This window comes from Peromyscus maniculatus, chromosome 11 (genome assembly GCF_049852395.1).
Source record: "Peromyscus maniculatus bairdii isolate BWxNUB_F1_BW_parent chromosome 11, HU_Pman_BW_mat_3.1, whole genome shotgun sequence".
NCBI classification, from domain to species: Eukaryota; Metazoa; Chordata; class Mammalia; order Rodentia; family Cricetidae; genus Peromyscus; species Peromyscus maniculatus.
The window spans coordinates 48,965,269-49,037,357 of record NC_134862.1 but is presented as its reverse complement, the minus strand read 5'-3'; the positions used below and the strand labels follow the sequence as shown (position 1 = coordinate 49,037,357).

General features: G+C 39.8%; 1 protein-coding gene and 1 pseudogene across 1 annotated transcript; one reads left to right on the top strand and one right to left on the bottom strand.

Annotated features, from left to right (window-relative positions):
- Positions 1-24,548: 24,548 nt before the first annotated feature.
- Crb1 (crumbs cell polarity complex component 1) lies at positions 24,549-42,011 on the top strand. The gene is made up of 6 exons (XM_006982410.4): positions 24,549-25,502; positions 29,777-30,324; positions 31,980-32,145; positions 35,249-36,155; positions 38,190-38,318; positions 41,600-42,011. Exons 1-6 carry the CDS (start codon positions 24,965-24,967, stop codon positions 41,850-41,852), a joined length of 2,541 nt encoding a protein of 846 aa, XP_006982472.2. The 5' UTR covers positions 24,549-24,964; the 3' UTR covers positions 41,853-42,011.
- Positions 42,012-49,961: 7,950 nt separating this feature from the next.
- LOC143267795 (large ribosomal subunit protein eL8 pseudogene) lies at positions 49,962-51,118 on the bottom strand (annotated as a pseudogene).
- Positions 51,119-72,089: the final 20,971 nt, after the last annotated feature.

Genomic DNA, 72,089 nt, shown 5'->3' with positions numbered 1-72,089 from the left:
TCTCTCTTACCTACTTCCCCAACTTTACCCTCCCATGAATGACTCGCTCGTTCTGTCCTGATGGAAAATCTTCCTTGATTTCCCCTGGTTCATCTTCAGCCCCCCTCCTGAGGCTACTGGATGCATACCTGATTGGATGCACTATTTAACACACACAGTGTCACTACTGACTCCTTCTGTTCTTTTATCTTTGTAGCGCTAGTGCTTTTTCAGTGTTTGGCTCATAGTAAATGTTTAAGCAAGGTGAAAGATTTGCAGAGATGGTAAGAACACAGTTTTGGAACCAAGCATCTGTGTTTAAATCCTGACCCTTCTACCTACTAATCTGTATTTTTTGATCCAATTATTAATGTTTCCAATAAAATGGAGGTTACAAAGCCATTTTTCTTATACTTAACTGCTATATATAGATTGCCTCATAACAGTGTGTTCCAAAACTCTTCAGCTTAAAATAGAAGCCAGCTAGTATCTCTCTGTGGGACTTGGCTTAGCTGGGTTCTCCACCTTAGAGTCTTTTGGATGGCTGAGATTAAGAAGCTGGCCAAGGCTGTGGGCTCCTCTGAAGCCTTCACCAGCAAGTTCCACTTCAAAACACCATGGTTCGGTTGTGGGCAGATTTGAATTCCTTAAGAATGATTGGACTGAGGGCCTCAGTTCTTCCCACAGGGAATGTTTTCTACAAGGAGCAATACCAGAAAAGCCACCAGGGTGTCTTCTTGAAAGATGGAAGTCATGGTATGTGTGGTACAAATGCAAATGTGGTTTCTGCTTGCCTTTGTCATACTCTCCTGATTAGAAGCATGTTGTTAGTTCCAGCAGGACTTAGTGTGAAGATCAGGAAACTCCTGGTACATAATCAATATTCAAACAGCTATTGCTACCAAGTGATCAATGAACTAACAGGCATGAAAATTATGCAGTTAGCTAGGTTTGCCACTAGATGGTGGTAGATACTTTGGAGCCTTCTCTTAGTAAAGGGGTCAGAGAATTTGAGCCTAGGTGACCCCAGCGGAACCACAAGCAAAAGAGCATGTTTGTAATGATGGAATAAAGTTACATCCAAAAACATACCCCTCAAGCACCTAAACGAAACACTTTTGAAATTCAATATTATTAATAAGAGTGTAGTCTGCTTCTTTACTCCAAAATAACGAGTAAAGAGTGAAAACAATAAAACTACTGATCACTTTGATATATGAGATTTCTCAGCACCCAGCACTGACTTCTTTTTTTCTTTATCTTAGAGACTACGAAGCTTCATATTCCTATTTTACATATATTATCTATTTTTGTTTGTTTGTTCGTTTTTGGGTTTTCAAGACAGGAACAGCCCTGGCTGTCTTGGAACTAACTCACTCCATAGACCAAGCTGGCCTTGAACTCATAGATCTTCCTGTCTCTGCCTCTCGAGTGCTGGGCTTGAAGGTATGTGCCACCACCACCCGGCTATGTATTATCATGGTGACACGCCTTTAATCCCAGAAAGCCAGCCTTTAATCCCAGGGAGTGGTGGTAGAAAGTAGAAAGATATATAAGGCGTGAGGACCAGAAACTAGAGGCATTTGGCTGGTTAAGCATTTGGCTGGATAAGCATTCAGGCTTTTGAGCAGTAATTCAGCTGAGACCCATTCCGGATGAGGACTCAGAGGCCTCCAGTCTGAGGAGACAAGACCAGCTGAGGATCCGGCGAGGTGAGATAGCTGTGGTTTGTTCTGTCTCTCTGATCTACCAGCATGGACCCCAATAACTGGCCTCGGGTTTGATTTTATTAATAAGAACTTTGAAGATTCATGCTACATCTGGCGCCCAACGTTCGTGTTACGAATTCATGAAAAAGCTGTTTGCCTGTGGCCTTGTGAGCCCGAGCTCAGGCCCAAGCTACACTCAGCCGGTTGTGGTGGCACACACCGGTAGGATTTGCTGAAGGAGACAGAGGAAGGAAGATCCCGAGTTTGAGGCCGGCCTAGGAGGCTTGGGAGAAGCTTTGGCCCGGACTGAGCCACAATCAGTGGTGGGACCATGGAAGCAGTGGCTACTGCTCCACATTGCCAGCTCCTTCTCATCATGTTGGTGACTGCGGTGATGCTGCTACCTGGGACGAAGGGTTTACTGCTGCAGTTCAGAGAAGAATTGCCAGGACCATCATGTTACAAGAAAGCATCGGCAAAGGTCAGTTTGGAAAAGTTTGGCAAGAAAAATGGTGGGGCGAAATTGTTGTGAAGATTTTCTGTTCTAGGGAAGAATGTTCATGGTTCCGAGAGAGAGACATTTATCAGACTTCAGACTGTGATTGCTCCAAACCACAGAGGAGGAAAAAAAAAAAAAAAAGTCTGCAGGAAACCATGACCACGCCTAATAGTGACTTTGAAATCTTCAAAAAGATGACAGGATCCTACAACGGTGATTCCACATGGACTATGATAAAGCCATTAACCCGATTAACACCATGGAAAAATCGACTTTGGACTACAAACTGGTCAGAACAATTTCGAGAGGACTAGTTGAGATGATCCAGCCTGACAGACTACTCAAACAAGGACTTGAAACAAGCCCTGAACTTTCCTATTATGCAGAGACTGGACAAACGATACAGGAATTGATGATTAACCCCAAAATTTTCTTTTCAAGATTCCCTAAAGATATCTTCACCCCTAGAAAGCAAAAAGAAAAAGAGAATATAGATATGAGATAGATCATCGAATCTACTCTGAGAAAAAAGATAAAGAAATAATAGGATAAATAGGTAGATCACTGAATCTACACTGAAGAAAAAGGGGAAGATATAAAAATGACAAAAGGTAGACTAATGAATCTATTATGAAAAGAAAAGAGAAAGAATATGGATATGATGAGATAAAAAGGGAGATTATGGAATCTACTTTTAAAAAGGAACTACTTGTTTTAAATAAGATAAGTAATGAAAATTTTTTTGGTCTGAGTTTATCAGATGTTACTGGACTGGACATTGTTAGTATATATAATGGAGTTTTTATCTGAATCTGTCAAATGTTAATGGACTAGACATCATTAATGTAATTTTTGTCTGTATATATTGCATATACTTATTGAAGATAGTTTTTCTTGTATTAGTTATAAGCTTTCTTTAATTTTAGACAAAAAGAGAGGAGATGTGGTGGTATTGTTTTCCCCAAAATATTGTGTACCTTAATAAACTTATCTGGGGTCAGAGAACAGAAAAGCCACTAGGTAGGCGGTGATAGCACTCACACCTTTAATCCTAGCATTCCAGAGATAGAAATCCCTCTGGATCTCTGTGAGTTCAAGGCCACATTGGAAACAGCCAAGCATGGTGACACGCCTTTAATCCCAGAAAGCCAGCCTTTAATCCCAGGGAGTGGTGGTAGAAAGTAGAAAGATATATAAGGCGTGAGGACCAGAAACTAGAGGCATTTGGCTGGTTAAGCATTTGGCTGGATAAGCATTCAGGCTTTTGAGCAGTAATTCAGCTGAGACCCATTCCGGATGAGGACTCAGAGGCCTCCAGTCTGAGGAGACAAGACCAGCTGAGGATCCGGCGAGGTGAGATAGCTGTGGTTTGTTCTGTCTCTCTGATCTACCAGCATGGACCCCAATAACTGGCCTCGGGTTTGATTTTATTAATAAGAACTTTGAAGATTCATGCTACATATTATATTTTTTATAAAACTCCCTGTTGAAAATGTAGAGACTGCAGAAAGCATGAAGACTATATTGATTCCCTAGAATTACATTGTGTCCTTCCGCCTCCTTCTGCCTCTTCCCTCCATCCATCTCTGTCTCCTTCCCCACCTTCCCACAGCACATGAGCATACTAAAAGTGAAATCCTGTTGTCCATAAGCTTGGCCTCCTGCTTTTATCATATAGCATCCTGTGACCATTTTGCATTCCCTACAATGTTTTATGAAGTATAATTTTGGTAGACTCTGTAGATCCAAAGGTAAAATATCTAGTTTTATAAGGGGCAAATTTAAAGCTTGGGGCACCTTGAAACTTCCTAACAGGAGAAAAGTAGAGTCCACAGAGAATCAAGTGAGAATTCTGCCAGTTAGCAGACGTCTGAATTTGACCTTACTGTGACTCAGTTTCCTCATTCTTAGAGGGACAAAATGAACTAATGTTCAGGGCCCAGGACAGTGGCTCAGCTTCTAATGTTGCAGAAAACCTCTTCATGTCACATTTTGTTTGTAGATAGCTCTCCTTTTCGTGTTAGCATTTTTATTTCACTCTTGCTAAAATGATCAAACCCCAGGGTGCACTTAAAGGTGATTATACACTAAGACTAATTAATATTGGATCGGTTTAAACACACTTCAGTATTAACTAAGCCATGCTAGGTTCCTGCCCATCATCAGCAAGCACACATCAGGCGAGGAACAGATGCACTCTATCAGGAAGGATGCACATCTAGTGAACCATTTATTTGGGGAGAATTTTGTTTCCTTGAAATGGTATCAAATTTCATGTCAATGATTCTTAACATCTACTAAAAGGTTTACATTTTTGTTGTTGTTGTTATATGTATCGATGTATGCTGCTGACGAATATTCTATAGTAAATCATGTCTGCAGTGCAAGAGTAATCACGACTTTGAAACATTACCTGTTGCATGGTTTAAAATGTTTTTCTCATCTTTTATCTTTTTAAATTGTATTGATAAGTACATATAAAAATTTACCTCCTGAGCCATTAATTGTACAGTTCAATAATGTTAGGTCAGCTTATATTGTATGGCCAGTCTTCCAAACTCTTCATCTGGCACAATTGAGACTGTATATTCCTCCCTTCCCTCATCTCCAGCCGCCATTCTACTGTCTCTGTGAAGTTAATATTTTTAGCCCTCATATAGGCAATGTCATGGAGTATTACTGTTCTATTGTTTGTGTGACTTATTTATTTCACTTAGCATAATATCATCAGGGTTGATCCATATTGTAGCATGTGGCAAAATTCCCCTTTTAAGAATTAATATTTGAGTATAATATACACATACATGTGTGTGTGTGTGTGTGTGTGTGTGTGTGTGTGTGTGTGTGTGCACAATTATTTACCCAGTTACTCATAAGTGGACATTTGGATTACCCCCATATTTTGCCTGTTACAGATGTTGCAGTCATTAATATGTATAAATATCCTTCTTCCCCTTCCATATTCTTCTTTCTGTCCCACAAAACTGGAAGAATTCTAAACTGAATTACATCCCCAACCTTCCAACCCTTAAAAACCATGCTTTCTCTATTGGGTTGTCTACACTGAAGTGGGATTGATGAATTTTTATGGCACATGAAAAAAAATGACTTTTTCTCTGTTCTCACATTAGAGTGATCAGCAAAGAATAATTCTATGATCTCAAAAGGTGTGGACATTTTGCCTCACCAGCAAACAAGCAATCACCAGTGAACCTAAGCTGTGTGTCCTCTGACTCATCCTGAATATTCTACTTCCCAGTCAACCCTTAGCTTCCAAAACATCACAGCTTTGGAGAGTCCAGGGAGTTTAAGAATTAGATGCTGAGTAACAGGAAGAAAGACCTTTCTCTCTCTCTCTCTCTCTCTCTCTCTCTCTCTCTCTCTCTCTCTCTCTCTCTCTCTCTCTCTCTCCTATGATATACATGTGGAAGGAGGTCAGAGAGCAACTTTTGGGACTTGGTTCTCTCCTTTTACAGTGAGTTCTGGGAACTGATCTAAGGTTGCCAGGTGTGGGAGGCAAGGGCTTTTACCCACTGTGCCATCTCCCCACGTCTGTGTTTAAGTTTTGAGGAACCACCACATTGGCCACACCAACTTACATTCCCATCAACAGTGAACAAGAGATCCAGTTTGTCCTTCTCCTATTATTTTTTATATTTAGAATTATAATCATTATACTTAATTATCTGTTTATAGGAATTCATTATATTTCTGATAATTATAAATAAATGCATATATGCTTTGTTTCATTCATTTTGTTGATTAAATTCACATATATGGATATTAAATTTACATGTGTAGCAATTAATAAATAATATACATGCATGTTATATTGCTCTATTTGTTTTGTTAATTGAACTTGTGCATATTCAAGTCCTTTGTTTCTTTTTCTAACTGCGAAGATGCTAATATTCTGGACTTCTCATTTTCTATCGCATAACTAATAGTAAATTTTCTATCTAAATAAAACTTCCATATTTTCTCCCCTTAAAAATGTTTTTCTTAGCAAAGATCATATCCAGTATGCCTTTTATCTTAATGGGATTTATTAATCTTTCTAAGTCTAAAATTTTGGTGTTCATCAATATTGAGAAATTCTTGACCATTTTATCTGTCACAATCTCCTGTATCTTATTTTCTTTATTGGCTGCTGTTGTAGCTGGTTAGATGGTAATGTTCTTTGCTCTTTTATCTCCTGTGACTCAGAGCTGCTCTTTCCTTGCCGTCTCTGTCCTTTATATCTGGAGCTCAGTCCAGGTACCCACATCCAGTAACTCTGTTATCTGTGTCCAGTCCATTATTTAACCCACAGTTGGCCTCTTACACCAGTATTTATCTATTTCTAGAAGATTCCACCCTTTAATCTTTCAAAATGGCCTCTTCTATTTTAAGATCCATTTATATTTTCAAATTTCTTAACTACCTAATCTACTATCATTGTTAACTTTTACATCTCTTCTTCCCGATTCATAGTCACCATTCTTTCCTTCCTTATTTATTCACTTGTAATCTCTTTTCCCTTAGGATTTCATTCTTTTCTTTAGATTTATTTGCTGCCTGGGTAGCAGAGTTTGTTTCTTCAATGGGTACCTTACAGCCATGATCAGTTTTTAAATGTTTTTTTTGTTTGTTTGTTTCACAGCAGTGTGAATTTCAGGATCCACACAAAATAATCAGATTAGTAATTGGGAATTCTCAGGGAAATTTATGTTTCAGTTGACCAAAGCCATGACCAATGCCTGTCCCCACACACTTGTCCCTTCTGCAGCATTCAAGATATGCTTCCTCTCAGCCTCAAACTGGAGGTACTGTATCAGGAAGGATGGCATTCATTTTTCTCCAGTCATAGCCCATCCAATTGTCAGCCATGACATGACTTTATCTTGAAGTTTTTGTCAACATAAAGTCTCCTTCTTCTTGCTTCATACTTTGCATAGTCTACTTTACCTAAGATGAATATTTCCTATCCTAAAGTTTTGTTTTTACCAAGGAGGTTGCTACTTCTTAATATTTTTAAACTCTTTACTTATAAAATGGTTTTTAAGCTCCTGCTCACTGCTGTTGAGTTTAACTTGGCTTATTCATTTTCATTCTCTGTCTTGTTAGATTTTATTGTTTGCTGGGTATCTTCTATTTTTATCAACTTGTGGATTTTTATCCCTACTAACGCTTTAGATATCCCATGCTTTTGTTCCATTAAGTAACTTTTATATTTAAGTTTTTAAAATGTTTTGACCTGTGTTTCTTTCATCAGCAAAATGAAAATGAAATCACGTTGAGGAGGGTTTCAGCCTAGGAGATGGAAACCTTAGCATATTTCTCCTAAGTTCCCAGCTCTCTGTGGACAGCACAGTCTCTATTAACAGAATTATCACTTGGGGAATGATTTATGCTTCAAAACTCTTGTTTTTTATACTTTTAAAGAATGACTGCTCACCAAGTGAGTCCCAGGAAAGGTGCAAAACTACACAGAGAAACCCTGTCTCGAAAAACCAAAAAAAAAAAAAAAAAAAAAGAAGAATGACTGCTCATAGTTATGTGCTTTATTCTATTTTGTGGAATGATTTCAATGAAAGTCCACATTGAACTGATTGGAATGCTTATTCCTAGTGCATTCATAATCTATGTACCAATATTTGATAATATGCTGTCTTATATTTTAAACTAATATTCTGCCATTGATATTTTAGTTGTGATATGTTTTCATATCAATTTGTCTACTGTAAGTATTTTAGATTTATAACATTAATTTTTAGATGCTAAGCTATGGTTTTGCATTATTACTTATTAAATGTCTAGATGGGTGTCATCCTTCACAGATGAAACATGGACATCCTTATTCATCTGGGAGCTCATGTATAATTTAGAAAGAAAAATCAGTTCCATTATCTTTTACCATTAATTCTATTCAATCCTTCCCATTTCTCTCAGAGATATTTCCACTTTTTTTTTGGCGCGGGGGGGGGTTCGAGACAGGGTTTCTCTATGTAGCTTTGTGCCTCTCCTGGAACTCACTTGGTAGCCCAGGCTGGCCTGGAACTCACAGAGATCCGCCTGCCTCTGCCTCCCAAGTGCTGGGATTAAAGGCGTGTGCCACCACCGCCCGGCCGAGATATTTCCACTTTTAAGGTCTAATCTCTGTTCTCCAATCTTTCTGTTGTCTAGATTAAACTTTGGAACAACCTCCAATTTTGTTTTAAAACACAGATATGATTTTTAAAAATTTTTAATTGAAATATAGCTGAGAAGAGAACCCTGAGTCACTATACTGTTGAGCCCGTGAAGTCTCCACAACTAAGCCTCTGTATATACCCGGATCCCAGGTTGCGGGTTTCATAGTCCATACTTGCATACTGCTCACACCTCCAGCGTAGATTTGTATGGCCCTGCGGCGGTGCTTGCTCAGGTGGACCCTCATCGTGTCAAACATCTCTCCTCCTGCAGTCTTTAATCTCATCCTCTTGTCTTTTATCTTACCATTTTCTTTTCCCATCTTCTCACTTCATTTTCCCAGAAACCAAGTTTTCATGCATTCTAAATTTTTCTGTGTTTTCCTTTATAAATTTAATTTTTGCTTTTTTCCCTTTAGCTTCCTGGAGTTGTATGTCCTTTCTTTTATGATGTACTAGATATGGACAATGGAGACATATTTATTTTTCTACCAGAAACATTCCAACTTTGCAAGTCCACACAGACCCATATATTTATCCAAGTACCATGCACTTTCTCTTTCTGCCTTATAACAAACAAAACAAAACAAAACAGAAAAAAAGATACTGGTTTCTTCAATATCCCCTTCCTTCTAGAAGCCAGAATGTTAGGAAAGTTGACTCTCCTCTCCATCCTAAGGAGAATCCCTTCTCTCCTCTCTGTCATTGATTCATGTGGACTCGTGTTTGACTTTAGGTTTGCCTTTGGAAAGTTCTTTGCTTCTAAGGAAAGGCTATTGGAGCATGTGAGTAAGGAAGCAAAGTAGTAGACAGTGTCTCTTGCAGCCATCCCACAGCTGTGAAAATAAGTTTGGTGGATGCTGAAACTCCGGTTAGTGTGGCAGAAGGTGATGGATAGTTATGGCCATATTCGAGGTCAAACAACCCTAGGGATGTCTTTCCTGGGACTTATTTTTTATAAGGGCAAATAAATGCTGTTATTATATAACCAGATTACATTTTGGTTTTCCATTGACTGATCTCAAATCATCCTGAAAAATCCGGTATCGATCTGGAGAGCTTCTCCCCAGTCATTGCTAGGAGGATGAGTGTGCCACTGACCCTGTGCACTTTGTGCCTAGGCAAGGGTCACACCCCACATGGCTCCATAGGGGAAGGGAGGTCCTTGTAGGTGTCTGGGAGCCGATGAACATCTGTCTGAATGCTGCTCATCTGGCGTGGGAGCTCACATATTTCACAGCCACTTCAAGCCAGTCAGATAGAGGCAAATCCCAACTCTAACTGATTTTTTTCTTGGTCTGGTGTCAGCTCTGCCTTGCACTACATGAAACATTCTTCTTTTCTCTTGTTATCTCCACAGTTGCCCTTTCTAAAGGCACACAGGAAGATGGCATATAAGGATGGAAGAGAGAAATACTCCCCTAATGACCTCTAACCAGCAGCCATTGGCAGTTGCCCAGGTCTCTCATCCACGCTGATGGGGGACTCTGAGCTTAGCTGCAGACTATTGAATGTGGCTATGCCTCTGTGCTGTCCCTAAGGGTGGAGGGAAGGATGAGTTTCTGTATGTTTAATTCAGTATCTTCAGTCATTTATACAGTAAGCTACATTTAATATCATTTGTAGAATTTTGTCACTCGTCATCTTTTGTGTGTGTGTGTGTGTGTGTCTTCAAATACGTTTTAATGGATATAGACAGAAGCTACTGAATAGACAATGAAAACCAGTTATTGCTGTTCACATTTTTTGTCCTTTATTCTTATTAACAAGATGTATCTATGACAACTGCAAGTGTTAAAAAATGGTTTGGGAATACTACCACATTTGGTCTGCCACTTTCTTTTTTTTTTTTTTTTTTGGTTTTTCGAGACAGGGTTTCTCTGTGTAGCTTTTGCGCCTTTCCTGGGACTCACTTGGTAGCCCAGGCTGGCCTCGAACTCACAGAGATCCTCCTGGCTCTGCCTCCCGAGTGCTGGGATTAAAGGCGTGCACCACCACCGCCCGGCTATGGTCTGCCACTTTCTAACTGACTTTTGGAAGAGGGGTGTGTGTGTGTGTGTGTGTGTGTGTGTGTGTGTTATAGGTGTCTGTGTATATAGTATTCAGGTATTTATGAGGGGGTGGAGCATCTGGGAACCAGAAGTTGACATTGGATGTGTTCTTCAATCACTCTTCACTTTTTTTTTTTTTTTTGAGGCAGAGTCTCTCAATGAGCCTGAAGTTATTGATTAATCTAGGCTTGCTAGAATGCCCTCCAGGATTCTGCCTGCCTCTGCTCTTCCTCTGGGGTTATAGACACAAGCCTGGGTACCCAGCTTTTACGTGATATTTATGTATCTACACTCAGGTCCTCATGTTTATACAGCAGGCATTTTATAGATGAACCATCTGAGTCCTGTAGAACGTTTTATAAACCTTGTCAGACCCAGTTTATTCACCTTAACATCTACCTCACCTTAAGTTTGTAAGAAACAAGTAATGCAATATTGTGCACAAGACCTATTTAATAGCTGAAGCTATCACTAATGTGCTCATATATTTTGAATATTTTGGTAGTGTTAAGGACAAAATAAACATTTTATGAATATGTTTATATATTCTGTATATTTTAATGGGATAGAACAGGTAATGTTTCTAAAAAGTGAACATTGCAAATGTTTCAGTGAGTGAATTCTAATGTAAAGTCAAGGGAATTTTAAACTTTTTAAACAATAGTGAAGTTCAGAAACATTAAGAAAAATATATTACTTTGTAGAACTTCATATTTTCCAAAAACATTTACAAATTAACTATCATATCCAGTGCTCACAATACCACAAATAGAGCCAAAGTATTCATTCCCATTTTGACACTGACAAAAAATAAAATTAATGAGAACTAAAGGCTCCTGGAAGGACCACATATTTACTTGGAGCCATTGCTGGAATATTTCAGCTTAGAAATCCTTCTTCTACTTCCATTACTGAATGTGCTTATAAATTAATATATAGAAAATAATAAGGATCAAGTCAGCCTACATAATCAACAATATGTCCAACAATTTCTTGTTAATATAAGAAGAATAAAATTATAATGAAGATAAAATATGGAGGGAAATCCTTTGTTGCATTTTAATAGGTTCTGTTTCTTTTATGAAGGACATTCTAACTCTTACTAAGTTAATGAGCAGTACAGGATCTGATCCATGGTAAGTTGGAGGTTTGGGCTATTCAGTAATTTTAAACAAATATTTTGGTGAAGCAGTCCCAGATTTTTATTAAGAAACCAGCATGTGCACACACATGGTGCACATACATATATACAGGCAAAACAATCATACACATAAAATAACAAAATAAATAAAATATCTGGACTCAATCCATATTTACATGTATAGATTTCTAGGAAAGTGTTCCAAGAATCTGTAGTTTTAAATATAATCCACAAGAAGCCATTCTTATTCTAAAATGTAAAGACTCACAAATATAAATCATCTTTTCAAATAAGACAATATCACAAAATGACACTTGAATATTCAATATAGTCTTGTGATGTCCTTTTATTTTCACAGTAGATATCTATGGTTACCAGACTTATAAGCCTTACATTGGAAAATGATTAGCATTTTCTTTCAATGTGTTTATAGCCTGAAAAAAATAGTGGATGCATTTTGTTCTAATTTTGGAAATTAATGACATTACTATAAGTGTTCTATCAAAAATATAAAGATTACATGGTATTCTTGTGTAGTGTATAGCATAATATGCAATACTATATAGAGTAATACTACATAGAAGAAATTTAATACAGTTATTCATTCTTATAAGACTTATAGATAGCCTTTGGTATTTTATTTGTTTGTTTGGTTGGATTTTGGGGGTTTTGTTTTGTTTTGTTTGAGAAAAACTCATATAACAAGTAATAAAGAGCAATACAGTATAGTCTGTGCTGGGCTTATAGCTTTGCCTGTTCCAGAACAAAGATAGACATTCCTATAAGGGTAAGCCCAAGGTGAGCTGAGCCTCAAAAGGAACGTGGGATTTTGAGTAGTTGGAGACACAGAAAATTTTGAATATGTTTTAATTTTTATTCTACTGAAAAATGTAGATAGACCATCCACATAGTAGGCAGTGCAAAGTAATGGCGAGACATAAATAAAAACCTGACTGCAGAAGGCCATGAGCATCCAGCAGGTCCTAGCAGGCCTGTAATTCACTTGGCCTTTGACATGATTTTTCTAGCTTTGCAGAACAAAACATTAATACATTTTTGAGAAATGACAAACAGCACTACTGAAGAATGTAAAGGCAGTTCCCACTCTGGCAGAGAGGGAGCAAACAGTACTAGAAGCTGCAGCACATATAACCCAACCAACACAAAGCACATTTTTGTAATCCACCAGAACTCGGGTGTTTAATCATTCACTTGACAAGAAGGGGGATAAAGGCCTAAGCAATGGCAGGGCCATTGATGATGATTTACTGATCAAAGCCTATTAGGACAGTTCTGGCCGAACTGGATTGAGTTTCTCTGAAATTACCTTTCAAAGTAACATCAACAGGAGTGAGCATGGGCCACGTTGAACTTTCTACATGTTAGTTCATAAAGTAACTAAAAATCACTCACCTGTTATCCACTGAGTGGCACAGTAACTTTTGAAGTATAAAATCAAGTGAAATGTGGAAGTCAAACTCAAAGCTTTCTGCAATTTTGCCTTTCATCTGAAGATAACAGAATATTTTTTTTCACACAATGGAGTGAATAAAATCTTTCTCTGGGTTCAATATATTTTATCTGAGCTTCAATATAGTTCTGAACAAATATCAGTTACTAGAGAATGTGTTTGTGTGTATCATACCTTCAAATAGTGTATCAATAAAGGCCAATATGCGAAGGATACAAATGCTTCCTGGCTCTGTATGTACTCAAAATAAAATCTTATACAGAGTAGATCACCAATAATAATAGCACGTTTCTCTGGAATTGTCAAAGTCTGAGTGGCCCACAGGAAAGAACCTTTAACATAACGTATTTTTTTAAAATGTTTTACTTTAATCATTTCACATTGAACTATTTTAGATATATTTTTCCTTGCATTTATGGTTTAAAATGCAGCCAATTGTGTGTGTGCGCTTAATGACTAATACTACTGATTAGTGTAGTGTGCTATTCAGATAATGATTTTTATCCTTTTTATTAATTTATTTTTCATGTTTGATTTATTTCACTTTCTTCTTGTTTTCGTGTGTGTGTGTGTGTGTGTGTGTGTGTGTGTGTGTGTGTGTATAGGGGTGTTACTGCAGGCCTGCAAGTATGAGAGAATGGGTATGAAGGTCTCATAAAAACCTTTGGGAGTTAGTGCTCTGTATCTACTGCTGGACCTGGGGATTGAACTCAGGTCTTCATGCTTTTGCTGCAAGCACTTTTACCCACTGCGCCACCTCATCAGCCATTGGCCCTATGTCCAATCCCTCAATGGTTACATTTTTGATGTTTTTATTTTTATCAGTTTATTTTTTTTCCCCCACATGTATGTGTGTGTGAGTGCCGGCATGCTTACATGTATACTGCATGAACTTCTGGTGCCTGCAGCGGCCAGAAGAGGGCTTGGAGTTGCCTGGTGTGGGTGCTTGGAACTAATCCCTGGTCCTCTGCAAGGTACTATTAACCACTGACCCACCTTTCCAGCCTCTAAATGTCTATAAATATTTAAAATATCACTTTACACCAGCACATCAAATTATTCTCCTGGAGGCATCTCACAATAGAGAACAAAAGACTCAAACTGGGAGTTAGGCAGATTGTGGAACCAAGTGGACCTGGCTCAGTGCTAGCTCCTGGGAGTTGATGGTGGCTGCATCCCCTTCAGCATTTACAGCAAGAAGCATATGTTAACACTCTCCATATGACTCTGAACCATCAGCCTTGGGCAGTTTCTTCCTTTAAGCTTTACAGCAGCCTGCTCTGCAAATCACAACTTGTCCCTTCTTACATTCTCAAAAACTATCACAAAATAGTGGTGCTTTAGGATCTTAATCTATTCAGCACATTTTCCACCTATAAATTAATCCATCCTGTTCTATTCCATATCCTTATTCTAGTCTATTCAAACTTGTCCCCATTCATTTTCCTCTCCATATTTGTAGTATATAGAGTAATTAGCATGGGCTCATATGAATAATTAAGACTTGCACATGTCTGTTTCTTCTTCCATTGTTGTGAGAAAATTCCCTGACAAGAGCAGTTTAAGAGACAGAGGGTTTGTCTTGCTCACATTTCAAGGTGCAGTCCTTACAGTGGAAAAGCCAAGGGTGCAGGCACCTGAGGCAGTGGTCTCACTGAATCCACCATCAGGAAACAGAGAGTGAATGCTTGTTCTGGGCTTACTTTCTCCTTTTGGCACAGTCCACGATTCCAACCCAGTGAACAGTGCCGCCCGAGGGGGCATGTCTTCCAACTTCAGTTAACCCAATCATGGCAATCCCCACAGGCATGCCCAGAGGCCCATCTTCTAGGCATTCTGGATTTCACCAAGTTGACAATTGAGATTAACCACAGAATACTGGGCCACACTTCTCATTTTCTTTCTTTGTTCATCTGTCACCATTTTGTTTATCTCTGTACATGGTTTCAAATATGCATATATTACTTATTGGTGTGTGTATGTGTCCAGGAAAAATCTTGTTTTTCTTATATAAATCTATGCCCCTTGTCTTAGTTGGATTTTTTTTTTTTTTTTTGGTTTGGGGATCTTAGGGGTGTTGTTTGATTTTTGGTTGTTTGGGTTTTGTTGTTGTTGTTTTTGGTTTTGGTTTCTTTGGTGGTTTTTTGTTGTTGTTGTTTTGTTTTTTGAGACAAGGTTTCTCTGTGTAGCTTTGTGCTTTTCCTGGATCTTGCTCTGTAGACCAGGCTGGCCTCAAACTCACAAAGATCTGCCTGCCTCTGCCTCCCGAGTGCTGGGATTAAAGGCATGTGCCACCACCGCCCAACTGGTTGTTTGTTTTTATTGTTACAACAAAAACCTTGAGAATGAGTAGTAAGTAAAGAAGAGAAATAACCTCTTTTTACCTCTAGAGGCTGGGAAGTCAAGACCACAATGTAGCTGGAGAGTTTCTCTCTGGGTCCCGCTGAGCCCCACCCCCACCCCACTCCCACAGTCCCCCATCCCACTTACAAAATAAACACACAGACACTTAATTATTTAAACTGTTTGGCCTAATGGCTCAGGCTTCTTACTATCTAGTTCTTATATCTTAAATTAACCTATATCTATTAGTCTATAAGTTGCCATGTGGCTTGTGGCTTACCAGTACTTTACATCTAGCTTTTCACGGTGGCGGCTGGTGGCATCTCTCTGCCTCCACCTTCTACCTCCTGGAATTCTCCTCCTCCTTGTCCTTCCTACATTATCCTTCCTGTTGGCTACTGGCCAATCAGTATTTCATTTATCAATCAATTATAGCAGCATATATTTACAGCATACAGGACATCCCATAGCACTTGTCCTTTTCTGTTTTTTTCAAAAAAGAAGATTTTTTAACTTTAACATAGTAACTTTTGGGAGTCTTGCAAGAGTACACAGAGACAGCTGGCAGCCTGGACAGTCATCCAAAGTTCCTTGGTAAAATTGGGGCACCTGTCTTCATCCCACAGGCCTAGAGTCTCTCAGTCACTTCTCTCTGTGTCCTGTAGAATGTCTGGCAGTTTCCTCTGCGGAGCAGGAACCTGAAGGGCCATTTTGCCAAGCAAAGTTCAGTGGTCATCTTTCTATGGGTCCTGTATGTCTAGTCGCTCATGCAGTCCAGGCAAGAACAGCTTCTTGCCAAATGGCTATTTTTGCCAAGAAGAAGATAAACTCCATATAGAGTGTCTTTGATGTGATATTGGTTGTAATATTAAGGCAGCTCCACGTAGTTAGAAGAGAGGTTTATTTTGAGGGGTAACTTACAAGTGAAGGGATAGGTTACAGGATGTGGGAAAGGTGTAGCGCAGTCCAGCGTTGTTCTCTAGAAAACTCTGCTTGGTCTACCTCCAGCGTCCAGGATCCAGGAACCAAGAGAGCTGGCACATCCTGATCTCAGGTCTTAAGGACTCCTGTCTCGGCCCCGCCTTGTAGGCGTAAAAGTTACCGAAGCCTCAGTGGGGGTAGTACTTCCATGTCAAAGCCGGAACAGCTACCCACTACACTACAACATTAGCCCATTGTGGAACTTGCTTATTGCATCATAGCATGGTGATGTCATCTTACAGTGACACAGAGCAAGCATGATAACTTGGGTTTCTCCCCCTTTATCAATGCCATCATGACCCCCTTTATCAATGCCATCATGAATAGCCTAACCTCAGACATCATCTAATGCTAATCACTTCCCAAGACCCTACTCTGAATACTGTTAACATGTTACTGCAGATTAAATTTTCACCACATGATATTTTAGGAGATATAGTCAGATGATAGTCTTGCCCTATCTGGTTTTAGGCATTTCCCCAGGGTTTGTTCTTTTGGTTGGTTGTTTTTAAAATTTGATAACCATTAAGAAAAAAAAAATATCATTTATTTGTTTTGCTCCGGTTAAATACATTTAAGAGTACATTATTCACAGTTGGGTGGGGTAATTCAGTCAATAACGTACCTGCTGCATATGCGTGAGGACCTGAGCTTGGATTGCCAGCACCCACGTGAACAATGGGCACAGCCATGCATCTGAAACGCCAGAACTGGGAGGCAGCGACAAACAGCAAACAAGAGATCTCTGGCCAGACAGCTTATCCAGTCGGTGAAATGTAGCTTCAGTAACAAAGCCTGCCTCAAAATAAAAGAAGTTTTACAAGAAGACATTGAACATTGTCCTCTGGCCTCCATGTCTATACATACGTGCAAACACAAACATAGCCACAAGTCACACACACACACACACACACACACACACACACACAATTTTTTTTTTAAATTCCATAATTCATTCCTGTTAAGATCTTCCCCAACCATAAGATAGAGTGGTTTGAGTCACAGAGACAGTACACACCTAGTATGGATGCCTGTTCACCTTTCTCAGGTACCACAATGTGGCTGAACTAGGTGCCCCATGAAGCTGGACTGTCTGTGTTCATTCCACTCACCAACACATCTGCACCATGACAGTGACAGACAAGTTAGGAGGTCCATAGAGAAGAACTGTAAGAATGGATACAAGAAAATGTGGAGATGCACTACTGTGGTCTGTGCATCACTCCTTATCCTTGGCTTCCTGCACAGCCTACCTGACCTCAGTTATATGGCCGATCTTTAAGCCCATTCAGTAGATCGCACTGCCTCAGGGTACCATTCCCACCTTTGCTGTCACAGCCTATAAGAAATATCCATAGGTCTGTATGTCTGTCCTGTGAGAAATGAAAATAAAAAGTCAAGAACCAGTGAGTCTACTATTTGTCAGCACCACATATATTTAAGTTATCCTGTCTTATTAGGTTAGGTGACATGAGATCTGATAATAGAGCTGTTATTTACTCACAGTGATAGTTCAAGTCTGAGTATCCCATGCGTACAGTCATCTCTAGCTATCCACAGACCATTGCTTCTACACCCAGTGATGATCCCCAATCCATGGATGCTCAGGTCACTTATGTGAAGTGGTGTGGTACTTGAATAACTGCCAACAACCAAAGGCCCGCATGCTTTAAACCACCAATCGATTACTTATAATGACTAAACAATGTAAATACTGGGTAGATGAGTGTTACACAGTATCCCTTGATCAACAATAATAAAGAGTCTACAGATCTTCAGAACAGATCTCATATTTGTTAGTAGGCCTGGGGTGAAGTTGGGAGAATCCCTGGAGGTGGTACTCACAGATATGGAGGGCAAGCTACACCCACTGGAGTCTCAGTGAAAGCCTCTGTGGTTTCCCTTCATCTTCCTCTCCTTTTCATTCTCTACCAGAGTCAACAGATTTGAACTTTCTGTGAACTCAAGACCTGTTGTCTTGAGGGCGTTGGTTTTGTTTAGTGGTGGGGACTGACCCACACCCCCTAAAAAAACAGGTGTGATGGAGGCTGATCACAGCAGTATCCACGAGTTGGAAGACAGACAGAGCGACATAACAAGACCCTAGTCTCCCAAAGAAACAAATCAAACAAAAGAGCAACACAGCACTTCCTTCATTGTGAAGAAAAATAAAATCAAGTAATGATTTTTTTTTTGTTTTTATCGAGACAGGGATTCTCTGTGTAGTTTTGGTACCTCTCCTGGATCTTGCTTTTTAGACCAGGCTGGCCTCGAACTCACAGAGATCCGCCTGACTCTGCCTTCCTAGTGCTGGGATTAAAGGCGTGCGCTGCTGCTGCTGCCGCCGCCGCCACCACCACCCGACATGACGATTTTCCACATCAGTTTCTCTTCATCATAGTTTGTATGGAGCTTCCTCAGGTTCCATAATAATGTTGCTCAATGTCAAGATCATACTAACATTGACTAAAGAGACTTACAAAGGGAGACACTGTGCGTCCTGTGAGGATCAGATCTAAAAATATAACAACGCTGCCTGGTAAGTGGCACAGCTGAGTCTTATGTTAAGCCCCACTGATCCAGCTCGAGAGAGAGAGCGAGTCAAAGCTGAGCCCTCACATTCTCCTGATAAGTGCAAGCCCACATTTTTAGAAAGAGCACAAGGATATCAGAAACAGTTCCAGTCGACCTAGTAGACTTTGATTGGCTGATGTTTTTACTTTTTACAGAAATATGTTTGGAGACAGGACACAAGGTTTTCACATTTTAATGGTGATGCTTATAGGTAACTTGCTTTCTTCTTATTATTTAGATAAGATAATTGGTATTGTTGCTACAGTTTTTAAGGTGTTTATTTAATCACTAATATTTAGTGCTATAACAGATACTATTGGTATATGAAAAGTAGAAGTTTGAGCAAGAGAAAGTGGTTATATTCATACAACAAACCTATGTGTTTTTATTTATAGTTCCATCTTGAATTTATATTTTTGAAAAGAATATCTAAGTAATTAAAATGCAATTATTATAGATCAAAATGCAATTATTTTTTGTTTTTATAGAAACAATTTTTCTACAAGATATTTCATTAGCAACATGACCTACAGTGAAAAATACGGCAAAGTCAATTTATAGGCAATTATAAACAGGGCTTCACCATGTAACCCACACTGTCCTTAAGGTCAGGATCTTCCTAATTCAGCTTTCCGAAGGCTTGAGTTACAGGTATGTGCCACCATGTCTGACTCCCAGAATACAAATATTATGTATTCTGATTAATGTTTGCAATTTACCAGGTGGTGGGGATTTTTCTGTCATGATTATTTTTAAATGTGGTACTACTATAGAACTATATGCTATATTAGAATTTTAGAAAAATAAGTAGTAAGATTTTAGTTAATGAAATTGATTTAAAACAATACTAAACTTTAAGCAATCTATATCATTCATCAACACTTAGACATGAGCAACCAAATAACAGCTACTAAAATACCACCAATGGAAAGACAGGTGTAATCCCATGAATATCACCTAATCCTTTTATGTTCATAGGCAGCAGACCTTTTCCTCTGCCCAGTCAGTGAGATTCTCAGTGAAGGAATTTTCTTTTTCTTTCTTTAAAATTTTTGTGTCTTATATTTTACTTTTACTGTATGAAATGATTTGCCTTGCATGTATGTCTGTTCACCACGTGTGTGCCTGGTCCCTGTGGAGGTCAGAAGAGGGGATTAGATCCACTGAGACAGTAGCTACAGGCAGCTATGAGCCACTGTGTGAGTGCTGGGAGTCCAACATGGGTCTTCAGCAAGAGCAGTCAGTGCTCTTAACCACTGAGCCATCTCTCAAGCTCCAGGGAAAGAATTTTCAATGTGTTTTTCCCACCTTTAGTTGACCGAGCTCATCCAATAATCTGACCTTATTTGGTGTGATGTTTGTAGATCTGATTTTAAACAGACAGGAGCACACGTCTCAGCAGCCCTCTGCTTTCACTTATTCTATGTATCCTTCAGACTTTTAATATCAACACAGGCTTTCTCTTCCCTTCTTTTGAAATGATGGCAAAATTTAATTTTTTTATATATAAGGGAAATATTTTGCCAGGTGATTGGTATTTTGTGAAAGATCATATCTGTATATTCTAGGGGTAATAAAAATACAGTAACAACTGTAAAGAAAGCACTGTTGTCGATATTTATATGCTGAACAGATACAATTCAAGACAACTTGAACTAGAGGGAAATAAACATTCTATTTCCAGCCTTGATCGTCTTCCTTGTGGAGTTTTAACTGCTCCTGGCGCGTCTTCCCGTCTCTAGTTTCTTTCTCTTTGCTCATCCCTGTGGGACTGACCTTTGGAAGGGACCACGTTGGTCTTCCAGCCCACGTTTACCCCCTCGTTTCCCACTGCCAAAAAGTAAATAAGTAAGTAAATAAAACAATAAAAACTTTGTAAGCTCCAGCTCTCCGATCTGGCTGCATTGGGCTAAGCTTTCTAACTCGATCTTCCTCCATGAATCTTCCATGGCAGCCTGTTTGCCAAACACAACCACCGCTTAGGGATGTCTTCATATTTTCCATCCAGCGTGTTTTGTTTCTTTGCTAATTTATGCACATAATGACTTTTTTTTGGCCCCTCTGATTTATATCTGAAATGTAGATTCAACCTTAGTTCCCTAAACCTTTCCAGGCCATCCTGAAGTGGGGCCGCTAGGCTACAGTCGTTTTTACCTGTGCAATTCAGTGGGTGTGCAATTACCCACACTGCCGTTTTCTTTCCACACATTTCCTACCTTCATTAAGCTCAGTCAGACTTCATTGTCGCTTCATGATGCCTACATGACTTTGTGCATGGTCTATATGACACTGTTATTGGTTTATTTGATTTTAATTATTAGTTTTAATGTCTCAATGTTGTTCACTGTCTCTGATTCAAAGCCTTCACTAGAATGTATCTAAATATGGTTTGGCGGTGCCTGAGTTTGCTCTTTACAGATTGTCTGCCCCCATTGGAAGGCTGCTGTGTGCAACGTATTCTCATAAATTCCAAAACAATAATACTATAATCACATTTATGTCGCACCATTATACTGTAATCACATCAAAGCCCGGTCTTTGGCTTCCACATCCATCCACTTCCCACAATACTCTGTGAGAGTAGGACACAGAGTCGTACTTTGCAAATTTTAAAGAGCTGTAAATTGAATGTTTAATTAGTTGTTAAGATGCTTTGCTGTAGGTACCAAACTAAATTCTAGGCGAAATTAAAATGCAGACTATCACAATAATAAGCTTCAAGCTTTTAGAGCTTAGGTGAATTTCAAGGGTAGATAAATGTTCTTGGGAGGGAATTTGAGGTTGTGTGTCTATAAAGAAATTTCCTGTTTGTGTCTATTGTTGGTATAGGGTCTTTTTGTGTAGCTGGGGCTATCCTAACCTTCATTGTATAGCCCAGACTGGCCTCAACCTCCTAAACACTGGGATTAGGAGCATGTCTACAATGCCTGGCAAAAATTTCTTTTGGTGAAATACAAAATTTCTTTTGGTTTGTACAAGAAACCAGCATGGTTTCTTGTACAAATATGTAAAAATCAAATTTATGGAAAATTTCTTCTAATACAAAAATCAAACTCTTGATGTAGTTAAAATTTCTTTAGAATACTCCTTTATAGTTAATTTTTACTTATCATGTTATATTCATTCTCTACATCCATAAAACAGATCAACCCCATCCAACTCTATTCTTTCTATTTATAGAGTATTTATAACATGTGCCCTCAGCACTATTCCGGCACTGTGGGAGACTTTAAGTAAAATTATAGTACTTCACCATTCTCACAGAACTTAAAATATTTTTGAATTAGCAGCGCTTCTGGGAAATCAATCCAAGTAAGGTAAAATATAAGTATGATGGAAACCTCCCAGTCAATTACCTAAATGTCTGGTACATAAGTGCTGGCGGGCAGTGAAAAATTATCATTTCCTAAATTAGTAAGCATACGTAGAAAGTACACTTTAGGTTTCGGATAAAATTTAATCCCTTATAAAATATTTGTTACTTTAGGAAAATCATTAATTAATCATTTAAAAGATTAATTATCAAATGAATCTTTCGTTTTAGGGGTTCTTGGGATTTTCACATATGAGCCAAGTATTAAAGTAAGGCTTAGATGCTGATTAATGAATAAAACACATTTTCTTTCCCTAGCGGAATTTAGAGTCTAATGAGATTCTAGACTAAATACACTGTAATTCTCATATTTACTTTATATTATTATTTCAAGACTTTTCGATTTGTAGGGCAGAACAAGTAACCCACACTTTGTAAATTATCTTTCAGTGACCAAGCACTATTTGAATTTTGCCAGTGAGGGTAAATCTTCTGGTTATTACTTTCTAGTAATAGTCAACATCTATTGAGAACTTGCACAGCAAACAGATTCTCAGTCCTTTACATGACTTGAGTCAGCCTATGAAAATCTTTGTCATGTAAATGGCATTTTTGTTCCTATTTTGTTGATGAGGAAAGTAAGACTTTCAAAGTGAAGGATTCAATCTGCTAAAGATCACGCATCACCTAGCTGTGCTTTGCACCCAACACTCTCAAGATGGGAACCTTTGTAGGACAGGTTTGTAATAGAAAGTTAAATAACAGGGAGCACAGTGCCCGAGGAAAGAGTCCACATTTGTATCTAGGGTCATTACCAGAAGAAGACTTTTCCTCCTTCTCTTTGTTTTTATAATATTAGTATCATATGTACAAAATAAAAAATGTGGGTATAGGCCTAACTGGGAAAATATCATACACATATTAGTACCCAGAATGACTGGTAACACATGATTATCAGTTAAGTCATTATCAGACTGGATTTGAAAACATGAGTTAGGTTCAGGTTGTAGAAATATTTTAGAACTTTGTCTTTTGACTTTCTAAACATCAATTTCTTCTGCAAAAAGAGTTAAGAACATGTGCCTTGCAAACCGCAAATGGCTGGGAACAGAAATGCAATGTGGATGAAGGTACTGGAAAAAAAAATCATAGTGTACAACATATGTCAATTTGGTTTTGCTCATTTGCCTTTGTAGCCCCTCCTAAAAACTGTTTGTCCTAGTTTGATGTCTGCAACTGAAATAAAATACTTACCAAAAGCAAATTGGGGGAGGAAATGGTTTGTTTTGGCTTGTAGATTCTTTTCCATCATTGAGAGAAGCCAGGGCAGGAGCTCAAAGCAGGTACCCGGAGGCAGGAACTCAGGCAGAGACCAGCGGGGAAAGCTGCTTGCTGGCTTGCTTTTCATGGTTTGCTCAGCCTGCTTCCTTCTAGAACCCAGGACCACCTGTCCAGGAATGGTACAAGTCACAGTGGGCTGGGCCCTCCCACATCAACCATTAATCAAGAAAATGCCCCCACAGGGCATTTTGATGGAGGCAATTCCTGAAGTGAAACTCCTTCTTCCCAAGTGACCCTAGCTTGTGCCAATTTTCAAAAACTAATAAGCACACTGTCACATTCTTGTCAGCTTGATTAAAATAGTTTTAATAATTCTTTTATGGATATTGTTCTATTTTTCTTGAAATCAAGACCAACATTGTGTCAAAGCGAAATAAAAATTTTCAGTGGTAACTTGTAGAATAGATGTCTTATTTTGTATAGGAATGCATGAAAAAGAGTGGGCCCTTCCATCTGCCTGAGGAGCTTTGCTGTGAGAGATGTCTGTGTCTATACATCTGGCACACTTTGGTTCTAAGTGTTACAGGATGATACAATAAGAAAGCAATCACTGTTTCCAAATAGAAGAGAGGAAAATAACAGGATAAATAGGAACATAGAAAAGCATCCACAAATTCATCATTTTTTAATCTAGGATCATTGCCAAAAGCAGCTTTCCTCTTTTTGTTTTGTTTTCATGTTAATGCCATATGTATACTTGACAATGGTAGCTTGAGATGATTGCTATAATTGACAAATGTTCTATTCCTAGAAGAAGTCTAAGTCTGCCATGACTGCTCTTTTCACAGTATGTGTAGAATAATATAACTGATTTTGGTTTCCTCAGGAATTACGTTTTACTCCATCACACTTATAACCATGAACTTGGTCTGAACTTCTTGATTCTATCTAAAATGAAACTTCTACTAATGATTTGATTCTATATGTCTATGTGAGTATGTATATGCTTAACCTATTGTTTATTGTTTAACAGGAATCCACTGTGAAGAAGACATTGATGAATGTCTACCAAACCCTTGCCAAAATGGTGGCACTTGTGAGAACCTACCTGGAAATTATACCTGCCATTGCCCCTTGGATGACATTTCTAGGACCTTTTATGGAGGAGAAGACTGTTCTCAAGTTCTCCTGGGCTGCACTCATCACCACTGTCTCAATCATGGAAAATGCATCCCTCACTTTGAAAATGGCCAGCATGGATTCACCTGCCAATGTCCTTCTGGCTATGCTGGGACGCTGTGTGGAACTGATACCACACTTTCCTTTGAGGGCAACGGCTTCCTGTGGGTCACAAGTGGCTCACATACAACCAGACAGTCAGATTGTAACATATCCTTGAGGTTTCAGACTGTTCAACTAAACACACTTCTCCTTTTCCGAGGCAACAGGGATATGTCTATGAAGCTGGAATTGCTAAACGGTTGTGTTCACTTATCAATACAAGTCCGGAATCAGTCAAAGGTGCTTCTATATATTTCCCACAACACTAGTGATGGAGAATGGCATTCGGTGGAGGTGACATTTGCGGAAATTATAACCCTTACCCTAACTGGCAGCTCCTGCAAGGGGAAATGCACCACCAAGACTTCTTTTCCAGTGGAGAATCATCAGTCAATATGTACTTCTCCAAACTCTTTTTTGGGTGGCTTACCAGTGGGAACAACCAGCAACAGTGTGTCTGTGCTTAACATCTATAATGTGCCATCCACACCTTCCTTTGTAGGCTGTCTCCAAGATATTAAATTTGATTCGAACCACATCACTCTGGAGAACATTTCGTCTAGCTTGTCACAAAATGTCAAAGCAGGCTGCACAAGAAAGGACTGGTGTGAACGTCAACCTTGTCAGAACAGAGGACGCTGCATCAACTTGTGGCAGGGTTATCAGTGTGAATGTGACAGGCCCTATACAGGCTCCAACTGCCTGAAAGGTGAGAGGAGTGGGGTGCCCAGGCGTGCGGTGCCTCAGAGCAGAGCCATCTCAGAAACTCCCAGGCAGCTACCTCCTGTTATGAAACATAAGGAGCCCTCAGGCCTTACACTGACGCTTGTTCACTAAGAGATAAAAGGAGACAGCGGTGACATGTATTAATTCTGAGTTGGTTTCAGAGGACAGCTAAGCTTTACTTGGGCTGAAAAGTATTTAATAATAATAATAATAATAATAATAATAATAATAAATTACAATAAGCTAACAGTTCCTATCAAAATAGTGTTTCATCTAGTTGGTAAAATGCTCTTAGAACTTTGCTGTTTGTTGTATATCAGAAATGGGTGAAAAACCTTATTTGGACAAGATGTAATGTTTGGGAGAATTGGGAGCTTTAGACACAAAACTTTAGAGCCACATGCTGGTACTGCATCCTGTGCCTGCAAGAGTCTCAATGAATATCCACTTCCTTGCTTCCTCTCTATGAAGTTTGTACTTCCTTAGGAATCGTGCTTAAGATTAGCAGGTTGACAAGCCATCAGTTCTATTCAAAACCATCTCTTCCAAGATCTTATGTACAATACAGAGAGATGTCATCAGTAGAGACAGAAGGAAGACAGGAAATGTGTTATCAGTAAAACTCGGTAGTTGGCATACACAAGTCGATCCTACTCCTCTACCATATCAGTTAGAAATGTATTTCAACTCCAAAGACTGCCACTGATAGCAATCAATACATATCTGCTCACTTTTATTATTATTATTATTATTATCGTGCATTGAGAGGCCTGAGAGGGAACTCTAACAGACAGCTTTGAAGTTCAGCTGCAATTTACTCCACCATTTTAGAATAAGTCCAAGTAGGATAGCATCTGGTAAATAGTCTCCTCTGTTTTATATGAAGTAAAATTAGAACCAGCCGCAGCCTATACCCTACTCCATGTTCAATGGCTAAGAATTATTAGAAACCATTCGCAGGTTTACCCCTCACCACAATATTCATTACAATCATGGACCTGTTTGACAATGAGGCATGGCATCTGCTGCCCTATGTAATATTTTAAATGGCATGGCGAGTTGTTTTGTGATTATTTTTAAAGGAGAAAAGGTGAAATTATGCCGAGGAAACGGTCCACTTTTTGAAGAAAAATCTAATTGACCCAAGGCAATATTTTTACTACATATACAAAATAACAAACAGATGCGGACTCATTTTGACTGGCTTCCAGATGCGGTGACCCGTGAGGTTAACACTGACCGTGGGGATGCTGACTGTCCTAGGAAACAGATTCAAGAGATGCCAATCCAGTGGGTTCTGGTTTTCTTTATAGTTTTTTCTAACTTGGAAAATAATGAACTTTTAAAACCAAATTCCTGATTTGGTTACACTTTCCATATTCCCTAAATAGTCTGATTATACCCCTCTATGCACACTGAGTGTGATTACATCCTCTGTCCTCATACTGTTTGCAACTGTTTAACCCTACTTTGGGGCATCAAAAAAATATAGGGCAGGAATTTCATAAAACTCTTCCTTTCTGGAAATTTTTGGGGAAAGTTTAAAGCAAAGTTATATTTTTCATATCACCACTGAATCACCAAGTTAAAATATTTTGTACTGCTGGTATATATAAGGGAATGTTTTCTGTATTTCATTCCTTTCACACATATACACACAAATGCTTAAGAGTACAAATGAGAACTTAGAGTATGTCTGATATTTTATACATATATTTGCTAATATATATGTATATATTATATATATGTATATGTATATATATATATATATATATATTCAAGATGAGACATACCAAAAATCTGGATAGCGAGCCACCCAGATAATGATTTTTTAAAATATATTTTATTGTTTTATGTGTGTGTGAGGGGGTCATTTATATACCTCACTAGGGCAGGTACCTGCTGAGGTCTGAAGATCCCGCTGAAGCGGGAGCTAAAGATAGTTTTGAACTGTCTGATGTGGCTACTGGGACCAACTGGGGTCCTCTACAAGGGCAGCAAGTGCTCTTCACCATATGAGCCACCTCTCCAGTCCCCAAATAATGATTTGGAAACAGTGTTTACCACTGGCAAACACAGTGAAAGAAGAAGACAGGCTGGGTAGAGGGTTTTCTTGTCTGAGTAACACAAAAGGTATAGAGATTGACAATATCTTGAAGCTGATATTCCTAAAAATCATTTATGCCCTGTAAGGAGGTTTTGAGAAGGTTTGCATGGGGCCCTGAACTGTCTGATGTGCTAACATCTTATGTATTGTGTTATGTGTCAGAACAGGGGTTCTGGAATATTGTTCAGAAGTGTAATATGTATCACACATCTCTTGCTTTATTTGGAAAGTATCTATTTTTAAAAAGCAACTTGTAGATGTTTACCTTCCTCCGTTAGGTTTGATAGGGCTTCATTCAGTAGCTTCATGCAAACCTCTGCTTTGAACCTCCTTCAGAAACAGAGTTCTCTGTTCCATCTTGCTCCAAATTTCCAAGCAGTTACTTCGTTCCATTTATCTTGACCGAGATTTACCCAAAGCTGTCATTTTCTCAAACAGTTTTCATTGGGGATGTTCTCACTTAAGGATTAATATCTCTTCTTGGGAATTCCTAAACATTTGAAGAAAAATATTTCACACCCAGCAACCACTCCCATCATCCTTCTTACACATGTTACTTCCCTCTAGCGTCTCCGTATGGCATGGCCCCGAGACTTCATCGGCTGCCTGCTCCTTTTGCCATACATTTGCATCTCTCTAAAAGGTGATACCTAAGTGTGCCTGATGACACCATGACATAGGGCCATAACTTTCTATATAATATGCTGTCATTTGTCATATTAGCATCACATTAACTGTGTGGCGCATTGTTTACACGTCGCCTTTTGTTAGTCATTGTCATTTGTGAGGCTACGGAGTTCTCTTTCTTCTATCCTAAGCTGATGAGTCACATTTAAGTATAAATGCCTCCTATTTATTCTCATTACATTCCATCCTGTAGTCCATCCATCATTGAAATTTGTCAAATTATTTTTTTTCCATCCATACATCTTTAGAACATATCGGAAATGTGTATTAGAATCAAATCTCCCATGCTCGTAGCCAAGTCCTTCCTATGTGGCTTATGGTGTTTCTAAAATCATGTAGCACATCACACACTCCGACTACCTGCTTCTGATTTCTGAAGAATAGGATTACTGGAGAGTCAAGTTTCTAAGGAAAAAAAGAAACCCATCTCTGCATCCTGTCTTTTATTCTGATCCACAAAGTGATGCTGCAGGCATCCTAGGATGACCAGCAGGGGCCCGGCCCCCTGAGCTTGACGGATTTTTGTGCCTACCCTCAAAACTCAAGGGCTTCAAGAGCCCAATTTTCTTATTAAGCATTTTATCCTATACAAAAGTGCCGCAGTGTGTTCAGAGATGTTAACCTCTTCAAAGAGGTTATTTTATCTGACAGTACCTTTGAAAGCTACCTGTAGTTGCCTGGAGCAGGTGGTGTCCAAATGCAGATTCACAATGCAATGCTCCTATAGGAATCAAGTCAGAGTTCTGAAAATGTAGCCTTTTATGCAGAAGGTCTTCAAACACAGATGGTTGTCTAAGCAAGATTCACTATGGTTCAGCTAAACTAAAATATGTCTTACTTTCGCACAAACTTCAATTGGTGATGATATCTAACCATGATAGGATATGATCTTTTTTTTTTCCTGGTTACAACTGAGATGTGAAAACCCAAAGCAGCAATATCTTTACAAGAGTGCTGTTGTCAAGCTCAGCAATAATTTCTGCGTTGCATATTCAATAGTCAGCTCTCAGCTCTTCTCATACTTGACCTCAGTCAGTGAACACAACTGAACACTTCACCCCCCTAAAATCTCTTTCCCCAACTGCCTTGTCTCTTACTACATGGGGCGCCTTCCCACAATTGAGCTTGCTAATCTTACCATTGGCCTCTGTCTTTATACAGAGCAGTGCAACTTCATGACACGTCTGCTTTAGCATACCTCCACACAGCAGAGAGAACCTGGGCAGTGCTCCACAGAGATGCATGACGTGATCACGCTCACATCTTTCTTTCACCATGATGAAGCAGTGTCTACTGTTTCCTCAGTTGGATTTTAGAGAGGAGATGGGAATGTTCTTTAGTTGATCATTGCAGAATTTCTGGTTGTGTGTGCCTGCAAAAATCCCATCTTCTGTCTCTTCTCACATTTGAATGTAAAGATTTTTCTTTCTCTCTCTCTCTCCTTCCCTATTTTGACGTTGAAGAGTATGTAGCAGGCAGTTTCGGCAAGGATGACTCTCCTGGATATGCCATCTTTAATGTTGATGAGAATCATGGACAGAACGTTAGTCTCTCCATGTTTGTCAGAACACGCCACCCATCGGGCTTACTTCTGGCTTTGGAAAACAGTACTTACCAGTATGTCCGTGTCTGGCTAGAGCATGGAAGCCTAGCACTGCAAACTCCAGGCCCTCCCAAGGTAGTATTGAATTTTTTTCTTAGCGATGGAAATGCCCATTTAATATCTTTGAAAATCAAACCAAATGAAATTAAACTATATGAGTCTTCACAAAACCTAGGATTTATTTCTGTTCCTGCATGGACAATTGGAAGAGGAGATGTCATCTTCATTGGTGGCCTGCCTGAAAAACAAAAGACTGAAGTGTATGGTGGCTTCTTCAAAGGCTGTATTCAAGACATAAGATTAAACAACCAAAATCTGGAATTCTTCCCCAATTCAACAAGCAATGGATACAATGATCCAGTTCTTGTCAATGTGACTCAAGGTTGTCCTGGAGATAACATCTGTAAGGTAGGTAGGGTAATGCATATCAACTATACACATAGTGCATACTAAAATTTTATTTATTTATTTATCATAACCATTCTGCTTTTGTTCTTGGTTTTTGAGACACAGAACTCACTATGTAGCCCAGGATGGACTTGAATTCACAGCTTCCCTTCCTCACTTTCCCATATGTGGGTGGGGATTACAGGTGTATGCCACCACACCCCACTGAACCATTTTATATGAACAAAATGCTGATCACCCACCAGTCATGGAATAGTTTGCATCTACATATCTCAGGAAAGATTGGTAGAATTATAACAAACCATGAAAATGTGACATTGATTTTTATTGACATCATGAATCTGTCACAGCCAACATAACTTCAGTCACATGCTTCTCCTGCTCCCAAAAATAATCAACTTCTCTAAGAATAATAGTATTTTAAGCTACAAAGTCTTAATGGTATTCTATAGGTTTAGCCAAACCAATTCATTTTAGAAGATCCCACTAAATTTGATGTCAATGCCCAGCTTCTTCCATTAAGTCAACCAGAAAGTTTCAGTTCCCCTTTGGTAGTTGTTTTTGAAATCCTTTGACATATGATTTCTCAGAGCCAGTGCTTTGCTTCAAATACTTTTCATGTCTTCTAAATAGCTTCAAATACGTGAGATGGTTAGCTCTTCATGACCTTTTGGGGTAAAAGAAGGAAACACACTGACATGACTTGACCATCCATGAGCCCCAATAATTACTGTATACAAGACTCAGTTCTAATATACATGAATGAACTATTGTAATACTCTTGTAGTAATATTTTTCTCATAATTGAAGTGATGTCACATGAATTAATCCATTTAATTATACTCAAAAGACTACTATATGAAAGGAACATTGTTATCTAATTTATATATTTACAGATGAAGAAATTAAGGTTTATAAAACCACATAATGTTCTCAGTGTGTAGCTCAGTGGTATAGTACATGCTTAGCACGCTTAAAGACTGTGTTTTATCCTCAGAAGTATAAAGAAAGAAAGGAGGGTATATAACCAGGCAAAATCATTTACTAATAGACCTTGGATAAATGCAGTGCAGGTGCTAAACAAATACTTTAAAAATGTTTTTATTTTGACTGCTCTCTGAGTGGCCTTGGGAACTGAACTAATACTGTGTTGCTGATGCAGAAGCAAGGCTAATGGGGAGGGAGGTGTTAAACTGGGACATACCGGATGGAGGACCAGTCCTCACTATTTCGCCTGGTTATGGGATCTTGGGCAACTAGAGGCACCCAGGCATAATAATCATCCTAACCAGTGATAATAAATGTGTGCAAAGTGCATGTAACTCGTAAATTATGGAGAACATCATTCTATTTCAATAATCCTCCTTGTGCCATAGATCAGTTTTATAGTATCTCTTTTCCTCTTTCATTCTGTTGTTTCTTTGCCTTTTATCTCTCCCATACCTCTGTCTATTGCTCTTTCCTCTGCTCTTTTAGTAAGCAAATGGAAACGGTAGTAGTCAGCTTTATTCTATATTATTAACAATGTGCAAAGCATCTAAATTGCAAAGATGTAGGGGGAATTGGCATTTTAAAGTAACAGATGATCTCACCTTTAACATTTCCATATTTCATTGCCATTGCTTTTCATCCCTTTGATTTTCTATTTTTCTCAGTCCAACCCCTGTCATAATGGAGGTGTCTGCTATTCCCTGTGGGATGACTTCTCCTGTTCCTGCCCTGCAAATACGACCGGGAAAGCCTGCCAGGAAGTTCAGTGGTGTCAACTCAACCCATGTCCTCCCAGTGCACAGTGCCAGCTGGTTCCTCCAGGGTTTGAATGTAGGTAGCATTCAAAGCTGTTGTCCATCCAGTTTAGTGGGTACATTTCAATTGTCCAAACAAGAGACAGTGAAGAAAAGAATTCAGGTATAGACACCTTAGAGAAACCTATGTGAGAAGTTTAATAAGCCTGGTGTGACCAATATCATGACCACTGGCCCTAGTTTCTGAGTGAGAAAATGAGCCTTTGCAACAACAAACCCAGCTCTTTGATTATTTCAATCTAATTTGTGAAAAACTAAACATACAATATCTGCCTTTGCTTTCTCGATACTGAGAAAACACAGTAAACGTGCACACCTGCCTCGCTGCTGTTCACTGATTATGCACATGGCCACCATAATCTAAAGCTTCCTCATGTCTAAAATAGGGAAAACAATGCCTACTCTGCATGTTTCTTTGTGTATGCCCTATATGTATCATGATATGATTTAGGTATAGGCTTACTCTTTGTAGTACTGTTCCCCTCCTTGTGAATCATCTTCTAATCTGAATATAGGTCATGATTTTGAACTAAGCACTATGGTTTATATATTGTCTTCCCCCTGAGGTCAAATAATACACAGTCCATATATAACCGATGCTCTATGTTCAAATTAAATTTGAATCCCTTCTCATTATTCAGAAATGGTGGTTCTAAAGATATGCTCAAAAGTCTCCTATTCTCCAGTAGCAACAGCAAAGTGCATTGGGAAGACGATGCCTGGTTAAAGCAGTCTTGATACAGCTCATAGTTTACCTTTAGTTCACTTAATCTCCTAGTCATAGCAAGTTTTAAACAAAGATTTGAAATTTTACAGCTCTCTAGGGATAAGCGTTATTTATCGAAGCAAAGCTTACCAAAGCACAGGCAAGATATAAAAATGTATTGAGCATTTTCCCTAGATCACAAGAGGTGGTTCCACCATCTCTGGCAGACTTGCTAAATAGATCTACAAAGCATGATAGACCACAAAGAGATGATGAGATTGGATGGCTCACCATTTGCTTAAAAAATACATAATAAGATGTTTGTTTATGCCCTCCCACATTCCTTCCCCAAATCTGGTAAGGAAAAAATAAAATAAACGAACAGTGAAATTAAATGAGATTTTTTAAAAAATTTAGTCAAACACTATATTTAAATTATAGTGCTTGAATTTTTCACTTTTTTCTCCTGATGTGATTTTAATCATTGTCTCACTTTCCAAAGTAAGATGTGATGTAATTCCCCAGATTATTCCCTTAATAATGCTCAATGAACACTTATTGAAGACCAGGCAATAATCTCAGGGAAGGGACTGAATGAACACTTCTATAGAAAGGACATCTGATGCCATACAGCTCATGCACTAGAGCAGAAAGAGTTAAAAAAAAAAAAAGAGTAAAACCCTGTTTCCAATGGCAACAGGAGCTATGAAATAAATCAGTAGTAGACCAGAAGGAGGATGCAAGGAAGACCTATTTGAACTTTGATGGCCGAGGGAAGGTGACATTCCAGCAGACAGCAGCCCTGAGGAGATCCTGAGCATGGGGAGCGCTGGAGAAAGGATATTCCAGGTTTAAGTTACAGAGAGTATAAAGGGCTTGGGTTGGGACAAGCTCCTTGCTTTTGTGACTGTGGCATGTGACTGAGGAAGAGAATGCTATGAACTGGAAGTAGTGAAACAGGGGTCAGATCCCATAGACTTGGAGCATGCTGTTTAGAATTTCTGTCTTGAACTAAGAAGTGGTTGTTAGAGTCATCTGCAGCAACCACAGAAGCAGGGAAACTCAGAAGCACTTTTTCAGAGGACCAGTGATGGTAGCTGGTACAGAGCCCGGCAAGGAAAGTCCCTAACCATGTTTTCAGATCATTGCTCTTGAAAAGTGAGAACAGCAAATTGACCACTAGATTGAATAACGCAGAAGTCATTGTGACCTTGACAGGAGCAATTTCAGTGAAGTGGTAAGGACAAAATCAGAGAAAATGGGAGATGAGAAAATTGGAATAAGTATACAGACCATTAAGATAATACCTTTATGGTAACAGGAACTGAGAAATAAGAGGGCAATCAGGGTAGTAGTGCTATGGGGTCTTGTGGGTTCTTCTTTTTTTTTTTTAATTCTCAGCAGTCGTAGCATATTTGAACTGTAATGGGGAAAAATGACACAAAGAGAAGGTAAATATTAGTGCAGGGTAAAAAATGGGTGCACATAGGAAAATGACTAAAAATAGTGAAAATGAATGGTACCCAACACGGGACTTGAAAGCCTGACCTCTGGAGGGAATAAGGACAGGGTGTCTGTTGTAATGCTGGAAAGAAAGCTGGCCGGACACTATTAATTAGGTTGACAGGTTTGGTGGAAAGCTGGGGCACTTCCATTTCTCCTCCTGTCTCAAGGGTGTATATAGGACACTATAAGCAGACATAGGGCTACATATTTTAGAGATAGAACAAACTGTGAATTAATGATGCTATAGCAATTTTAATAGATTAATAAATGCAGTAAGACCATCAAAAGTGCTATATTTGGTGCAATATGTGAATGTAAAGTGCTACTGTTTTCTATTTTTTTCCAACCACATGAAGTTACATGGTCATAGGTGGCAAGTTGGTACCTGGGCATGTAATTGGAGTTTTTTGCAGCATTAAATCAATCCATCATTATGAATGCTCTTGTTAGCTGCATGTTGGTGAACTTTATCAGAAGCCAAGGACCATTGTTAACTAATTAGCATGTCACCGAAACTAAATTCCTGATCTCTATGTGTTTAGTTGTTTATTTTTGAAGTGGATAATCAAAACTTCATTTACATAAGCCAATGGAAAACAATAATTGGCATTCCTGAAGATTTTAATTGAAAAAAAAAAAAGGTATGAGTTGAGTTTTAGTATTACAATGGGCAGGTTTGACATTCTGGCTTTATTTTTTAATGACCAAATTACTCACATTCTGTGAATCTGAAGTTCTTCTCTTGTAAAGAAATGAATATATATATATATATATATATATATATATATATATATATCACAACTTGATAGCCTCTAGCACAATACATAATGTGTCAACCATACAGACATCAGTGATATGATAAATATCATGAATGAAGGTAACAACCAGTCCCATCTTGTCACTTTAGGTATTGCAAATGCTGTTTTCAGTGGATTAAGAAGAGAAATATTGTTCAGAAGCAATGGGAATATTACCAGAGAACTCACCAACATCACCTTTGGTTTCAGAACAAGTGATACAAATGTAATGATACTGCATGCAGAAAAAGAGCCCGAGTTCCTTAACATTAGCATTCAAGACTCCAGATTATCATTTCAATTGCAAAGTGGCAACAGCTTTTCTGTGCTGCACCTGATGAGTTTACAATTGGTGAATGATGGCACGTGGCACCAAGTGACTTTCTCCATGATAGACCCACTGGCCCAGACCTCCCGGTGGCAGATGGAGGTAGACCACCAAACACCTCTTGTGACCAGCACAATTGCTACTGGAAGCCTGAATTTTTTGAAGGACAACACAGACATCTATGTGGGTGACAAAGCTTTTGACAATATGAAAGGCCCACGGGGCTGTCTGAGCACAATAGAAATTGGAGGCGTCTATCTCTCTTACTTTGAAAATCTTCATGGTTTCATTACTAAGCCTCAGGAAGAGCAGTTTCTCAAAGTCTCTACAAATGCGGTCCTTACTGGCTGCTTGCCATTAAATGCCTGCCAATCCAGCCCCTGCCTGCACGGAGGAAGCTGCCGAGACAGCTATAACTCTTATCAGTGTTCCTGTCTCTCGGGGTGGTCAGGAACACACTGTGAAATCAACATTGATGAATGCTTTTCTAACCCCTGTATCCATGGCAACTGCTCCGATGGAGTTGCCGCCTACCACTGTAGGTGTGAGCCTGGATACACTGGTGTGAACTGTGAAGTGAATACAGACAATTGCAAGAGCCATCAGTGTGCAAATGGGGCCACTTGCATCAGTGGGACTCATGGCTATTCTTGCCTCTGTTTGGGAAATTTTACAGGGAGATTTTGCAGGTGAGCACAAAGTCCATGCAGAGCTCAGTCTTTGGGGGGCTATGCTCTGAATTTTCCTCATCAAACCAGAAAGATCTCCCCTTAAAATATCCATATGTGCTAAAAAGGTTAGCTTTGAGCACTCCCATCACAATTTGATCATGTAAAGAGATGATTATATTGTCGAATATTCTACAACTATGAATAGCAGCTTTTTAACCAGACAGGAAACACAATGTTTATTTTGTATAACTTACAGAGTCATAATACCACTTAATAAAGAAAATTTAGGGCATACACTAACACAAAATCAGTTGTTCTAGTGGCCTTTATATAATGCTCAGCATGCCACTGAAAGAATACTCATTGATTTTGCCCATTTTAAAGAATATCACATTTTTTTCTAAAAGTGCAATAGTAGTCTATTGCTCTTGCAACTACCACACTTTTAGGCTATGCAGAGATAGAAAACAAGTTTTTCCTTCTAAGTCACATTGCTTCAGTGTTGTTATTGTTTTTACAACTTACACTGCCTTACATTTATTAAATAATTGAGTCATTGTAGGGAGGTGAGAGGGTTGTTATTAGCAAATAATATATCCCAGGACTTGGGCAAGAATATCTGGAGTGGAGCAGCCTGTAGACATCACTTTAATTCAGGGATAGACTGTCTTGGCAGCCATTACACACAGCCACACCTATGAGAGATTGTGTTCATCTTCACAGCACCTATTAGTGTTCAGAATGCATGATAGCAAGGCACAGTGAGAAGTCTAAGTGTTCCAGTTATTTAATAAATGTTACGTCCTCTAAGTCAACAGACTCATTTGTCAATGAGTATTGTACCCGGTTAAAAGCAAGAGAAATTGGGATCAAAATTAGGAGTCTTACACAGTGACAATGGATAAGAAAACATATATGCCCTCGTAATGAGTTCTCTGAAACATTTTCCTATCTGACTCACCAAAGTCAAGTTTAAAGAATAAAGTTCTCAAGAGTCCTTTCTAATGAACTCTTCAGAGGCTGTTTATGAAGCCAAGGTGTGTATACAGCTGGAGATCTGCATTGCTAGTGACCTCTTTTAGAGCTATAGACATTCTTGACACTTTTGAAATGTCGTTATGTTATTTTCTTTTTGAAGTGGAATTGATTAGCTCTCTTGAAAAGACACGCCCTTATACCATCATGCTGCTAGATTTCTCTGTGTTAGCTTCAGTGCACAACAGAATGAGAGTGAAGTTGCTTTCCACTTCCCGAATATTTATTCTGTATCTGATCACACCACACACACACACACACACACACACACACACACACACACACACACACAGCCAAAGGACCTGAGCAACACTTTTAAAATCTATTTAAAATCAGCTCTTTCAAGCCTACAGATTTTTGTCTAGCAGTGTTTTCTTAGCCTTTAACAGTCTGTTCTTCCTTTTATGTGGCTTCTTCAGCCTGTTCAGCTTTGCTGCTGTACAAGGAGCCACATGCTGAACTCACATGCAGTTACATTGAGTATTATACACAAACCTCCTGGACAGCACTTGGCTTGCACTGTGCAAAGCTATGAATTATGAGAGAGGGAGCAGGCAAGTCTTGGCAGGGCAACTGTAGTTCAGCTCTGAAAGCCAACAGAGAAATCACACGAGTGCTTGAGTACCAGCGTGTTCTCCTTGCTTTCCTGGCCTTTATAGAGATGCAATTTTCCTATGGCCTCTGTTGATTTATTGGAAAAGCAGCTGCAGATCTAGCTATGCGAGCTCCTTCCCAGCCCTAAATTTACTGCCACCCCATGCCGTAGATCTTATCTCATGCAGGAACCGCGGTGGAGAATAGAAGATGGATGGCCATGTTGGTTGCAGAAGCCTCCAGCAGGGGCTTTTTGCTGGAGAACGTGGTATTTGTACAATGCAGCACAATCCAGCATTTATCATTCCTCCAGCCTCAGTACTTAATTAGCCTAACATTGACTACATATATGAACTTCTCAAAAAATTTTTTGAATGAAATGAACAAGATAAACAGCTGTGGCCATGACTTTTATCTCTCTAGACACAGCAGATTGCCCTCGACAGTCTGTGGGAACGAGGAGAGAAATCTCACTTGCTCCAATGGAGGCAACTGTACCGAGGTCCAGGAGGACTGGAAATGTATGTGCCGGCCAGGTTTCACTGGAGAGCGGTGAGTCACACTAGAACTTTATGGACAAAAGTTCTGAGCTAAAGAACAGGGGGATTGCCCAGAGTTCATTTTCTCCTCCAATTTTTCATTTCAGTTCCCACAGGAAAATCTATGTTGAAATATAGGTCCAGACAGAATCAAGCAATAGAAAAGAAGAAAAATTACAGTATAGGTCAAAGTACAGAATATTTTACCAGCCAAGACTTCAAATAGGAAAATATGATTTTTTAAAATATATAATGTTTTATTATTCTTTCCAATAAGTACTTCTGGATTCATGGAGTCCTGCCCTCCCCCAACTAACTCTATTATATGATTTTAAAATATGGTTACTTTTAAAGTAAAATAAAATGCATTTAAAAGATACCTTATACGATTAACTACACCCTAAAGTATATGTACCCCTTACCCAGGGAACTAACTATTCCTTTCACAGAGAATCCTTCAACTCTTCACCTGCTCGTGGTCTGCCACTGGAATCAGACTATCTGTGACCAGCTGCGGATGCAAGCCAAGTTGTATATACATTTGACTGGCTGGAGTGTGGTCAAGGGGAAGAGAGAACATTCTCCTTGCCTTGATCAGATCTCCAAAGAGATCTCCATCCCCCAGACAGATACAAAATAGGAGTCTGTGGGAACAGGCATTACGTATGCAGATAAAACATAACCTTTGTTTAACACTGCTCCATGCACCTTACAATATCATCCCTACTTCTTAGAGCTCTGCAGGCAAGATGGTTTTGTTTTCAGTGTGTGTGTGTGTGTGTGTGTGTGTGTGTGTGTGTGTGTGTGTGTGTGTGTGTGTGTGTGAAGGTGAATGAAGGTTAAGTGACAGATTGATGCTGAAATAGATGTGTGCAACAATGAAGTTGACCTGCCGTCAAAGCCTGTGCTCCTCTATTGGGAATGCTGCCGTGGTTTCATGAGTAAGTGTTTGCTCAGTACAATTAAAACAAAATACACAATGTGTTCCTCCATCTCCTAGAGACTAGAATAAGATACAGACATCTAGATATATCTGTGTGTGAAAGGAAGTAGAGATGTCACATCCACTTTCCAGTCTATCACAATATGACATGCAGCTATTATATTAACTCAGCATTCAGTTGACCTCTGGTTTTACATCTTCAAAATATTATAAATATATCTTTGTCCTAAATGTAGATAACTCTTTACTATCTTTAAATGCTGGTTTGTTCCTGGCTTAATATTAGTTCCTATTAACAATACAATGAATAGGATTCATCCAATACCTTGAACTTTTTTTTGCTATAAGTATTTCTGTTTCCTCTGATACATACCAATTTTCAAATTCATTCTTGCCATTTAAATTACTAAGATGGGGAAAGGGTTACTAATTTCCATTTCTTTCCTGGGGGGATTTTCATCCTATTAAACTTCATTGTTGAAAAATTATTTCAAACAGTGAATGTATGTTTAATATATCCCGATTTTGCAAACACATTAAGCACCATTAGTCAATTCAGAAGAGCTTAATGATTTTTCTTTGACTTTCCATCTATTAATTATCATCTTCTTTGTTTGTTTTACTTTGTTTTTTCTTTGGAGATAGGGTCTCATTTTAACTCTGGTTTGTCTAGAGCTTGCTACATGGGTCAGGCTCATCTTAAACTTGCTGTTACCTTTCTGTCTGTCTTGTCCCGTTGCTGGGATTTCGGGAATGGGCCACTAAACTCAGTCATATTATTTTCTAATAATAGCTTCACTGGCATTTGTCGTGAAAGTATCAACTGTTTTTGCTCAAAACAGAAATTGATAAGGAAATGAAAGAGTAGCAGAAGGAAGAACTACAAGTGTTTAGACAGTCCCCGAAGGCCTAGAGCAGCAAGACCTCCACACAGTGGAGGATATGAAGAAGCTGTTCCGCCTGCTTAAGCCTCCAGCTTCATAGTGTCATCCCAGCAGGTTCAGATGATGGATGGTGTGAGCGCTGGCCACCCAGGACACAGAGTGCTTGGCAAGCTCCTGAGAGTTGTCAAGTTTGGCTGGGATCTAATCAGAGAAGCCTCCTTCCAGCCCAGAAGCCAGGGCCATAAAAGGAAAATAGGGCCTCAGCTATGCTTGGTATCCTGTGGATAAGGAGCTGTTTTCCTTGGAACAAGTTGCTGTTTCTGTCACACCAGGGATCTCCCAGCTCCTCTACCTCAGCCCTAGCATTTGAGCCTGGTGAGAAGTCTCTAGCACACATGGAAGTTCTACTTTTGGGGAAGTGGAGATTAAAAACAGTTTACAGCATAAGCTATTCTGCAGAGATCCTGGGGCTAAGATTTCATGAGTTTCCTAAAGTAATACAAATGCCATTACCACTGCTCTGCCCTGAGGCCTTAGCACAGGATAGGTAAAACTACTGAATTAATCCATGGATGTCCAGACCAAGGATTTGTTCACTACACATAACAACATTCCAAAACCCAAGAAGAACTAATTTGAAAGGACAATAGAAAGATGTGCTACCATTTTATTCAACCTGATAAGAACATTACACCAAAGTATCAATATATCACATACACGTAACACACACACACACACACACACACACACACACACACACACACACACACATTTGCCACACAAGTGCATGCCATTTCTGTGTTCATAAGTCAATTAAAAAAAAATCAAAAGAAAAAAATGTTGGAAGAAAAGGAGGCGGACAGTGTCCCGGTACTCAAATACCTTAGTGTGGGTGTTACTTCTTTCAGAAAAGTCGTATTTGAAAGCACTTACTAGAACATTCAGAGTTCTGCATCACCACTAGAACACAGATTTATTAGCTGGTTTCTTACTTTTGTTCATGTTAAAAAAATGTAATTTCAAAGGAAAATAATTCAGCATCTCCTAGAATTAACCAAGTCGGAGACAGAACCTTCACAGTCAGGTTTTCCTCTGACCTGTAGATGCCAGGCCAGCAAAGTCACCCTGCCAGTGTCTTCCTAATAAAGCTAGCATTTATAAGGCAGCAAACCCAACAGTGTTCTTAAGGGGCAAACAGGGCTTCTAAATATTTGCAGTCATTTTCTTATTCTAATTAAATCAACGTGTGTGTTCTTGTCTGTCCATCTCTGTGACTAATTTCCACAAAACTCAAAATGTAATAAAGGGCTCTTGAGGAATCTTTGAAATTCTCCGGTATGTATAATTGAGTAGAATTGGTGATCACTCTGTGCCATGTTAGGGAGAGAGACAAACCATCGCTCCATCTCACAGCTCGCTTATTCACCCAGCCCTGCCTGGGCTTCTGCTTTTCCATTCATTCTCAAGGTGTGAAGAGGACATCGATGAGTGTGCTTCTGATCCCTGCCTCCATGGAGGCCTGTGCAGGGACTTGGTCAACAGGTTCCAGTGCATCTGTGACGTGGCCTTCTCGGGCGAGCGCTGTGAACTGGACGTAAGCGGCCTTTCCTTTTATGTGTCCCTCTTACTGTGGCAAAACCTCTTTCAGCTCCTGTCCTACCTGGTTCTGCGCATGAATGACGAGCCAGTTGTAGAGTGGGGTGCCCAGGATAATTATTAACACACGCATTGAGCATTCCCAAGTGGTAAAAGATTGACTTGCAAGAAATGCCCTGTCTCAATATAGGTCTCTGGGAAATGAGGTAAAATACATCTTGAGGATGAAAATGCATTCAAACCTCTTTTAAGCACACCATAAGCACTTCAAGTCTTTATAAGATATTTTCCTATGCTACTTTTTTTAAGTGAAAAGAGTGTTCTTTCTTTCTTTTTTTTTTTTTTTCCGTTTTTCGAGACAGGGTTTCTCTGTGTAGCTTTGCGCCTTTCCTGGAACTCACTCTGTAGACCAGGCTGGCCTTGAACTCACAGAGATCTGCCTGCCTCTGCCTCCCAAGTGCTGGGATTATAAGTGTGCGCCACCACCGCCCGGCCAAGAGTGTTCTTAATATAGCTAGAAATATATCACTACCCGCTGTAGTGAGTCCTAAGGCCCTGTTATCCTTAATGCTTCCGTATTGAATGGTTTTCACTGTGATTAGAAAACCATCTCTCTCCACTCCACTTTTACATGTCCTTCTTTTCCTGTTTACAGTTTACCTCTTTCTAATTTGGTGTGTGCTCTTCATTCTCATCATTTATAGGTAACATGAAAATTTGATAATATCCATGAACATTTTTATAGTCATGTGTGTCTTTATGAAAAGATATTCTAATGAACTGTGGGCAGTTCTTTTCTTCATGAAGAAGAGGGGAGTTTATTTCCAATAATGTGGGAGAAAGATGACCTAGGGTCAGTGCTCACATTATCCCTCTCAAGCATCATTTCTGATTTCAAGGGCCATTCTTTCCATCAGAAAACAGCAGATAGCCTTTTCTCTATGTCTTTCATTTAAAGTTTCACCTTTTTTTCCATTGCAGTTGAAAACTCTTTGTTATCTACTGATACATTTGTGGGGGGTTTGACTTTTCCATCAAGTTTTCCCTGGCCGATTATTCATGCTTAATATCTTTGGGTAGGGTATATTTCCAAAGGAGATGTTATTAGTGTTCATTGAGGGGGAAACATTTTGACCTGCTGAATAAACTCATGACACCACTGAAACAGCTGTGGCCCACAAGATGCCCTTCTGTCAATGTGTCTATGTCTTCCGGAGCTGCCCTGGTTTGAAAGCATGAGGGTAACTTCCTTTGCATGCTGTCAATGCTCACTAAGTCATGATGGCTTTATGGAAGTTCTTTTGCTGTGGAAATACCAAGGTGAATCTAAATACACCGGTCAGACAAAGGACAAGATAATGTACTATGAACACAAATAAACTGCATTCTTTTGCCATTCCATACTAGTTATAAATTGTATGTAGCAGCCCTCACCCTGTGGCAATCATTTCAAACTCGTAGTGACGTTGAGCCCTTGTGTTCCTTCTCATTGTTCTCCTCACATGTAAGTCTTTGTGTTCACACCACAGCTTCAAATAGCCTCGTGTAAAGTAGGACTTTGTGGCCAGGAACTTAGGGAAACTTTTCCAAAAGTATTTGCATTCCTAAGTATTGTTTTTTTTGTTTGTTTTGTCTTGTTTGTTTTTTGAGACAGGGTTTCTCTGTGTAGCTTTGCGACTTTCCTGGAACTCACTTTGGAGACCAGGCTGGCCTCGAACTCACAGAGATCTGCCTGCCTCTGCCTCCTGAGTGCTGGGATTAAAGGTGTGCGCCACCACCGCCCGGCTGCATTCCTAAGTATTGTAATATGTATTAAGTAGATTCTAGTCAAGGACCATATGTAGAGTTTCATGCTCACTCTCTTCTACACATATCTTCAACTGTGTACTTACAGACCATTCTGGATGTGATCTGTTCCTTACAGAATATATTTAAGGAGTATTTATCCATAATGTCTTTCTCTGTACAGTTCTAATTCTTCTGTTATCACTGTAATTGCCAATTGCTCTTCGATTTTTCAACTGTCTTATCATTTGATAGCTTTTTGCTAAATACTCTCTCTATTATCCTTATTTCTCTATAGTTCAAGTATATTTATGTGACTAAGGATTTTACACATTTTCACAGAAAAATAAAGTCTTTTCTTCTGCATGTTCTGTTTGTCATTCTCTGGTGGCACATGTCTTTATTTGCTTGGACTGTGGGTTACACAGTAAAAGATCCACAAGCAGGCATACCCACATAGACAGACAGACAGACAGACAGACAGACAGACAGACAGACACACACACACACACACACACACACACACACACACACCAGAAACACATATGAGTACTCATCTCTTCATTACTCTTTCCCCATATATACCATTGCAAATAAACACCATGACAGCGAGGGCCAGATTCCATGGACTCTCCTTGTCAGGCAAGTGATTCTAAAACAGACTGCAACCTCACTGGTTCTTACTCTTGACTTACATTGCTTCTACCACAACTTCACTGGTTCTTACTGTTGACTTACATTGCTTCTATCACAAGCTCACTGGTTCTTACTGTTGTCTTATATAAGCTGGTCTTAGTTTGACCTGGTCATGAGGAAGGATCATCTCACCTAAGGGACAGAAGTTCACTCACTTGGTTATTCACACATGTTCTTATAGATCAGATTTCTATGACAGACTGAATAAAATGTCATTTCATTTTGCTGGTGTTTCATCTTTAACATGTACCCCACCGTATTGTGATGGGTGTTGATGGTCTTCCTCCTTTGTGAGTGTGTAAATGGGGAGTGGATTTAACCACCCTCTCTCCAATAAAGAAAAGAGAAGTAGAGAAAATGGGGCTTTAGAGAAATGCCATGTTTTGATTGTAAAGAGAAAAGTAAATTCAGGTAGTATTGGTTCAGAAATCTGGGTCGGGATCATGAGAAGTCATTTTTAAGTACATCATTTTCCCAATTACTCTTTTTTCAATAATACATTAATAAAAGTCTCTCTCATTCAAATTTTTTCATTAAAAGATTCCTGACATAGAAGTTATTTATCTTAATACTTCAAAATTAAAGATTTTTCTGGAAGTGGTGCTACATACAATTTGAATTTAATAATTAAGAGAAGAATTCTATTTCAACTGCTAATGCCAGTTCCAATACATATGGCTTTATTGCGCTTCACAACCTTTTTTACTTACTCAACAAATGATTTAATGAATACTTATAATATGACATGCCTTGGCAATTCCTGGGAAAACAACCATGAACTAGACATGATGCTTGCCAACATAAAGCCAAAAGGAACGGAAGGTAGGGAAGGCAGATAAATCAAGAGGGGCAATTCTTCAGCCAGTGTTGTGATGGAAGTAGGTGTCCACTTTGGAGCCTGTGCAGCAAGGAATTTTTGTTCAAAATTAAAGCTGGCTGCAGAATGTCGAGAAGACCAGCTTGCTAAATACTATGATGAAATTTGAAGGTAAGTAGGAACCTGGTTGGAAAGGAAAGATGGGCAGACAATATTCCAGGCAGGGAAAGCTGTAAAGGTTGGACAGTGTGGCTGGAAAGCAGAGGGAGAGCATGGGAAGACTAAGCTGCAGAACAAAGTGGGAGAAAGCTTACAAGTCAGGGCAAGATGATGGCTTTTCATCCTAAGAACATTAGGGAGTCTTTGAAATGCTTCAGTCCAAAAAGTAACAATTATACTTACACTCTCAAAGATCACTTGAACTTCTACATAGAAATGGATTAAAGGACAGTGAAGAGGCTACCCTAGTAACATGGACCAGTGAAAGGAGATTTTTAAATCGATACCAAGTGCAGTACCAAATGCAAACACAGGTCTCCAAGAATAAAGTCTGAAGCCAGCCATCTGACCTAATGATTGTTGGCGACAAAGTGCAGTTCTGTAGGGTGCAAGTTCAACATGGTGAAAGCTATTTGAAAGATTGATCCACTGAATAAGTGAATGACTATAAAGCTTTGAAGGACAACTATAATACAATTTGTATGTGCTACTATCTCAAACTTGGTTCAATCTGGACTCAAAATATAAACTTGAGATTCATATTGTAGATATATTGAATTTTGTGGTTCAATGGATACCTGTGTACAAGCCATTTGTGGTATTTGTCTGTTGCTCTGCAATGTTATTTCCTTAAACTAAAAGCAGTACACCCTTGTCACCTAGGCCCAATGCTTAGCATCTCATCCTGTGACCTTTAGTATGTTCTGTGGGTTAGAAGCCTGACAGCTCTCATCTGCACAGAGAAGGAATGGACCAAAGAAGGTATACAAGGAGGCACAGCACTGGGTCCACCTCAAGAGTTTATCTGCCACGCCCTCACTCACCACTAGCCTCTTCATTCTGAGATATAGTCTACATATTTTTCTCTGTGCACTGATAACCCATTTGTAAAGAAATCACTGGTGGTTTTTTACATTTCAGTTAGCTTTGTGATTTCTAAACATTTTACTTTCTTACAAACCAATCTTTTCTTCTGTCAGGCTTGTAAGTTTTTTGCTGTATTACTACTTTTTACTTTACTTTAAAGTAATTATGAACCTGTTTATCCGTCCCCTAAAGGCTCTTCTAACATTTTAAGCTCTTGAAGTGCTCATCTGCTTAATTTTGTTTCTTCTGAACTTTACACACAACAGAATTTTTCTTCCTGTGGTTGATAATTGTTACTGGTGAACACTATTTATGAGGGTTCCCTTCACTCCTGCCGTGGAGTGAGTCTGTGTACAATGAGTCCTACAAATGTCTCAGTTTGGACCTTTTGCTGGGAACTTGAGTTTCATCTCTCCAATCTAGCCTGCTTTTGTATTTTCATTTGGGATATTCTCACAGCACAAAGGGCATGAATTTGGCTTCCATAACTGATTTTGGTGGGAACTCTTCATAGATTATTACCCAGCTGCCTCCCTCTCCAGCCTCAGTGCTTAGCTACCTTACAATACAACTCCACGTTGCAGCTAGACAGATCTGCTCCTCATCTTCAGCTTCCTGGCATTTGAGTCTCTCTCTCTCTCTCTCTCTCTCTCTCTCTCTCTCTCTCTCTCTCTCTCTCTCTCTCTCTCCATTCCTAGTTCCTAGTTCCTTCTCTTTCTTTTTCTGGAAAACTCCTACCTTTCCTGAAATCTGAGCTCTAAGGGAAATCCTCTAGGTCCCTGCCCCAGCAAAAGTTATTGTATTCTTTGTTATTTGTACTTCTTTTTAGTGACTATGATGGGATCATCTAAGTATATACTCCCAAAACAGCATTCAATATTAAACTTCTCTAGGTCAAGGACCATCTAACACATTTGACACAATGGTAAGAGAATTATCACTTTACAATAACCCAAGGACCTTGAGAAGGAATATCACTTTCTTTCCTTGATAGTTTGATATTTAATGTGGATAAGTGCTTTTTCTTGGATGAAGCTTGCCATGATGCTGTAGCAAGTGAGAACATGTGAAACCTTTAATAATGCAAGTGAGGAGCTATTCTTAGAGACTTAACAATGTCACCAGGGTGGGAATTTTGTTGGCTTGTGCTTGCTTATTCTTTAGTTGTACTATCCTTTAGCTGCATATTAAAATAGCTGCCTCAAATCTTTGCTAATTCCTGCACCTAAGTCATAGTGAACTTGGTTAAATGTCCTCCTACACATGAAAATAGTTGTCCTGTTTCTCTCCTTGTAATTTTGGATTATATCCTGAGTATTCTAACTCATGGTGTAAGAGACTAAGAATTTTCTTATGTCCCTTCCAAAAATAATGTTTTGATTCAGCAAGCAGTCAACTAAATAATTCGAAGTCCCATTACTGGGGTGGTGCTATCTGTGGGGTACACATGCCAATCCCCGCCCACCTCACCCCTCTGGAGGACAGCTTGTAGTCTGTTCACATGTGCACTTTTCAGAGTCTAGCCAGCAATTTGAGAGGAAGGAATCATTTTCAGATTTAGATTCCACTTCCATAGCTTTTTTTCCAGAATTTTCTTCAATTTCCAGTTTCTGTCATAACCCTTTTAACTCTTGTTCTTTAAGACTGCAAAATTGTCTTCAGTTTTAGTGAACTGAAGACCGTATTCAGAAAGCAAGCTGAAAAATTAAAATTACCAGTGTCCTCTGTCCTGAGTTCAGGTTCCCTACAGTGCCATACATGCTTCCATTACTCAACAGTCCTCTTGGGTTGATCTGTCATTCTATCAACATTTTAGTCGTGAGTACCCAAAAGTTGGTATAATAGAAGACCATTTTATTATCACCAGAAGGAGAAACTGCAATTTTAAGTAGGTCATCTTAATTCTCCTGCTCTCTATGCTCTTAGGTCACTTCTGAGGTACAGGTTTTTCTTTTGGGACATCACATTCAAAGGAAAGCATCAGGGATGTCCAGAGCTGAGCAAAGGGCATCTTAGAAATAGTAGGAAGATAAAGGAATAGTTTCTCCAGAAAGCACAGCAGAAGGGAAATGCAAACACCTGTTGTGGAATATTTGTTTACACTGTGAAGATGTGTTTTTCCCAAGGCGCATTCTGATTGGTTTAATAAAGACCTGAATGGCCAATAGCTAGTCAGGAAAAGGTTCGGCAGGACTTAGGGGGACAGAAGGACTCTGGGAAGAAGAGACACCAATAAGTCACAGAGGGAGTCAGATGTACAGAATGCAAGAAAGGTAAAAAGCCACATGGTAAAATGTAGATTAATAGAATCAGATTAATTTAAGTTATAAGGGCCAGTGGCTCAAGCCTAAGGTAAGGCCAAGCTTTCCTATTTAATAATCAATCTCTGTGTTGTTATTTGGGGGCTGGCAATCTACAGATAGCACTACAAGAAAGCTTATTACAAACACCACTTCACAGCTTCCAGTGGTTACCATTGAAGTGTGAATAGTAAGCTTGCTGCACATCAAAACAGAGAGAAGAAATAAGACATGGGGACATCACTTATAGGAAGATTTCAAGTCAGCATAAACAAAAACAAGCCAACATTAGAGCTCTGCAGCAATGGTCCAAATGATTTGCACCAATGTGAACTCCCACCCTAGAAACCTTCAAATAGAATCTGAGTAACAATGCCAAGAGTCTTGTTGAGAATATGGTGCACTGACTGGAAGAGCTGCATAGACTTGGCAGGTTCATAAGCACCAACCATAAACCAATTCAGCACAATTAGTGTGTTTGCACCTCAAAAATCTGTTAATGTTGCATTGTGTGTTACTTATGATAGCAGAATGAAGGGGATGAGTGAGAACAGAATTTTTTTACTCAACTTAAACTTGAGGGAAGGTGTAGATTGTCAGGCCAAATAGCTGACCCAAATGGCCTGACACTTAAGGAAAAGGGATGATTGGGAAAGATGCATTTGTGAATTTCAGGTTATTAACACATTGGATCATGTGATAGTGAGGAAAACTTCGAGAATGCGGAATCTCCTTAAGAATGTATTTTTAGGTACACTGATTCGTTGTGCTGGTTTTTTTGGAATCGAAACCCATCAGCCCTGTCCCATTTAGAACTCCAAAGGCACCTTTATTCAGAGAAAAAAACAGTCTGAGCTGTGATGCTTCATATGCACACAGGAGGTCTGCATTGCTCTACAATTTATCATTTTCAGGCAGGAGTGGTAGAAGAGGCCATTAGGAAAGTTTCATTAAATATTTTCTTTTTCTTTCTTTCTCTTTATTTCTTCCTTCCTTTCTTAAATCATTTGTTAAAATAATGCTATAAGAAAGATTTCCATTGCAAATTATGAGAGTACCTGTTGGAAGATTAAGTTAATGCTCATTCAATCATTATTGAAATGCCTATCACCAAAAAAAGTATTGACGTAATAAATACATTACATGAACATTTCATATGGCTCAGTCCACTGTATGATATGTGCCTGATATCTGCCAGGAAGCTGCATCTCCCAAGTTTTGAGTTATTATTGTGAAACAATATATTAAAGAGTGTCAAGGGATTTTAGCCACCATCCAATCCGACTCTTAAAAAACAAGAATCTAAGTAGAGAAAGGGAGTGCCTGAATTAAGTTATAAAATATCGAGTCTCGGGGCTCAGAGATGGCACAGTGGCTAAAAACACTTGTTCCTCTTCTAGAGGACAGATCAGCCCCATCACCTACATTGGGTGGCTCGAAGTGCAGCTATAGCTCCAGGGCAGTTGATACTTCTTTGTGGCCCCCACACAAGTGAGCATACACACACACACACACACACACACACACACAAATCTTTAAAGTATCAGGCCTCCCAACCCACTATTCGATACTCTTGCCTTCCTTATGCTGACACAGTAAATCATTTCTCCACCTTCCAGGCAGGTTACCAATAAGATTCTCCCCAGTAGCCTAGAACACTGAATCGCCTCTACAGATGAAACTAATTTTAAAGAATAAAAAAACCTAAACCCCAATCAATATCCATGAAAATGTAGTCATTAGAAAGATGTCAAAACATCTTGAAGGTAGATGCCCTGAAAATTATCAACTATTATGATTTATGTTTTTTGGAGGGCAATTTTTAAATTCTATTTATGTACAGAAAACTTTGCAGTGTACATTTAACCCACGTTAGTGACAAGTTCTTTGGCCTTTGCCTTTTCCAGCTTGGCAATGCAAGCCACAGACTTAGGACCCAGAATGTTGTCTCCCCAATGACAGTGGGTCTGATCGTATCTGTCATTACTGGTCCTGATGGCTCTCACCAGCTTAGCCAGAGCACCTTTGTCTTCTGGGTTAACCTGTGTGGAGGCAACAGCTGTGCATGTCTTCCTGTGGAGCAGACACCCCAGCCTGGCCTTTCCCTTGATGATGCAGTCAGAGACCCCCATCTTTCGACACAGGGCAGGAAGGACAGACGACACCACAGCTCAGTGGGGTCTACACTGTGGATGATCAGCACCATGAGCCTTCTTGTTCTCCACCAAGGCGGTGGTTGTATTGACCCCCACTCAAAGGACAGGTGGTCTCTTAGTCGGGACGTCCCCTTTGCCACCAGCTTTTTTTTCTCGGCACAGACCAGCAGCCTTTGCTTTTTCTCCAGCTTTGCCTCTGGCCTGTACTTGTGGGCAAGCTTTAGCAGCTGGGTAGCGGTTTGCCAGTCCAGGGCCCGGAGGAACTAGTTAACAAAAGGGGTTACCTTAAACAGCTTTTGGAGGATGGCCCTTTGACAATTGTTGGCTGATGTAACAGGGCCATTTGATGAGTGAGTGGGGTCTCTTTTAGGCTGGATGTCCTCTCCAATACTGAAGTTGTTAGGCCTTTTCTCAAACAGAGGACTCACCAACGTTTAGGGCTCTGGCTTCTTCATGACAGCGGGAACAGGGAACGCCACCTTCTTCCCCTGGGCTTTATTTCCTCTGGGCGTCTTGCTCGGCTGGAAGAGAAAGCTCATTTCTTGATCTTAAGACCCTAGAAAGCAGGGAAAAAAATAAAGCTAAACCCAGCTTGATGTTATACTAGAAAGGTGAAGGGACAAAAGAGATGCAGGAAACGTGCATATCATTCCTTTAAGAAATATTTGCAGCAACTTTATGAGAGACATTATGATATCCATCCACGAGGACAGTGGGACAAAGGGTGAAGCATCTGCTCTGATATCTGGGCTTAGCATCTGGGAACATTTGGTACCAAGCCACACATCTGCCTAGTGTGCACCATTGCCTGCAGTTTGGGGTATCTAACCTAAGGCCCCCAAGCCTGCTAAGCAAGCACTCATCCACTAAAATATATCCTATGGTCTCTTTTTAGTCTTTATTTATTTTCAAAGAGGGTCTCACTAAGTTTCCCAGATTGGCCTTGAACTCACTCCGTAGCTCAGTTAGACCTTGAACGTTATGGTCTTCCGGCCATTCAATTTGTGATCCTCTTGACTCTCACGCATCTGGGATCACAGACCTAAACCATTAGCCTGACTTTGCTGTACAACTATGTAGATTGATTTCTAGTTAAGTTATTCCCATAAACTTGTTCATTTGCCATTTATTTGTATTAAATAAATGAAGGATAAAAGAAGAAAGCATGCTTAACTGAGAACTTTCTCATTTGGAATTTAGAAAGGCATAAACAGGGTGTGTATAGAGCAATTTCTAAAAGTATTCCTCTTCTTTCCACTAAAACATAGTGTGAAAATTTAGAAATAGGAGAGATTCTGCTGCAATTGGAAATAATCTGTATATAAAACTACCATAAACTGTTTTCAGTTTAGGAAAGATTGAATCAATAACTCCAGAATTTTTTTTTCCTCTTATAATCATTCTGAGAGTGGTTTCTATCCTTATTTTAAAAATGAACAAATAGAAACACAAAGGGGTTGCATAAATTATTCAAGACTGTGTAGTTGGGGAGCATTAGACCTGGAGTTTGAGTAAGCTTCTCATTTCCAAATTTCATGCTCAAGAGTTGTGACCTCTGAGCTAAGACTCAGGACAGGAACCACAGTGTGATGAGCATGGGTTTCCCTGATATTGTGCACCAGACTGAGGGGCGATGCTCATTTTTTTTCAGTTCATCCCAAAACTTTGCTCTTGTATTGCTAGTTGCCATATTTCCAGAAGATACAAGTAAAAACTCTGTAGAAGAGAGGGCCCAGAAAAACAAAATAGAAGGAGCTTGAGGATTGAACAGACACATCTAATGGCAAAAATCCATCCTTATCCTGGCTGCACAAACAGCAAAGCATACTTTGAAGTTAATTGATGGGTCCATCAAAGGCAACCTTTGAAGCCCCAGAATATGACGATGTGGGCATTCATTGATACCCAGGAAGTACAGCAAGTAGTGGGAAAATCTCCTCCATATGGTTGAAATAAGCTTGTTGAAGATACTAACCCAAGAGAATGGAGCAGAAAATAAAAATAAATGCAGCAAGGACTTGGAATAATTTATGAATGACAGAATCGTAAATCGTTTTTGAGAGGAGAGAGTTGTGCTTAATTGCAAAGGCTGATGCCAAGGACAATGCTGGCTGGTACGCAACCTCAGGCTCTCCCTGCAAACAGAGCCCTGGCCAGTGGCACAGTAATCTTAGGCTGTACTTAGGCAATGTCTTGTGCTCTGAATTTGGCCTGCAGAAAGAAACACCCAGAATGACATTCTCTTCAAATTATAATTTAAAAAAGCACTGTCACTTATCACAGAGTTTTGACTAATTAGTATGCAGGAGCAAGTAAATATAGCCCTGTGTGTCTGTCCCAAGAAGATAAACGGCCAGCAGGTAAATGACAAGATGCTTAGCATCAATAATCATAAGAGGAGTGTAAATCCACAGTGAGATATCACCTCATACATGTTAAGATGGCTCTCACTAACCAAACAAAAGATAACAAGTACTAGTTAGAGAGACACTGGAACCCGTGTCCAGTGCTACTGAAAATATAAAACGGTACAGCAAGCACACAACACTAAAAACATAACTATCATTATTTCTGAAGTAAATTATTAAAGGAATGCTTCCCTATAATTCCTCCCTTACCCCACCAACAGTTTTCCCTCACAGTTTCAGGTATTTTTTTTTTCAAGCCCAATGAATTCACTGAGTGTAAACTGTCTGTGTATGGGTGAAAGACATTCTACCAGAGTATGGGTAGTCAGTCTCTCAGGGCCTGCATCTTTTAAGAAAACATACTCTTCTTCCCCAAGCAGCCATCAATTGACAGTAGCTCCTCAGCTAAGGGTGGGACTTCGTAAGCCCCTCCTCTATTCAAGCTGTCATTTGGGTTGGCTTGATCTTGTGCATGTCTTCTGCATACGGTCTCAGTCACTATGAATTCATTTAAGCAGCAGCCCCATCATATCTGGCTAATACTATTTTGCTGCTGCTGTCCACTACCTCTAGCTATTACAATCTTTCTCTCCCCTCTTCCTCAATCATCCCTGCCCCTTACATGGAGATGGCATGATATGAGTGTCCCATTTAGAGCTGAATACTGCACAGTATTTTATTCTAAGTGTTGGCAGATGTGAGTCTCTATTTAATCAACATTAACTGCAAAAAATAAGCTTTGATGAACATTAAGGGATGCACTAATATATGGGTATATTTATAATAACTTGCAGGAAAGTTTATTGCTGTGCCTATTTAGCAGAATAAAAGTATTATGTTCTCCTCCAGTGCCTATGACCTAGACAGATACAGGTTTGGTACTCAGTTAACAGTACCCAACATGAGTTCACATGTGAAGGTCAAAAGGCAACTTGCAGGAGACTATTCTTTCATCATATGGGTCCCAGAGATTGAACAAGGGTTATCAGAAATGGTATCAAGTGCCTTTACCTGCTGGCAATCTCGACAACCCTTCTTCCCTTATTTATTGCTTTATCAGAACTTCTGGCATTGGTACCATCAGTCAAAAATGGAATTGTGATCAATGATGCTGGAAACTGCTAGTATGCAACTGATTAATGCCATGGTGTTATATAGTACAGCACAGAATGGCCCTAGCTTATCTTAATTTTCAGTTTCAAAAAGGAGCATGTCATCATTATTTTCTTACTTCATTCTTTGACAGTTTTATACATATATATAGTGAATTTGGGTCATTTTCATGCCCCCTTCCCTTCTCTTACTCTGCTTTTCTCTCTCTCACTGAAATCCTTCTACTTCCTAACACATCACCTCCTACTCCCATGTGTATTCTTTGTGTGGTGACCCACTGAGTGTGTTAGAGTTAGTTGCATGACCATGAGTGGGAGGTTATTTACTGGAGTATGGACAACTTATTAGTTGGTTCTATCATCAAAGAAAATTATATAGCACCCCCAAGCAAACAATAATATCCAATGGACTCTAGCACTGGGGCCTCATAAGCTCCTTTTTGGTCCATGATGATATGTTGAAGGGCCCAATCTGTGCAAGCCTTATAACAGGTAACTACATCTGTGCTGAGCCTATGAGTACAATGGTACATCTCCCCATTCTCTGGCCTGTGCATTCTTTCTACCCTTTCTTCTGTGAAACTCCCTGTGCCTTAAAGGGGGACATAAATGTCCCCTTTGGGCCTTGGCATTCTTCTATCACTTATACTTTGCACCTTGACAAGTGATGATCTCTGCATTAACCACCATAGGTGGGAGAAGGAGGAGCTTCTCTAATGAAGGCTGAGTGCAGCACTGATCTATGGACATAAATATGGGTATTCACAAGGCAGTCTATTGGTGAAATTATTAAGGCCACTCCACCTAGTTAAAAGGGAGGTTTATTTTGTGGGGTAATTTACAAGTGAAGGGATGGTTTACAGGGTCTGGGAAAGGTGTAGCACAGTCCTGCGGTGTTTTCTGGAGAACTCTGCTCGGTCTACCTCCAGCGTCCAGGGTCCAGGAACCAAGAGAGCCAGTGCATCCGGATCTCGGGTCTTCAGGGTCCTCGCTTGGCCCCGCCTTGTAGGTGTGACAGTTATGGAAGCCTCAATGGGGGTTGGAACTTCCAGATCAAAGCTGGAATGGCTACCCACTACAGCAGTCTAATATCAGCATTTAGAAAAACAATGAGAGTGGATTCCCCCTAGGACCTATGGTCCCACCAGTCACAGACTCTTGATCACGTTTACAGTACCAGGTATGAGTTCCCTCCTTTGGAGCTATCAGAAAGAAGTTGACTATCCTCATAATAGTCATGGCACTATTATACCTGAAGGCACATTTTACCTGACTAGAGTTTGGTCTTAGCCAGCTCTAAACCCTCATAGCTCCTAGGGTTTAGAGTTGGCTATGATCATTGATAGTCCCCCACCCCCACCCCCTGCAACCTGCATGGCATTCTCTGATACCAGGAACATTAGCCTGCAGTGGAAAAACTTCCATCATAGTTCCAGCTGATTTATCTATGTCATGTAACAAAGCGTGTAGCAACTTCTGTCTTAGGGTCTTATCATCAAATTATGGTGGACAACCGAGAACAATGGCCGTGGCTTAAATGTTTGGTGGAACCTCTGAGGTCTTCCTGATCAACGACACATAGGGAGGCACACGTGTTATATAATGTGAAATTTTTAAAAATTACTTATATTGACTTTAAGAAATGAAGCCATAGTTTTTCAATCCTGTTTTGATCATTTTTGTAAGAACAAATTGGATAGAAAACCAGATATATGCCTGGAATTTAGCATTCCAACAATTATAGATACCAAGAACTGAATTGTGGGGCTGCAGAAAGGATTTGTTATGAGCCTTTCTGCTCCTTCAGAGATCAGAACCATCACCCCAGCTCCAGGGGACCTGACACTCTGCTTGGGCCTCTGCTGGCATCTACACTCACATGTATGTACACACACACACACACACACACACACACACACACACACACACACACACATATGTACACACACACATCAAAAGTAAAATAAAATCATTTTTAAAATGATAACTGATTTAAAATTGGTAATTGTTTTATTATAATCACTTAAAACTTTCATGCTCATAATAATTATTTATGGAATAAATGTTTACATATATAATCTTCTTAAACATCATAAACTTTGAAAAAAGTCTTTATTTAAAAGTTAATCATTATTATTTTTCTCACAATTGTTAAGTACTAAAGCACAGATTAGTTTCATATGAATTGTTCTAATCTACTGAAAATGAATTTTAAGTGCTGGTTATGATTACATGGCCTTCTGATCTGGCATCAGAGACTGATGCAGGGGGACCACAAGCTTGAGACCATATCGAACTCCAGCAAGTTCTGGGTCAGTCCAGGATGCAGAGCAAGAATATCTAAAGAGTAAGAAATAAAGAATAAAAATCCCAAGGGGAAAAAAAAGACCAAAGGGGGGGGGGAAATCCACTAAAATACCAACTGTATGCAGAGAAGAAGCAATATATAGACATATAACATCTAAAAACACAGAAGAAATGTTTGTACTAAGTTCTATTTTGATCATTTTTGTAAGACCAAATAGGGTTGTTCTTACAGAAATTGCATTCCACATGTTTATTTGGGAAGTCTATTCGTGATCAGTCCACTGTCTAGTTTCCTAGTCGTAAATACTTCCATGTAAATCTAACATTTCTTTTATCATTCTATTTGATAACAAGACTAAATTATAAAGGAAAATTGAAGTGTTTCTATGTCTTTTTCAGTTTGATGCAGTTCATATTTGCGCCCGATCAATGAATAAGATCAATTCTAGTTGATACCTAAAACTTAGAGAAAATGTATTTTGAAACCAGGGCTAATGATTAAAGTACTTGGCAGGCAAGGAAGAGTTCAGGAGTTTGGACCCCCAGAACCCTCATAAATGCTTGATTGGCTTGGCCCCCTGCCTGGAACTCAGGCCTCAGAAGGACAGGGGATCCATGGAACAAACTATCAAGACTAGTCAGACACACTGACAAGCTCTGGGTTTAGCTGGGAGACTTTGCCTCACAGAATAAGGCAGAAAGCCACTGAGGAAGATTCCAGCATCAGTTTTGGCCTACACACTCATGAACACACATATGCCCACACTCGTGAACAGGCATACACACATTCATGCTCACATCACACACATACACATGCAGAGAACTAAAAGAACAAACAAAAAAAACAAAAACAAAAACAAATATCCTTTGAATTTTCAACAGTCAACTTCAGATTAGGTATTTAGTAGAGACACACAAATTTTAGCTAATTGATCACATGAGTGTTTTTGGATTTCAAACACCAGTTTCTAGCCTTGACATCTCTATCTTTGTGTTCAGATCCCCTCACTGTTATTCAATTAAGATGAAAATGATAATAAGGGCAGAAAGCTGGTCCATTTTCCTTTCCAGAAAAAGGCAAGGCTTGACCAAGAGTCACCAATGTACTTTGACAGTGTCTTGGGAATAAGTGAAGCAACCCTGCCCATCAAAGTAGCATTGCCATCTGAGATTAAAGTTCGCAGAGGTCACATTGTTCATGCTGAACTGAAATAGAGCCAATCCCAGAGGAGGTTGAGATCCACACTGCCATCGCATGTGCCACCATCACACAGACACCCAAGGGCCTGTCAGAGCTGGCCCCCCGGGCTGTGCCTGACTCAATTTCCTCCACGTTTTTAAGAGCATTTCATTATATCATTGGAAGAGTTCCCTCAAAATCTTGGGCACGTGGAAAGAGAAAGGTGCTTTCTCTTCAGTGTAAGATATATATGGCTCGGCAATTACGAATATGTAGCCCTTTAATCCACCTGCTTTAAACCAGTAAGAGCCAAGTCGTGTGGCACCACTGAAAACATGTGGTGCCCATTGCTGTTTATAAAATCCTTGTCTCATTCTTCTCTGCCTAGTGGAAGATATTTGTCTTCAAAACCTTCCAATAAAGAACTGTTTGCTCAGTTCCTGCCATCCCCATTTGTGGTGTCTGTTCCCCAAGCAGCTTAAACACTCCTCTGTTGTGTGTTTTCCAGTAGCAGTGTTGCCTCAGATATGAAGTGTGTTTACTCAGAGCCATTAAGTACATTTATCTTATTTTCTACAATAGTCTTAGAAATTAGCCGCTCCCTTTTCCTGATGGGAGCCCAAAGGCATGGCAACACGTCTTCCTTATCCTTACAAATTCAGGTGAGTCCATCATGCCTCCAAAACAGCATGTCAGTGTTTGTTGAGGAATGGATGGATGGATGATGGCAACGTGGTAGCTTGGAGGAAGAAAGTGTAACCTTGCTGGTTTCGGAGGGCAGAAAAACCTCACTGGGAGGGTATTCAGTCTAGGACTTAAATAGTGAAGAGACGTTTTCTTCACAATGTAAAAGCACGTTTTCCCCCTTGATATGCATTTTTTGGTGTTGCATGATTCTCTGTTTTTAAAGTGTGAATTTAAATTGTTTTTCACTAGAGAAATTAGTTTGCAAATAAAATCCTGTGCTTATTATGAGTGAGAACTCAGAGTGCATACAGTGCTGGAGGCTCGTGATGTCTATAATGGCCTTGATTGATGATTTAGTTCCCTCTGTAGCTGGGTTTTATTTCTGAGTGCAGAGAAGGGAAGACCTGGGAGGCAACCATTAAAGCCATGGACTTCCTTAGGGATTATGGAACAAGCTTTATAGGGAGAAGCGAGGGAATGAACTTTACAGCATAAGGCTGGAGTCCCTCAGCAACAGCACAGAGCAACATGCCAAGGAAAAGCAGCGACTGGGGGACAAAAGGAGGATCCAGAAAAAGCTGCTTGTGCTCATGGGTAGAACGAGCCCCCGAGTTTCAAAATCTGGGGGCTGTGGACAGGGATTTCTGCCTCTGCACCAAATGTGATGTCAGTAAGCCCAACGCTGACCGTGTTTCACAAATCTCACGGCAGAAAAGACCCACACAACCTTTTCCAAGTGCTCTCTCCTTTCCAGATGTAGTGCATCTGCAAGGGATTGTGCTGTCCACTCCCACCTCATTGCTAACCCATCCTCACTCTACGCCACCTCTGTGCACATTTACTGCTCTCTGTGGGACTTGGTGACATTCTGAACTGCAAGGCAGGAAGTCCAATGCCCTGTCCTTTCATATGGCCCATGAAAATGCTGGGAGCTGCTGATGTCTGGGCTTCTGCCTTCTGTGTTTCTCCAGCAAGCCAGAGAATGAAGCATCTTCCCAAAGTAACCATTTCACAACATTTCCTCAGTCTCTCTGATAATGAGAAGGACGTGGGGAGAGAGGAAGGATGACAGAGAAATCAACAAAATATAATACACCATCCTTACCACAGCATTTTCAAAGAAACTATCATCTCATTGTAGAGAAAATAGTAACTATATAATATACCCCCAATAATCAATCCTTAATTTGTGTTTCTGAGTCAAAGCACAATTATAAATTCACAAAAGCCCAACCACTAACAGTGATTGCATCAGACATTCTCATGGAGGATTTGGGATCTAAATTAGGATATGAAATTTGAGCAAGATATTTTTTTACAGGACAGAAAGTAGGATCACATTCAAGAGAGGAAAAAATGTCCTAAGTGAAGACCAGGTGGTGGGAAGAATGTCTCCTCGGAATGATGAGCGGCAGGTGCACAGGCATGAGTGGAAAAGCAAGATGGGAAATGGAGGACGTCAACTCAAATGAATTAAGGGGAGGGAGGGCTAGATTGTAACCACTGAAGCTCCCGTGACCATCAGGTCACAAAAGGAAGATCTCATACTCCTGTAATGTAGGCGGGTGCTGTGTCTTCCTGTAAATATTCCTTTAGCTTGTGATTTTTGCTGATTACTGATCACTTTCTAATTAGAAGGGAATCCCTCTGGGCTGGAAAGATGGCTCATCAGTTAAGCACACTGGCTCTTCTAGAATACCTGGGTTTGGTTCCCAGCATCCACGTGGTGGCTCCTAACCATCTGTAACTGCACTTTCAGGGGATTTGACCCCTTCCCTTTTTCTAGCTTCCACTGATATAACAACACACATGATTCCAAACATACAAGCCAGGAAAACACCTGCATATATTACATACATACATACATAAATAAATAAATAAATAAATAAATAAATAAATAAATAAATAAATAAATAAATACATACATACATAAATACATAAATAAATACATAAATAAATATTTTAGAAGGGATCCCTCTTGGTCAGTGCCATCTACTGGGTTACTTATTAACCAGAGGCATTACTTGGAGTTCTGGAAGGTAGAAAGCCCAAGATCAGTGCCTCAGAAGCTTTGGTGTCTGGTGAAATCTTGCTTCTATGTCACCAGACAGTGTCTGCCCCTGTGGGGTCACATCAGGAAGGCAGGCTGCACCCCAAAGCTTAACTGTCTTCAAAGGCCCCATCTACTATCATAACCTTAGGGTTTATTTAGGTCTCGGCACATAAGCTTTACAGGGAAGTGAACACATATCACAACAGGACGTTTCTAGCCCAAAATTTTAATTCTACTAAAATTAAAATTACTAAATTTACTAAATTAAAATTTTCTCTTGGCGTAGTTTTGTTACTAAGTCTTACTTTAAACCTTTTAAAAAATAGTTTCACTTGAATACTTTATGAAGTTACTATTTATTAAGGTTTCAGGACATGATGCTGTCTATTTTTCTCAAAGGGCCAAAACTAATTTTGGCCTGGGAAGGTTTAGATATAATCAGATTAAGCCTCCCTTCAGGAAAAAATGAGCAAATTTCCTGGATCAAACCACCAAAAAGAGTCTCAGGGGTAATAGACCAATGCAGTTTTTACTCATCATCCTAAAGAAGACAACAGTGAGAAACTGTTTACTTCCTTGAGAAAATGGCCCCGTTGGTTTCCGAGTGGAGGGTGGTTTGAACATAACTGTTTTCAGAGCTAAGGGAGCCATAGATTATGAAGCAGAAGCCTAGCTTCCCAAAGAGTGTCAGCCCAGGCACAGGAGACCCTGCTGAGTCCAGAGGCAGGGGTGTCAAGTCTTTTGGTGTCTTTTCTTGCAGAGAGGTGTGGCATGATGCCAAGATGCATCCACCATGCAGTCCTTCCTTTAATACTAACCGTCGGTGGCTCTGTCCTTTTATCTATGCAAAAACTTGAATAGTTTTCTCCAACTCATATAGTACATCTAATCCTGAATTCACGTAATTTATCTCAAATATGTAACTCTGGGCTTCTAATTTATACAGTGAAACATTTAGAGGTTGTTTTAAATAAAAGTGCCCTAGAACATTCTAGAAGAGTTGACATTTCTTTTTTCTTTTTTCTTTTTTCTTTTCTTTTTTTTTTTTTGAGACAGGGTTTCTCTGTGCAGCTTTGTGCCTTTCCTGGATCTCGCTCAGTAGACCAGGCTGGCCTCGAACTCACAAAGATCCACCTGGCTCTGCCTCCCGAGTGCTGGGATTAAAGGTGTGTGCCACCACCACCCAACAACATTTCTTAAGTGCTAAGTGAGTTTTTAAATAGATATCCTTACATATACAAAAATGTGTACTTCATGAGGCCAACAATGAGCAGGGAACTCTGTGAGCATTTTTGAAAAAACAGTTCCAGAGGTAAATAATCAATGTAAATGGGAAAGAGACTGCAAAGTTTGCTCCATGCCCTAATGGGATCTGGTATCCATTTGTTTTTACCATCAAGTCTTTTGTATGCAAAAGCTAATCACCATTGGCAGTATGTAAATTATCCTAATTTGCAGTTCCTTAAGGTTGAAGGTTGTATTTGTTTGCCACTTAATTAAAAATATAAATACTCTCAATTTATAGAAACTAATACAGGCACCTTAATTTAAAACTTTATTTTCAGAATCCTAAGTAAAGCCACTACATAATAAAGCCACTCACCTTGGGAAGTGAGCTGAAGCAATGTGTGGAATTGTTTAATTAATCCCCTCTTTGAAACAGAAGTGGACTTTTTCACAGGACCCTATTGTACCTGGGGAGGACAGTCAGCCTTCTTTTGAAGGGAAAACTATTTGCCTTGAAGAAGAGGCATTCTGAGATGGGTGGAAAGAGTGCCGTGTATGTAGGTGTTGCTCACGTGTGTGAGTGTTGTGAGGAAAGAATTGGTCCATGCTTGGGAGTCAGTGTATACGGTACTGGTGGTGAGTCCAGAGTATAGCAAAGCCTCCATCATCTTCCCACTCCCTCGTCAAGATTTGTTCACCCCAGGACTCCAGATTTTAGTCTTGGTACAGAGGTAGCGCCAGATGGAGTCCTGCACAAAAAATACCAGACCAGCCCTCTCCTCTATCTGGCAAGCACAGAGAGCCTCTCCCGGTGTGGTGTATCAGGAGCTGCTTTTTGTTTACGCTGGGAAGAGCCATTTAGGTTTGCAGAGCCATCTCATTTATCCGTTCAATTCAAAGCATCTGAGTGACCGCAAAGCACCATGAGTAGCATAACTGAAAAGTGAGATGAACAGAAAGAGGTCAAACAAACCAGGCTAGTCGAGCATGGAGCGTGTCTACAATGTCAGCTTTCAGGGGCTGAGAATGGGAGGGTCAAGAGTTCAAGGCCAGCCTGAGTGCTGAAGAAAGTAAAAGTTTAAGAGTGTGTTGCTTGCTACAGCTTTCCAAACAAAGCTGCCTATGGATCTTGAAAATATATTAAGTCGAGAGTGTTCTGTGACATGAATTTAGAAGCCCAGAAGAGGGTAGAATTTAAGTGTTTTCTTATGAATAAAACAGTTAGATCCTTAACATGTTTTACACGTCTGATCCTGTCTTCCTTGATTGAACATAGAATAACTTTTTTTAAAAAAAAATCTTTCCGTGGCAGCCATGTGCTATTGCAATGAGGCTGTTTAAATATATTGTAGCAAGCTCTGTGCCGACATCCTTATCAAATCACCATTTTTACATACTTTACATATTTGATGAATAATAACAACTCTAGACTTTACATGCGTAATAACACTCATATACTTTACATATTATATAAATATAAGACTTATATACTTTACGTATAATGAAATGTATGTGTGTTTCCCCATAAACAATAATTCATCTCTCTTTTAACATTCCAGTTATAAGAAAATGGGAACTACTATATAATGGTTTTGAAACTCAGTAGTGTCTCAAAGGGAATATAAAAGTGTTGCCTTTCTCCCATGATCTTGGAAACCTTAAATCTTTTCCACAATGGGTCAAGTGTCAAAGGCACTCTTGGTTTTCCCTAAATGTACCTCTTTGTCCTAAAACCATAGTTAAGTACTGTCGTCAGTCAGAGGCTAAGAAACCATGTGTTTTGAGGAGCCAGATTTAAATACTATGACATCCAAGAGGATTAATTACCTTTCTTGGGAAATTAGGAAATGGACATATAATTTTTAATTATGCATAAATTTCAAACTTTCCATCAAAGTCAGATTATGCTGATGTTAGTCAAACCTACTATCGGCATTGATTCAGGAACCTGCTGATGGAGTGAAAATACACAGAAACTTGTTAACAAGACGTACAATTATCTGCAGCTCAGCAAGCAGTGCCGGAGTGGCATGTAATATGCTGAGCTCAGGCAGCCATAGCCAGCGAAGATCTCTTTCCATGCCTCCCCGTTATTATTTACAGTTGGAAGCAGTATATGGCTGCAATCGAAGTGCTGCACCTGAAAAGGGAGCCGATGGCTTGATGCCTCGCTTCCTGACACTGTGAAACACTGAAATAGCTACCTTCGTCATCGCTGCCTGCCTGCCCTGCGCGGCTGAGACTGGGGTGCAGCACATGGCTGTTGTCTACCAGCCGCCACCCTAGGAGCTTTTCTGCATTGTTTAGCTGTTTGTTTTTTGATAGACATGCTGGGTGTTAAAAGCACGGGACTGAAAGTTGTGAATTATCGGTCCCTTTCTTTATCCTCCTGCTGAATATTTCAGCTTTTGCTGAATACACACACACACACACACACACACACACACACACACACACACACACACACTGTGAACACCTCACTTCTCCGCCATCAACTAGGCACTAGGCACCTTCCTAGAACTCATAAACAAAACCCTCCCATCCACCAGCCTGTTCTCACTGAAGCTTGTCCTCACGTGTAAATCCCTAAAAGAATTAAATAAAAATCGACAAGCCAGGAAGCCTGACCAACTCAGAAAGTACTCCACATAAGAAGAAACTTAAAATATGAAACAACCATGCCACCACCGTGTAAATATGCCAAGCACTGTTAACAACTGAAATTACTGGGTAGAGTTGGGTTGCGTTGACTTAGTGTCCAATAAAGGATGCAGCTGCGTGGGATTGAACACGCTCTGTAATTTGAATTAGAAAATTTTCAGATTGCCAGCTGCGTGGCTCTGGATTGACTGTTTAAATCACCTTATAAACAATCTGTATATTATTAAATTGTGAAAATTTAAATGAGATGTCACGCAAAATACCAGAATATATTAAATCCTTAGTGTGCAATTAATTCCCCCTTTTTTCCTTATCCACTTTCTGAAGTACTTGACAATTCCATTGTCAGAACGGGGCTGTAGGTTGGAAAGACGAATCATCTGGACCGAATGCACAGGTAACCAAAGATGGAGCTGTCATTTTTAGAGTAAAAATAACTAACTCTTCTAGGCTCCTGAAACTAAGAAAATGACCCTTAAAATAGTAGCAGACAAATATTAGTAAACGTGGATAATTAAACTGAGTGACAGAGGACCAGCTACTAAAATCCACCAAAGAATAAAAACTTCCTTTTACATCACGATGTTATCTGCCCAGGTCGACCACACAAAGAAGGGGACTTGAGCTGAACTCTTCTGCGAGACTCGTTTTCTCCTGTGGAAGTTGCAGCTATCCCCCTGTTGTTAAATCACAGCAGATGGCTTCCTTTTACACCCGGCGCTGTCAGTGGAATGTAAATGTGTCTCCTCACAACACTGAAAATACCAAGGCTGTGTGTTTAATCTGTGCTGTGCAGGCAGAGCGACCCTGAAAAGAACGCGAGCTCCCAGCACGTTTGGAGAATTGGCATGTGTCCTGGTAAACAGGACTGGGAAGGATTTTTCAAACCTGGTGACTAATCACAGATTTCTTCCCGGGGTTCCTAGCCCAGCCACATCCCTGAGATGCACAATCTAAATGGTACTGAATAGAAAGTTACAGACCCAAGGGAGACACTTTCTAAAGGGGTGAACGGGTGTGATCCAAGCTACGGAAATTTTTCAGAGCATGAATTGACTCTAAGTCCCTTTGGGGGAATTAAGAATACAACTCTCTCCAAATTTCAGATTATTTAACATCAGAAAAGAATTTTTTTTTAACAATTACTTCAAAATTCTGGGAAAAAGCCAGGGACAGGGAGCTGGACCAAATGTTGGCATGCCATAGATGGGAGAAAATGCCCTTAGCAATAAACTTATCCAGAAAGAAAACCCGATGTTTTGAGACTGTTTTAGCAAACTGTAGAAGCAACAGATGATGAAGGGCTTAGGTGCATTATTTAATCCCTTAAATAGATCTCAGCCAAGTAGGAAACAAGGGCTCTTATCTTCATTTTATTCAAGCGGCCCTTGAAAATTAATCAGCAGTGAAGAGGTGTCTCCTTGGGATTTGTCCTTGACACATTGTCACCAAGAAACAGGGGTCTTCTTTGTCCTGTCTTTTACTGACCAAGTCTCAGAGATATTATTCCAAAAGTGATGGAGATGTTTTGAGTATCCTAATTGCTGTACATATCGCATAGACCTAGAGACCCAGAAATGTCAAATAATAATTTCAGTTTCATGATCGGATCTAATTTTATAATGGGCTATTATATTCTGTTTTAAATGTACAGATAAAGACCAGTTTTAATTTGGCGGTATTTTTAAGCTCGTAGGAAGTGCTGTTAGATTTTGCCTTTGATCCCTTCCAAGAAGAAATGCTTTAGATTTCTCGGTGCTAATGTAAACAGCTTATTTTCTCCAGTTGTTCATTTGGACATCGAGGTAAACTGTTAGTAAAATCAACATTTTTTTTTTTTAAATTCTGCTAGTTTTAGACTTTTACCAACTTGAAAAATCCCAACTTTGGGAAGGAGTCTTTAGTTCTAAAACTAAATACAATTTTAAGAAATCCTCGTGATATGAAGATTTCTATCTTTGCTGGCTGGAAACGCAGGCCCACCCCACCTCTCAGCAGAATAGTTTCTTCCATGTAGATGTACCAGGTCTTGAACTTGGAAGAGCAATGTCTATGCTGTGAAAAGCTTCCCATTATAGCATCGAGCACATCCTTCATCATCCACGAGGCAGAGTTTAAAACTGGAAGTCTTATAATTTGATGGAAGTCGACAGTGACAATGGAAATAGCCACTCCCAAGATTATTTAAGAGAAGGCACAATGTAGAGACATCCATCAATGAAACACTAGCAGAATGGGTTTTAGTTCTATGTCTGCTCTTTAAAATAAGAATAGACTAAATGGCACAATAGATTATATAAACAAGGGCTTCAATGACAGGCTGTCAAAGTGAAAGTTATACATTTTACATGGGTGACTTGACGCCATACTTTATCACCTACACCAGGGGAAGCCAATTTGATTCTGGTCAATAAAATACAACCTCTAGAGCTGGGCCTGGGGCAAAACTGACATGGTGTGGCCGATTCTGACTATTTGACATCCACTTATTCTAAGAGGGGACACACAGGAATTGGCACTTGCTACCATCTGGGGTGTGTCCCATATTTCGGTTCAATTTGATTAATAAACACTTAGGAAGATATGTCAAGGAGGCAATGCAGCTGGCTGTACTCCAATGCTGTCCACGTTCCGGAAATTTAATGCAGGACTGAGTATAAGCGGGACTAGTGATTCAAAAGCTGAATTTACTGCAGTCTCACAACTGTTGAAAATTAAACTACATGTGCTGCAAGTTAGGGGTTACCGGGCTATCTCATTAGAGGAGGCTTTTTTCCTAGGGGTTGGAATCTTTGCTGAATTACTGAGTGACTTATTTGAATGTAGACTTGGACCAAATAATTTTCTGATAAGTTGGCCATAAATCCTCAGTAAAATAAGCTCGGTGTTCTCAGCATATCTATTGGCTTTTTGATCATTTTTATGACTTTCCTTTTACTGGTCAAATTATCCTTATATGCTCCTACAGCTCCTCTGACATGGATTAAGTCAACACAAACCAATAGACCTTCATTACTTTGGCAACTGGTTTTGATTTGGGGGCAATAAATACAATGACACAGACTAGATTACCTTTGCGGAAGGAATATATGATAAGCCACAAGGATGCCAGAGATTGGGGCCCTTTCTTCTTCTTTTTCTTCTTCTTTTTCCTCTTCTTCTTTTTCCTCTTCTTCTTCTTCTTCTTCTTCTTCTTCTTCTTCTTCTTCTTCTTCTTCTTCTTCTTCTTCTTCTTCTTCTTCTTGATGAAAAAAAAAAAGAATTAACAGCAGCTTTCAGCCTTCTGAAGAATGTTGAAAGAAAGAAGCATGTATGAGAAAAGAACAAGATGCAGGCTTTAGACTAAGACGGCAACTGACGCAGGATGTGATCCATACCTGCCTGCCCGGAAGAGGATTGACTATCTGTAGGAATAAGATGTGTTGTGTAACGAAAGCATAGAGGGGCGGATAGTCAAGCAAGGTCTAGAACAGCCAAGTAAGGGACAACAGAAGAAACCAGAACTGACGTTGAAGGGACAATCTCCATTTTAAAATTCATTTTTAAAACATTACGTTTCCATTTGGGGGGTGTGCAGAAAGGGAGCCTAAAGGGTATCAGAAGGAAGTGGATGGCAGGAACAAGTTGGCTTTCACAGAGATTTACCAAGGTTTTGAGACTTTGCTACTTTTATTTAACTTGCTCTGCATGCATGCATTTTTCCAAGTCAGTGTGGGGTGCAGGCTTCACACTTTTTTACCTAGAATTTCACCAAGTGTCTACTATGAAAAACAAATTCCTTCTTCAACTATGCTGGTATCACACCCAAGAAATTTAAATTTTCATATATTCTTCATATTTTGATTTCTACAGTTGTCCTAATAATGGCTTTAATTAGTCTCCTCCCCCCATAATCCAGGCTACAATTGAACTTAACCTCTGTTGTCATGCTCTTCAGTACTACTTAACTTCAAAGAGTTTGTATATCCTTGCTCTTGAGAGTATACATAAAATAAATTGGTACAGTTACTGATCACTTTCTAAAATTTACATACTATGGCAGAAATAGTTTATGAAGAAAATCAATTTTTAGAGAAGATTACTTGTCATGTGTGTGCATGCGCGCGCGCACACACACACACACACACACACACACACACACCAACAGGAGTAATGAACTTGGTGTTTCAAATAACCAGTACAGATCATATAGACTAGGAAAGAACAAGCAGAAAATATACATGAAATTACCCTCCACCTCACCAAGGTAGAGGAAATAGAGCTGTCTACGATGTCTATAAGATGTTCTATGCCTAGGGTGGATAAATGCCTGTCGAGCTAATAAGGGACCCTCCACTCCACTTCGGAATTGGTGGCTCTGCAGAGGGACTTGTCTAACTTCAGCACAGTTTCACAAACAAGGAAGAAACGTCCCAGCACTGTAGCCACGCTTCAGTTCTCCTTAAAAGAACAGAGCATGATTCTCTCTGCTTCAAATGCTTTGCCTCATTCTCCCAGCAGCTGCATTTGAGAAAACAAAGCAGCTCCACCAGTCCCGCCTTCTTCCTCTCTTTCCTTTATACCTCCCTCCAGACTAACATTTGTCACGCAGAATAGTGCCTGCTCATGGACTGCAGGCATACACTGCTATTGAATAGTGACAATGCCTTTTTGACAATGGTTGCGACTTAGTTCTATGCCTCCAACATCTTATATAATCTCTGCAACATATGAGACAGTCAGTAAAAACGTAAGACACGGAATGAATGCATGCCTAGATGAGTGAGTGACCCCCACCATTAAACATCCTGAACTTCACAGAACTCTTCTCGCACATGAAAATAATGTAGGACTGTTTTGAACAGAGAGATGAGCGTTACAAGTGTGTGAGTCAATAGTGATTGATCAACCACTTTGTGCAAAGCTCTGCATTTTGTGTTATTGGAAAGTTCCAGAGTAAATAGATATTCTTTCCTTGCAGTTGTTGGGGGAGGGGTAGAGTTTTACCTAACTCACAATGAGCAGTATAACCAATGAGTGGTGTTCTAAAAGGAGAGGGCCGATTGAAATCGTACCGTGACTTTCTGATAAAGTGGTAATGGCGGGAGCAGACATCTCCGCTTCTGCAGTGACAGGTAAAGAGAGATGCTTTGCTGTGAAGGAGGGCGCTAGCTAGGCTATAGCCTTGGACAGGAATGCCCCCCCCCACACACACACACAAAGCTAACAGGGACTCATGAATGGAGAAATTAGGCTTTCAAATTAGCAATTTCGATTTGCTATGATAAGGTGTGATGGGGTGTAATTCCCACAGGCATCCAAGTCTGGTAAGGTCTGGTTTTGTCTTCTTTTTTCTTTCTTTGGGGCTATATGGTTATCAGTCGGAGTGGAGGAGAAAGTGGCTGGAGACTAAATTACTCAACCAGGTTAAAGAGAGCATTGCCTAAGCCAGGTTTCTGGCTATGGGCCTGGAGAAGAGTGAAGTGGCAGAGGACTTGACTGTGGGTGGGTCTAACCACAGAGTCCTGCAGAGAAGGAATCAGCATGGAGGCCTCTACGTGTTAGCAGCTCCTAATGCTATGTCATCCACACACTCTGGACCAGTCAGCAAACACTGGTTTTTTAAAGGGAGTGTAGAGAAGAGCCAAAGGGAGAGAGAGGAAGCTTTTCTGAGACCAACATGGGCCAAGGTAATGGCTTGACAGATCACCTAATGGAGTTGCAAAGAGAAATTCATGTCTCAGAAACTGTCGTTCCTTTCATTTTAATCTTCAATAGCAGTTCCTATGAGTGTCACCTGGGATGTGAAGGGCAGGAAAAATAAAAGTAAATGGAAAGCTTGTGTCTGCTTTCACAAAGACAGCTCTCTTCAGGTCCTCTTGGCAGCTTACATCTCTGTCATCTTCTGCCTTTTCTGCCACTCCACTGACACCAGTACCCCAGGGATTAACTACTGCTCTTCTTCATTAGGAGTCACAGAGCAAACTATCTCCTTCCTCTGCAGGGCACTTGCTGAGATTTTGGTTAGATTTAACTCTTAAGAGGAAAGGGTTCAATGTTTGGGAAGTCAGCAGCTCATGATGTGCTGCCGGACAAGTACTTCATTCCCTCCTGTCACATGGCTGTTGTTGGTTGCTTTTGTTTATTTGGAGAGCCTGCCACCCAGCTCCCAAATAAGTCACACATGGAGGCTTATTCTTAATCATAAATGCCTGGCCTTAGCTTGGCTTGTTTCTTGCCAGCTTTTCTTAACCTAAATTCTCCCTTCTACCTTTTGCCTCTGGGCTTTTTCCTTTTCTAACTTTTGTATATCTTACTTTTACTCTTATTCCATGGCTGACTGTGTGGCTGGCTGGCTGGGTGGCTGACTGGTTGGCCCCTGAAGTCCTCCTCTCTTTCTCATTCCTTAATCTTTCCTTTTTTCCTTCCAGATTCCTCCTTCTATTTATTCTCTCTACCTATCAGCCCCACCTACCCTTTCTCCTGCCTTGCTATTGTCTGTTCAGCTATGTATTAGACCATCAGGTGTTTTAGACAGGCACAGTAACACAACTTCACAGAGTTAAACAAATACAACCTAAACAAAAGTGACACACCTTAAAATAATATTCTACAACACATTGCCATCATCAGAGTGTGTCTGTGGGATAGATATGGCTCCAGCTGCTGAGGAGACAGAAGGGAACGAGGAAGAGGAGACTCTCTACCTCAAGAGCATCTCAAGAAAGAGCATCATCTCTACCTCAGCAGAGTTCCCATGGGAGCAGGAAACATGGAAAGTGGACAGATGTCACCATAAGGTGCACTTGAGAAAATTAAAGCCAACTGCAGGTAAAGAGGGGGACCCCCTGGAAAGGCCTCCCTAAGAAGGTGACAAAATAGTCCCACTGCCCTCATTGGCTTATTGGGAGATTTAAAGCTGGTTCTGTGTGGGGAACATCTGGCAAGCCCCCAACACAAGGTCAGAAGAAATGGTGAGCTATTATCTTCAGCCAATAAATTTGTAAAACATACTGCAAACTAAGTGGGTTTGGAAGGCTGGGACTAGGTTTTTGTAGGAGAGGAGAGATAATTTTTATTCACAAGGTCTTGAGTTCCAAGGCAAACAATGATATTGCTCATACCACCTGTTTCCAGAGAGCAAAATATGAAAGCCATGTTTTTTCGACTTCTAGCTGCTTTAAGATTTTGCATAAAAATCTGGCGTTTGAAGCAGAAAAGAGGCAGGGAACAACTCTAGACAGCCCTGCGCTCACAGGGGGCCCATGCACAATCTTGGTTTGCTGAATTCAGGAAGAATGTGTCCCTTTCTACAAGCAGATCTCAAATCAGCAAGCATGAGCTCTTTTCCCGAAAGTCCACAAGAGAAAACAGGCCATGGTAGGGCTAATGAACGAGTAAGGTTACTTTAATTTTATGCTGGATCAGTTCTCTTTTTTTTTCTTATTTATTTCCAGTGTTTCTATACAGCCTCCAAGATAGACCCATCTGCAGGGCTGGCATGAACACCCACGGGAAGGCTTGAGCCTTCCAGCTTGTGTTTCTCTAAACTGTCCCATTGCAACCTTGTATTTTTTTCTCCTGGGTAATCCTCATTCCAAACAGAGGAGGTGAGAGTTAATGAGAAGAACTTTAAATTCCAGTGAGGGACTTTGAAGGCTGCCAATTACATTTTTACACAGTTTATTGGGGTATGCAAGGGGAACCTCTCCACTTAGATGTTCTCAACACTCCCAGGGAAAGCTCTGTGTTTCAGGGAGCAGCAGACCCACCTGATGAAGATGTGGGTACAGTTTAAGTTCAGCTCTCTTCTGCTGCCTGCTGTCCACCATGGACTGCTCCTAAGGAGAGATGCACAAGCTCTCTAAGGCATTTCTTCTCTTTCTTGAGTCTTCTATTCTGCAGAA

Bases quoted from the DNA above. Each gene is read 5' to 3' on its own strand.
- Crb1 (XM_006982410.4), top strand. From the start codon at position 24,965: ATGTCTATGAAGCTGGAATTGCTAAACGGTTGTGTTCACTTATCAATA. The intron at 30,325-31,979 runs GTAGGTAGGGTA...TATTTTTCTCAG, and splicing joins CTGGAGATAACATCTGTAAG to TCCAACCCCTGTCATAATGG. The intron at 32,146-35,248 runs GTAGGTAGCATT...TTGTCACTTTAG, and splicing joins GGTTCCTCCAGGGTTTGAAT to GTATTGCAAATGCTGTTTTC.